Source organism: Miscanthus floridulus, unplaced genomic scaffold (assembly GCF_019320115.1).
Source record: "Miscanthus floridulus cultivar M001 unplaced genomic scaffold, ASM1932011v1 os_2617_1_2, whole genome shotgun sequence".
In the NCBI taxonomy this organism is placed as follows: Eukaryota; Viridiplantae; Streptophyta; class Magnoliopsida; order Poales; family Poaceae; genus Miscanthus; species Miscanthus floridulus.
The window spans coordinates 1-51,349 of record NW_027098408.1 but is presented as its reverse complement, the minus strand read 5'-3'; the positions used below and the strand labels follow the sequence as shown (position 1 = coordinate 51,349).

Genomic DNA, 51,349 nt, shown 5'->3' with positions numbered 1-51,349 from the left:
GGGCAGGCTAGGCCTGAACATCCTGGCATCTGGTGTTCCAGATTGTGCGGCGTGGTATGGACCCGTGAAATGTAGATCTGAGCTATACCAAAGGTGACCTAAAGCTATCGTGGCTGGTAGACCTGGGTTTGTGTTAGGAATAAATTCCTAGCTGGTTGAAATCGATTCGAATCACCGTCTCTCCCGGATAGTGAGAAACTTGGCTAGTCCCAACATCGTAGTAACTGTGTTATGAAACATGATGGTTCGGATGAATATGGAATTACAATACCTACTATGGTTACTATTGTATGCTTTTAAATGGATATACCACATGTTTGGCACAAGATAGTTGCTAATCTAGAAATGGATAGTTATAATTAACTTGATAAAGGCATCGTAATGGTCCAACTACGTCAATTGCTTTTATGCAAAATGTTGTCAAGCTACGTCCACTTATACAGCCTTGCATAATCCTTAGAGTCATTTTATTTCTGGTTCATGACGGATAAGTCTAGCTGAGTACCTTCTCGTACTCAGGGTTTTATTTCCCATTGTTGCAGATGGCACTGTGTATCATGGTTATTACAAGAGTTGCTTCTATCCCGCCGTGGATGAGGAGTAAGCCTTGGACAGGCTTCTTTATTAATCTCTGTCTTTGCTTTTGTGGACCGTGATCCTATCTGGCACTGTATCAAACTATGTTGAAAACTTTATTTCGAACTTAATTGCTTCCGCTTTATCTATCAAACTCGGTTTGTAATAACTTTTATTCGTACTCTGATGGAGAAATGTATCTGTGAACTTTATGTAATATGTGGCATGTATGTTGAATCATGTACAATTTTGGTTGTTGTAAATCGTTTATCGAGACCCATCGTTGTACTCGATGGACTACCGGGTTTATATGGGTTCAAGTATGACAGTGCGACCGCTTGCGGGCTGCCATTGTACTTGTACTCTTATAAATTGGTCGGTTCTGCGACAGAAACTTTCGGCACCTATGTTAACATACGGCCAACAGCGAAGACAGGGGAAGATGGGCGAACACTGCACATGTCGGAACTCCCGACAGCTGTCGGGACTTCCGACTGGGGCCAGGACTTCTGACGCGCTATTAGAGGTCAAGACAAATTGGGACTTCTGGCTCTTACCGGAACTTCCAACTTCCGGAATTCCCGGGAAGTGTCAGAAGTTTCAACAGTCTCGAAAAATTAATCTATGTGTTCGTGAAGTGCTAGAGTGTCTCTCTTTTGATTTTAATTTTATACTTGAGCACTCTATCTTTCTTAGACCACCTAAACTTGCATCCCTCTTTATAATACGACAAACCTAAACTCAAAAGCATAAGATAGATAAATGAAGATCGTTTGAGTTCGTCCGCCTTTTAAACTTCAAGAATTAAAGAACTCTATTTCATCTAAAACATCAATTTAATTCTTTCATGGGACTAAAACTGCAATACATCTCATTAAAAGCTCATTAGTCCCTAATTTGGATGTCATCAATATATCAAAACCCACAATGGGAGCACCAAAACTCACAATGGGGGCAAATACACTTTCACACCTTGAACCTTTTTAGCCTTAATTTTGGTATCATAACACTGCTTCCAAAGCAGAAAGAGGTCACGCATATTAAGCGATTTCGTCCTATATGCCTTCTTAATGTGAGTTTTAAAATATTCACAAAGGTAGCTGTTAATAGGATTACAACAATTATGGAGTAATTAATAAGCCCATCATAAACTGCTTTTATGCTTGAAGGAACATAATGGAAGGGGTAATAATACTGCATGAGACAACACATGAACTCATAGGAAAAAAGAATTGTGTCGTATTAAAGCTAGACTTTGAGAAAGCTTATGACAAAGTAAATTGGTCATTTCTCCAGCAAACATTAAGGATGAAAGGTTTCTCTAAAAAGTGGTGTCAATGGATAAACCAGATCGTAAGTAAAGGAAGTGTGGGTATAAAAGAAAATGATGATGTGGGTAGATACTTTCAAACTAAGAAAGGATTGTAGCAGAGAGATCCCCTATCTCCCCTGCTTTTTTTAATCTTGTAGCTGATATGTTGGACGTACTAATATCTAGAACGAAAGAAGATGGACAGATAACTGGTTTAGTACCACACCTAGTTGATGGAGGCCTCTCTATTTTGCAATATAGGGATGACGCTATTACTTTTTATGGAGCATGATTTTGAACAAGCAAAAAACAAGAAACTACTACTCTACGCTTTTGAAAAAAATAGCGGGATTGAAAATTAATTTCCATAAGAGTGAGTTATTCTTATGGGGAAGCAAAAGAATGAGAGGATCAATACACACAACTTTTTGGTTGTGAAATGGGACAGTATCCATTTTGTTATCTTAGTATCCCAATGCACCATAATAAGATTAGTATGTAATGCCGACCGGAAGATAATAGAAGATAAATTTGAAAAAAGACTTAGCTGTTGGAACGGCAAGCTTTTGTCTATGGCGGTCGCTTAATATTAATAAATTTTGTATTATCTAGCTTGGCTCTTTTAATGTTGTCCTTTTTTGAAATACCTAAAGGCATTCTTCACAAGCTGGAGTTCTATAGAACCATTTTTTTTGGCAAGGGGATGATCATAGAAAGAAGTACAGGCTAGCAAAATGAACTATTATCTGCAGACCTATGGAACAAGGGGACTGGGTATTCTTGATTTAGAAATCCAGAATAAATGTTTGCTCAGGTAGTGGCTATACAAGTTAATAAATGAAGATTGAGAGTGGCAACAATTGCTTACAAATAAATATCTTAGTACTAAATCAATAATCAAGTGGATAGAAAGCCAGGTGACTCTCAATTTTGGAGAGGGTTGATGAATGTCAAAAATCAATTCCTATCATTTGGGAATTTCCGATTGCAAAATGGCATGCAAATTATGTTCTTAGGACATTTGGTTAGGTTGAGCCACTTTAAAAGAGCAATATCTTAACTTGTTTAATATTTTTAGGAGGAAGAATGATACAGTCTTTGATATCTTATTAAACACTGCACCTCTAAACATCTCCTTTTGGAGATCTCTAGTAGACCAAAATCTATATGATTGGAATAGTTTAGTCTTATGAATTCTAGATTAACATTTAAGCGATCAACCTGATGTTTTTTAGATGGTCACTAAATACAAGTGGATAATTCTCAGTTAGACTTAGGTATTATGCCTCATAACAGACTCCTATGGAAACTTAAAATTCCTTTAAAGGTAAAGGTTTTCCTTTGGTTTCTGTATAGAGTAACACTCACCAAAGACAACTTAGTTAAAAGAAACTAGAAAAACCGGCGCGGCTTTGCCGCGCCCAGCTTGGAGTGTGCCAGTGGATGAATCACGTTTTGTTGGGTTAGTATACCTTTTTTTATGTATCCCAGCAATGTTACTTTATAAGGGCAAATTTATAGGTCATAGTAGGCATTGTGAGATCCTTTCAAAAGCTCATCTAGGATGATACTTCAATCTCCAAAGAGAGGTTATAGGGAGTTCCTCAAAAGACGTTTATATACACAACAGAGATCCTTTCAGCTGAACTTTTCGGTTAGTTTCCCTTGGCCATGCCAAGAGAGACCGTTTAAGCATATCAAGAAACTTAGGGTTGAATTTTTTTTAACAAAGATTTCATTTGTTTCAGGTTGCATAGGAATATGGCTCTGAAACGGAGAAATTTGGGGCTTCAGGTGCATCGAACATGAACAGGCAGTCGTCGCACTATTGAACATTGCTTGTTTTAAGAAAGTGGAACTCATTGTCACCACTATTCCTTGTCTGGTATTAGGTTGTCTTTCCTTTTTGCTACTGGGATGTTTGACTGAGGCTGCCTTCCCTTAGGCTGTGTTCGGTTGACATGGATTCGTGCCCTGGAATCATTCCAGCCAGGATTGCTTGTGTAATTTATATAGAAAGTGCTCACCAGAATTGATTCCTACCCAGAATCAGTCCTAAACGAACGAGCCCTTGCTGGAGTGCGAAGAACACAGGTCGTTCCTTTGCAAGTACGCTGGTACAAGGAAATGGATCCTACATCGCCTTGTCATTTTCGGAATCAAATCACCCGACATCGGCCGTGTCGACGTCTCCCTGCAGTCGATGCATCCGGGCCGTTCGCTGCCATCGAAGAAGGACCAGCTCAAGCAGGGACGGACGGGGCAGTCAAGCGGCCCATCTAAGCCCACAGCACGGACGAGGCCCCAACTCCCCAAGCGTGTGCGCAACCCCCACCCACCGACGACTGGGCCGGCCGTCGCTGGCGCCCTACTCCGCCACCTTCGCCGGCGACGAGCACCACCAGGTATGCCTTCCCCTTGGTCTTCCCTTCCTGCTGTGCGAAGCCGTGCGCCCAAACCTTAACGTAATCCGTAGGGACGCCCTCTCCTTGGTCTTCCCTTCCCTTCCTGCTGTGCGGAACCGTGCTCCCAAACCCTAACATACTACTATTTGTATTCGGATCTGAATCTAGTTACAAGTGTATGTGCACGTATTATGCCTGCTAACTTCGATTGCTTGGCAAAAATTATCGCAGGTGTTGTTGAGTTTCTGTTGCGAGTGTTGTAGCCATGTCCATGTTCAGTAGGATCTTCGGGAAGCCCAAGGAGCAGGCCAACTCCAATGCTTTGGCCACTCTGGACAAGTTAAATGAGGTGACCTTTCTGTCTTCTTTATTTATTTCCTGGCGTATGATTACCTTGTGTTACTTCCATTAAGGTGTTCTTCTTTATTGATGTTTTCTTATTTTGGCTGCCTAAATATAATCGCGACCTCAGAGTACCCTTCATTTTTGCACTGGACTGTTATTATAAGGTTTAACCAAAATATAACATCACTTGTTGCCTTATCATGCATGTGCATGACAAAATTCCAACCTTCTACTTTAGTCTCTTGGAACTCTCACATGTTGTTGAATTCATCTCAACTTATGGGATGCTTAAGTTCTTCCCATGGCATAAGCTCCATCTATTTATGATCAATACCTTTATAGTCTGATCATTCTTTGATTTTTCCATATTTGCTCCTCAAGTTCTAACAATTTACCTAGGGTCAGTATCGTTAACTCTTTGTATATCTTTAGCCAACTATTGAACTATGCTTTTGTTATAGCTTCCAACTTGGCACATGTAATGTCTATGCCATAGTAAATTAGAAAGTTATAAAAGCTCACTTTATTTATATTCAGACACTTGATATGCTGGAGAAGAAAGAAAAGGTGCTGGAGAAAAAAGCAGCCGCGGAGCTTGAGAGAGCCAAGGAGTTCTCAAAAGCAAAGAATAAAAGAGGTATGGTAAACCACAATAGTGCAGTTTGAAATGTGTGCTTGTGCTCTGGCGGTACGATTGGAGATGACATGATTTTTGTAAAGTAATCTGAATTTCCTCGTTGCACATGCTGCACTCCAAGCTTATCCATCATATTCGTGTATTTGTGCATACAAATTTCTTTGGTGCATGGTGCATTCGATCAACAAAGATGTGGGTATTTCTTTTGACGCATTTATTACGCTTATCATTTTTAGCGTTGTGTCACCATATTGACATAGTATTTTATCAAAATGAATTTAGGCTTATCCATCATATTTGTGTATATAAATTTCTTTGGTGCATGGTGCATTGGTTCAACAATTATGCGGGTATTTCCTTTGACACAGTTATTGTGCTTATAATAATTGTTAGTATTGCGTCACAATGTTTACATAGTATTTTATCAAAATGAATTTAGGCTTATCCATCATATTTGTGTATATAAATTTCTTTGGTGCATGGTGCATTGGATCAACAATTATGCGGGTATTTCCTTTGGCACAATTATTGTGTTAATTGTTAGTATCGTGTCACAATGTTGACATAGTATTTTATCAAAATGAATTTAGGTTTGTATGCACCTGCAATGTAATAGATTCACATAGAATGCAAATTCCATGGTCTATTATTTGTGGAGCAATTTTCAACATCTTTTACCTGAAGACCTCATGACCATGCATTATTAGCTAAATACAGCTTATGTTCACTTTATTTTTCCTCTTTTTGGCTTCCATGTAAATTAATGTTGATCATACTTAAATGCTACCAACTTCCTTTCTTATGCAATGGAGACTGGATTTATTAGAAACTTGTGCTAATACAAATAAACTTCCTCAAACAGCGGCTATCCAATCCTTGAAGAGGAAAAAACTTTATGAGCAACAAATTGAGCAGCTTGGAAATTTTCAGTTGAGAATCCATGATCAGGTATATTTTCACTCAAACATTGAGCTTTTTGTTTACTGTACGTTATGTGTGTTAACTGTATAACCCATTTTTATACAGATGATCATGTTAGAAGCAGCTAAAGCTACAACAGAGACTGTTGATGCATTGAGAACTGGAGCTGCAGCTATGAAAGCAATGCAAAAAGCGACGTTAGTATTAATATTGAGTCCATTTTGATGGATAAGTCTCTGTGCTGCTTTGTGGGGCTGTTGGCTGTACTGCTGCCACAAGGAGGGGACTGCTGTTGCTGCCAAGTGCCAAGGACAGCACAGCACCCTTGACTAGCATCTTAGCATCTAGGACTAGCATCTAGGACAGCATCTTAGAGGACAGCATATTAGGACAGCATATTAGCATCTTAGACTAGCATCTTGGTATATGCTTGGCTGCCTAGCAGCTATAAATATGTAACCCCAACCCCTTAGGTTGGTATGGCATTTGTGTGAGCTTGTGTGAGAAATAGACAAAAAATTGCCCCAACTCCTAGTGTCATCCTCTCTCGATGAGAGTAAGAATTCTCCTACTACCAAGAGTGAGAATTCAGCGACTAACAACTGGTATCGGAGCCGTATTATCCTGTAGCCTGAGCATCTCTTGCTCATCTTCTCTCCCAGCCCCACAACAGCCCCATCTGTTGGCAGCAGCAGCTCCTCCGGCCGCTCCTGTTCACTCCTCTCCCAGCTCGTCTGAAGCAACCTTCTCCCCACGCAGCAGCCCCCCGGTAGCGCGTCATGTCCGCAGGGCAGTCTCAGCGCTCGGTCGCCTCGAGCACGCGGCGTCGGCAGGAGGCCGAACTTGCCGCGGCAGAGGAACGCGAGCGAGCGGCGGCAGAGACCGCTGCGGCGGCGGCAAGGGCGTCGAGGCTAGCAGCGGCGGAGCTGGCAGCAGCCAGAGCGGAGGCGGAAGCAGCGGCGGCGGCGAATGCAGCGCGTGCGGCGGCGGCGGAGGTCGAGGCTCTGCGCGGCAGCATCGGCAGCTCCATTTCCGCTGACGACACCGCCGACGCGGACCTCGAGCTGCTAGAGAGGGAGGCAGCGCGAGCGCGGGCGGCGCAGTGGACAGCCGCGCACATCCACGAGCGTGGCGGCAGCCCAGACAGGCGTGGACGCGCTGGCGGCGCTCCTGGAGGAGGCGCGCACGGCGGTGGCGCTCCTGGGGCAGCCGCGCACGCCCACGAGCGCGGCGGCAGCCCAGACAGGCGCGGACGCGCCGGTGGCGCTCCTGGAGGAGGCGCGCACGGCAACGGTGGCGGACGGGTCGATGGAGAGCGCGGCCTTCACAGGCAGCGTGGCTCTCTCTCCCCGGATCGGTACCGTGGTTACCATGGGCTCCAGGCTATTGTCAGGGACGTCGGTCCCGGCGGTGGGTGGCCTACCCTCACCAAGACCAACTACGTCGAGTGGGCTGCGGTGATGAGGGTAAAGCTCCAGGTGCGGCACATGTGGGAGGCAGTCCGGTATGGCGACGTCGACTACGACCTAGATCGACGGGCGCTGGATGCTCTCATCGCTGCAGTCCCGCCCGAGATGCAGTTCTCGCTTACCAGCAAGCGGACTGCCAAGGAGGCTTGGGACGCCATCGCTGCGGCACGCATCGGCAGCGACCGCGCCCGCAAGTCCACACTGCAGGCACTTCGCAAGGAGTGGGAGAACCTGGCCTTCAAGCCAGGTGAGGACGTTGATGACTTTGCTCTCCGTCTCAATACTCTGTTGCAGAAGATGGTGCAGTTCGGCGACGACACCTACGGCGAGGAGAGAGCTGTCGAAAAGCTCTTCCGCTGCGTCCCCGAGAAGTACAAGCAGATGGCTCGCTCGATCGAGTCTCTGCTGGATCTCTCCACGATGTCGATCGAGGAGGCGATAGGTCGCCTCAAGGTCGTCGACAGCGATGAGCCACAGTCCCTCTCAGGGCCCATCACCACTGGCGGGAAGCTCCTTCTCACTCGGGAGCAGTGGCTTGCCAGCCAAGGTGACCGGAGGAAGGGGGAGCCTTCTTCCGCGACAGGCGGCCGCAAGCGTGGCAAGCCGCGCAAGGCGCGCAGAGACGCCCAGGCCGGGGCGCGAGGACGTGCCGAGGGTGATGCCCGCGGAGGCGCCCAGGGCGGCGCCGCCGGCAGGCACAAGCCGGCACGAGACGACACCTGCCGCAACTGCGGCCAGCTTGGCCATTGGGCCAAGGACTGTCGACAGCCACGACGCGGCCAGGCCCACGTCGCACAGGCGGAGGAGGAGGAGCCGGCTCTGTTCATGGCACATGCCAGCATCGAGCTACCTCCAGCGGCACCGGCCGCAGCGGCTCTCCTCCACCTTGACGAGCCAAAAGCACACGCCCTCCTCGGCGACAGCTCCGGCAACGACAAGACTGACGGGTGGTGCCTCGACACCGGCGCCACCCATCACATGACCGGTCGACGGGAGTTCTTCACCGAGCTTGACTCTAGCGTCCGAGGTTCCGTCAAGTTTGGGGATGCCTCCGGCGTGGAGATCAAGGGCGTCGGCTCCATCATCTTCACCGCCGTGTCTGGTGAGCACAGGCTGCTCACCGGAGTCTACTACATCCCCGCGTTGAGGAACTCCATCATCAGCTTGGGACAGCTGGATGAGAACGGTTCGCGCGTGGTGGTTGAGGACGGAGTCATGAGGATTTGGGATCGTCGCCGTCGCCTTCTTGCCAAGGTATCCAGAAGTGCAAATCGACTCTACGTCCTTAACGTGCAGGTGGCACAACCCCTCTGTCTCGCTGCTCGTCGGGACGACGAGGCGTGGCAGTGGCACGAGCGTTTCGGGCACCTTCACTTTGAGGCCCTGAAGCGGCTCAGTGCCACGGAGATGGTGCGAGGCCTGCCGTGCCTCGACCATGTGGAGCAGCTCTGCGACGTCTGCGTGTTGACGAAGCAGAGGCGACTCCCCTTTCCCCAGCGGGCGAGCTTTCGAGCCAAGGAGAGGCTCGAGCTCGTGCACGGGGACTTGTGTGGCCCGGTGACACCGGCCACACCGGGAGGACGACGCTACTTCCTGCTGCTCGTCGACGACCTCTCCCGCTACATGTGGGTGATGGTCCTCGGCAGCAAGGGAGAGGCTGCGGACGCCATCAGACGCGCGCAGGCTGCTACGGAGGCGGAGTGCGGCCGCAAGCTGCGCGTGCTGCGCACCGACAACGGCGGCGAATTCACGGCGGCTGAATTCGCGTCGTACTGCGCTGACGAGGGCATTCAGCGCCACTACTCCGCGCCGTACAGCCCGCAGCAGAACGGCGTCGTCGAGCGGCGCAACCAGACGGTTGTGGGGATGGCTCGGGCCCTCCTCAAGCAGAGGGGGATGCCGGCTATCTTCTGGGGAGAGGCGGTGGTGACGGCCGTCTACATCCTCAACCGCTCGCCTACCAAGGCGCTCGACGGCAGGACGCCGTACGAGGCTTGGCATGGGCGCAAGCCGGCGGTCTCCCACTTGCGGGTCTTCGGCTGCCTCGCATTCGCCAAGGAGCTTGGCCACATCAGCAAGCTCGACGACAGGAGCACTCCGGGAGTGTTCATCGGCTACGCGGAGGGCTCGAAGGCCTACCGCATCCTCGACCCGAAGACACAGCGTGTGCGCACGGCGCGCGACGTTGTGTTCGACGAAGGGCGAGGATGGGCGTGGGACAAGGCAGTGGACGACGGCTCAGCTCCGACGTACGACGACTTCACTGTCGAGTACGTCCACTTCGAGGGAGCTGGGGGAGTAGGCAGTTCTTCTTCGGCGAGCGCGTCTACCCCAGTCTCCGAGCCTCCACCGACCCCGGCACCTGCTACTCCGACATCACCACGCTCTCCAGCCAGGACCTCGGCTGCGATGAGCTCTTCGCCGGCTCCACCACAGCCGGCAACGCCACGCACTCCAGCACCGACAGGCACCACTCCGGGCACGTCTACTCCACCACCAGCTCGTGTCGAGCACGGCCCGGTTGAGCTCGCTACTCCGCTCTCTCACGACGAGGAGCGCGTCGACGCGTACCACGACGGTGAGCCGTTGCGGTACCGTACGGTGGAGAACCTTCTCGGCGACCAGCCGGTGCCGGGACTGGTGCCTCACGACCTGGAGGACCTGGAGGCGCAGTTGCACCTTGCGTGTGACGACGGCGAGCCTCGGTCGTTCGCAGAGGCCGAGAGACACGCGGCATGGCGCGCCGCGATGCAGTTGGAGATGGATGCGGTTGAGAAGAACCGCACCTGGGAGCTTGCTGACCTTCCTCGTGGTCATCGCGCGATCACCCTTAAGTGGGTGTACAAGCTGAAGAGGGATGAAGCCGGTGCCATCGTCAAGCACAAGGCTCGCTTGGTGGCACGAGGTTTCGTGCAGCAGGAGGGGGTCGACTTCGACGACGCCTTTGCTCCCGTGGCACGGATGGAGTCCGTGCGACTCCTCCTTGCGCTAGCTGCCCAGGAGGGCTGGCGTGTTCACCACATGGACGTCAAGTCGGCGTTCCTTAACGGCGACTTGAAGGAGGAGGTCTACGTGCACCAGCCGCCGGGGTTTGCGATCCCCGGCAAGGAGGGCAAGGTGCTCCGCCTGCGCAAGGCCCTCTATGGCTTGCGGCAGGCACCGAGGGCGTGGAATGCCAAGCTGGATTTCACGCTAAAGGGGATGGGCTTCGAGCAAAGCCCGCACGAGGCGGCCATCTACCGACGAGGCAATGGAGGTAATGCCCTGCTGGTGGGTGTCTACGTCGACGACTTGGTGATCACCGGCACCAAGGATGCGGAGGTGGCGGCATTCAAGGAAGAGATGAAGGCCACCTTCCAGATGAGTGACTTGGGGCCTCTCTCCTTCTACCTGGGAATCGAGGTACACCAGGATGACTCTGGGATCACGCTTCGACAGACCGCCTACGCCAAGCGCGTCGTTGAGCTAGCTGGGCTCACCGACTGCAACCCAGCTCTCACTCCGATGGAGGAGAGGCTGAAGCTGAGCCGCGACAGCACGACGGAGGAGGTGGACGCTACGCAGTACCGGCGTCTTGTGGGGAGCCTTCGCTACCTCGCCCACACACGGCCGGACTTGGCATTCTCCGTCGGCTACGTTAGTCGGTTCATGCAGCGACCGACGACGGAGCACCAGCAGGCTGTGAAGAGGATCATCCGCTACGTTGCGGGGACTCTCGACCACGGCCTCTACTACCCGAGGTGCCCTGGGGCGGCACACTTCGTCGGGTACAGCGACAGCGACCATGCCGGCGACATCGACACCAGCAAGAGCACGAGCGGGATCCTCTTTTTCCTCGGCAAGTGCCTCGTTAGCTGGCAGTCGGTCAAGCAACAGGTGGTGGCCCTGTCCAGCTGCGAGGCCGAGTACATAGCGGCCTCCACCGCTTCGACTCAGGCGCTCTGGCTCGCTCGACTGCTTGGTGATCTCCTCGGCAGAGACACTAGAGCGGTGGAGCTCAGAGTGGACAGCAAGTCCGCTCTAGCCCTGGCGAAGAACCCCGTGTTCCACGAACGCAGCAAGCACATCCGGGTGAGGTACCACTTCATCCGAGGCTGTTTGGAGGAAGGGAGCATCAAGGCGAGCTACATCAACACCAAGGATCAGCTTGCGGACCTACTCACCAAGCCCCTTGGGAGGATCAAGTTCCTTGAGCTCTGCTCCAGGACCGGGATGGTTCAACTCCCCCACAAGACGACGCACAAGACTTAGGGGGAGAATGATGGATAAGTCTCTGTGCTGCTTTGTGGGGCTGTTGGCTGTACTGCTGCCACAAGGAGGGGACTGCTGTTGCTGCCAAGTGCCAAGGACAGCACAGCACCCTTGACTAGCATCTTAGCATCTAGGACTAGCATCTAGGACAGCATCTTAGAGGACAGCATATTAGGACAGCATATTAGCATCTTAGACTAGCATCTTGGCATATGCTTGGCTGCCTAGCAGCTATAAATATGTAACCCCAACCCCTTAGGTTGGTATGGCATTTGTGTGAGCTTGTGTGAGAAATAGACAAAAAATTGCCCCAACTCCTAGTGTCATCCTCTCTCGATGAGAGTAAGAATTCTCCTACTACCAAGAGTGAGAATTCAGCGACTAACACATTTTAGGATTTGCGCACCTAGTCGTTCAAGGTCTTAAAATGATTATTTACCATGTCCTTGCAGAAACATTGATGATGTAGACAAGACCATGGATGAAATTAACGAACAGACTGAAAATATGAAACAAATTCAGGATGCTTTGTCAGCTCCTCTTGGAGCTTCTGCTGATTTCGACGAGGTAATTCACTGCAGGCATTTAAGATTTGCAATCTAGCAGTGCATAGTTTTCTCTGACACACTTACCACTTATTGCACTGAAAAAACTTACAGGATGAACTGGAAGCGGAACTTGAAGAACTGGAGGGAGCAGAGTTGGAATCTCAGCTTCTGGAGCCTGTTGCAGCTCCTCCGGTGCATCCAGTGCATGTCCCAGCCAACAAGCAACCAGCTCACCCTGCTCCACAGAAAGCTACAGCTGAAGATGATGAGCTTGCTGCACTGCAAGCGGAAATGGCATTGTGATCAGGTTAATCTTGATCCATTTTTTCATCTTAGTGTCTATTTGATGTTCCTTTGATGGGACTAATTCACTGGCACCCGTTAGCTAAACCTGACAATACTGTGTCCACCCTGTTGTGTAGTTGTCAGCAGTACCTATTTGTTAATGATCCGATGTAGAGGTGTACATATATTAGCTAGCTTTTAAATTATTCTACACTGTTTTATTCCTTCATTTCTTTTGTATCTTCAACTGTTTAGGCTCTGTTTTAGCTCCCAGGATATCATAATGCGTTAGGATGGTAGAAATATTCTGTCACTGGAACACTGAATGATGAAATCGTATACTCCCTCTGTTTGAAATTACAAGCTTATTTTGTTTACAAGCCTTTGACTACCAATTACTAACACAATTTTTTTTTAGTTTTGACACAGTTCATGTCATTAGATTCACGTATTAAAAAATCTTGCTTATGATTATATTTTTTTATCTCATAAATAAAATATCAATATAGTAATTGCTCTTCGAACTCTTTTCCTAAAGAACAAAATACACCTTGCAAAAAAAGAGAGACAGGCAGTAATTTAGATCTGCTGGTAGATTCTCGCCCAAGAAAGAAGTTCAGCAGATCAAATGTGCCAATTTGAGGCTGCTTACAGCGATTCAAGCATCCCTCATTCTTTTTAGATGGTTTGCTGGGAGCATGTAATCATCATGACAGTTTTCTGTCTACTAGATACACTTATTCAGATTTAGAAAGGGGCATATGCTTAAAGGTGAAGGTGTATTCAATTGTCCATCCAGTTGTTGTCCAATATTAGCTCCTGAGAATTGAAATGCGAATTTTCTGGCCCATTGTTGATGTTTGAAGTTACTAATAGGCCAGGAACCTAGTTTCATATGAGTTGAACTGTGGCTGAAGAACTTATTGCAACCACATTATAGTTTACCTTGATTTTCTTTTGGCTACTTACTACGATCAAAGAGAACTGTAATTTTTTAGATCAAATATTCACAGAATTCGCTTGGATTTACACTTAATTAGTTCAAGTTTATGGTGTTGGGAGTACATGGCTCTGGATTAATCTCCAAAGGATATGGTTTCTCAGGAAATATTATTATTCAAGTCCTGTATATATTTTTTAATTTCCATGTGTTTTAAAGTTATTGTTGCCCTTGGTAATTGTTAACCCAACTGAAACTTGCAGGTTGTCATGAAGAGGCGAAATGTGTTGAATGGTGTTACGCTACGAAGATCAAAGCTGAGTCAGCTATATTACATTTGCCATGTGTGTATAATCTTGGGGGGATATTTGACCAACCGAAGCAGAAAAAAGAGGCTGCTCCAGCCAGTGTTTGTTTCAGTGATTTTGGAGTCTGTTGTCAATCGATGACAGTTGTTTTGTTACTGTCGCTCGGTTAGCTCTATGCTAACCATTCAGATCACCAACGTGCATTGTTTGTGTCACAGTTTTTTTTTTCATTGGCCCATATTGTCTGGAGCCATGCATGTAAAAGTGTTGTTGGAACGTATAAAGCCTCAGGGTTCATCACATTTGATGTGGCGGTTCGCAGCTCTTTGAATCTCAGGCAGCATATGTTTCCTTGTTGCACCCGAATTACCAGTACTGTTTTTGCAGCTAAGTAGTGTATTTCGCTAGAAAATGACGTTGTCAACCTGTAGGCGGTAAAGACATTTGAATTTTTTATTAAATGGATAGGTATTATAGCTGATTATCAGACAATTTTGGGAGGTTCCATCTGAAAACACTGATTTAAAGGTCTCGCAGCTCCTGTAAAACTTGGTTCAAAATTTGTGAAAGTAGTGAAGTGTTCCGCATCTGTATACATATAAACTTTTGCCCTGTTTGTGGTTATAAGAGCCCCTTCGGCTCTCGACGGATGCTCGTCATGCGACGGTCCTGATCCGTGCGCATGATGGTCTCCATTTTCTGATCTTCATTTAAACTTCCGAAGGCTTGCTCGACTACGATTTTTACTTATCCTGTCGCCATCAATGTTTGAGTGAAGATAAGAAAAATAGATGTTCTGGTTACGGAAACACAAACCTTTGTACCAAAATATCTGCAAATCTCCTTGTTGAGAAGTCATTTTTTTAAAAAAAAAAAAGTTTATAAAAATATCTTACGATATTTATTATGCATTATACATATCAGTATTTTTATATGTGTTCGGTCAAATTTGAAACTCTTGGTTTCTTAAAAAGAAGGATGTATTAAGGATGATGGATGGAGTATGTTTCTAGCCAGAATTGCCAACAATACTTATGCTTATGGTGACCACACATTGTATATTTGGTGCTATAACTTTATAGCTCCGTTCATTTGTTTTATGAGCGGTACTATTTCAACGAAGAATATTATTTTTTCTCTCATAATAAATCAGCGAACAGTACTTTTAGCTATGGTTTTTCAGCGAAGCGAACAGGGCCATAATCTGCAATGCTCTAATCAGTTGCTTGACGTCTAACGTCTAGTAGTAATACTAAGTGTTTGATTCCACCTCTTAAACTTTAGTCGTTGTCGCATCGGATGTTTAGACACATATATGGAGTATTAAATATAGACTAATTACGAAACTAAATGCATAGATTGAGACTACTTTGCGAGACGAATTTATTAAATCTATTAGTCCATTTATTTGACAATGTGGTGCTACAGTAAACATGTGTTAATGACGGATTAATTAGACTTAATAAATTCGTCTCGCGGATTACTGACGAATTCTGTAATTTATTTTTTTATTAGTATCCGAACATCTCATACGACACCCCATATAATATTTGATATGACATCTCTTAAATTTTAGTCCCTACATTCAAACACCCCTGCTACATGCTTGTTGGTCCTCATTAAAATTCTGTCTCCCCTTGTCAAGCATTTGTATGGGCAAGGAGTGGACGCAAGGTCCAACCAAGCCTCCAAGGTCCAAGGCGGTGCAGCCGCCAGCCGGAGTGTAATGGCTGAGAGAGACAAATGGAAGAGGGGACCTTAGGCCTTGTTTAGATCCACGTGTAAAGTTTTGGAATGTCATATCGGATGTTATATAAGGTGTTGCATGAAATATTTGAATATTAATAAAAAAATAAATTACAGAATCCGTCAATAAACCGCTAGACAAATTTATTATGTCTAATTAATCTATCATTAGCATACATGTGTACTGTAGCATTTTATTGTCCAATTATAGACTAATTAGGCTTAAAAAAATTCGTCTTGTAAATTAGTCGCAAACTATATAATTAGTTATTTTTTTCGTCTATATTTAATACTCTATACATGTGTCAAACATATGGTAGGATAGGGATAAAGTTTTAGAGCGGGAACTCAACGAGGGCTTATCCTATGCCATCCTGCACGTGCTTTCTGTGCTTCTGTCTCTGCGAGGTACAGTGAAAATGTTTCATCTTTTTTTTTTATGCAGACACAGTGACCAATTATATATCATGGTCAATGATTTTGCAAGTAGTCTTGCTCGCAGACCGAAGAGGCAGGCTGATGAATCTAGAGTGTCCATACATACATATATACCCCCGGCTCGAATCCGAGCAACTACTGTAGACGGGTCAGGGTCACGCCTCTCAGTCTCCATATTTTTGCTGTCACTTTACTTTTTCCATGCTACTAATCTCCACACACGCATGCATCGATTCGCGCCTAATAAACATTTACAGATAACAAAATCAGAATTGGTTAAAGATTGGCCTGAAGATGGAGGGCAAGCAGCAGTAACTTAGCTTCGTCAGATGGGGAGAGTCCTCCTAATTTCCTCTCTGGCTGCCAAACAAAACAAGCCATTATATTTGCTGCAGCTGACGTCCTGTTCACTCGGCTTATAAATCGTACTTTTTAATAAATAGTGTTTTCTTTCGCAACAAATCAACCAAAAATATTTATCAGCTAAACAAACTAAAATGTTGCTCTCATTAGCTGCTCCAGTGGCTCAGGCAGGCATGCCCCAGGACGTCCAAGCGTGATCTGTGAGTGTGTGGCTCTCCGTGGGCGGCAAGGGCAGCCTTCGGCACATGAGTAGGCTCGTGAACCGTGGACACGCACCACACACGTGGGCCCCATGGGCCCATACTCGCCAGGTGGGGGAGACATGGAGGTAGTATCAACGTACTAGGGCACCACTCCTTATTTAGATTGAGGTTAGAAATCAGTATTTGGTATTGTAACACTTTCGTTTATATTTGATAATTATTATCTAATCATGGTCTAACTAGGCTCAAAAGATTCGTCTCGTAATTTACAATCAAACTGTGTAATTAGTTATTTTTTTATCTACATTTAATATTCCATGTATGTGTCTAAAGATTTGATGTGATGGAGAAAGAGTGAAAAAACTTGCAATCTAAACAAGAAGAAATGAAATGAAACCTAGAGTAGAGCACTGGTGATGAAGTAGCTTTGGCTCCTGCTGCTATAGCCTGTCGGCAGCTTGTTGCTTCACGGGCAAGCGAGATGATAGATGGTGGTGGTACGTACACTACTGCCGTTCCGTGCCTTGTGGCATGCAGGACGATTTGGTTCCTTTATTTACAGTTAATTTTGTGATGCAGTGATAACCTATCTAGTAGGCACTCAGCTCTCTGATCTGCCTTTCCTTTGTTTGCATTCTTCTTCCGAATCGTGGGCATTCTATATTGCTTTATTATGTACTATCTAGCTACATATATACGTCGTATATATGAATACATAGGAAAAACCTATGTATCTAAAAAAATAAAATGTTTTATAATTTGGAATTGAGGGGGTGCGATTGAAGCGGTTCTTTAACGCAAGGATTTCCAGACCGGGCTTTGAAGTTGTACGATACGATGAGAGAGCTCTGACCCAAGTTCAGGTGGTGACACCATACCGACACTTATACGGTCCCAGGTAGAGCCGTATGTATACGTGCATGGGTCGTTCATCAGATCAGCCCGTGTTCCTCAAGTACGGGAACACGAACATTGTTTGCAGGTTAAAAATTCCGTGCGGTCGACCGCAGCACTTGCACGGTTGCACGAACAAAACACTGGTTTTTTTTGTGGTAAGGATCGGACTGACCGCGGCCCATTACCCCACCACCGCCACCGACGCCCAAGCTATGTATGCTCGTGACTTACCTTATAAACCATACTTTTTAAGCTAATAAATAGTATTTTTTTCACCATAAATCAGGCAAACGTACTTTTAGCCAAGCCAAACGAACGAGACACTTGCTGCCGGTGCGGCGGTGCAAGCCAGGCACGGGCCATTATTCTGTTCTACTGATGTTCTGCATGCAGACAACACATGCACACACACGCCACAGGAAACAAATGAAAGCTCTGAAACAGGAGTACTAGTAGTAAGCAGGGCCTGCTAGACGACCACCGTTACGCGTTTTACACCTGTTCGTTGATGCTGAAATTTGATTTATGCTGATGTTTATATTAAAATATTATGACAAAAAAAAATACCGTTCTATGATTAAAGAGTGGCTCTGACTAAGCTCAAACGAACGGGTCCTTCTCTCGAAGAAGGTGTGTGCTTTTAAACTGGTAGGGCAGGAGACCAGCGGAGTGAGTGACCTGATCATGCCCCGATGCACGCATGTTCTTTGGTAGGTGATCTGTTTCTTTCAGCTGGAATGTTTGCGTGGAGAGACTAGAGATGTATTATTGGACGTGATAAGATCGGAATGAATACGTGAGGTTGACCGTGTAAATTCGACTCGAAAGTGGCTTGCAGCTTGCTTGATTAGGAAAGGAAACGAAACATCTATGTGTGTCAACTGTCAAAGACATTAGACATCAGTACTGTTAGACATGCATATACATCATGTATGGCAACTCTCTAATGGCTCACAGCTTGCTTGATTAGCCACTTTCAACTGCTCATCAGACAACACTCTAATGGCAGCAGCTGTGAGGTTTGAACTGCTCGAACACGACTGATGTCTGAGTCACGTATCAAATCCAGTAGAGTTCTTAAACTAAAAAAAAAAGTCCAGTACAGTACGAGCATACAACACGTATACGTACAGCCCTTGTGTTTATTGTCTGCCTGGTTTTTTAGCGTATATAAGTGGACAAATGAACCTGACAGCTCTGCTCGTCCATCACCGATTCACTGACAGCACTCAGCCTGTTCGTTTGGCCGTGGCTTGTCGTAAACGATCGTAAATTTTTAGTTGGAATAGTATTTTTTTTCTCATACAAACCAGTCAGCAGTACTTCTTCATGAACCAGCAACGATACGAACCAGCCAACCGAACAGCCTGCATGTGATAATGGCTCTGAATCGTGCTTGTGCCCGTAAACTCGCCCTCTCGTCTCCTGTTCGCGTCACTAGGTCAGTCTCAGTAGAAGTTTTATAATAATTTTATTTGTATTTAATAGTCTGTTAGGTATGTATTTTTGATGACATGGTAATATTTTAATGAATGGAGAGAACAAATAAGTTTCATTGGGATAAAACTCTCTTGACACAATTACCAATTCTCTATGAGTCTTAGAATTAAATGCTTATGAAACTCTAGAATGAAACTTTACACTAAGAGTGGATGTTTCAACCAAATTTTATTTTATTCTATATGACATGCACCTTAGCTGACGTGGTGTGACTCCCCCATCTCCAGCATGTGTACCCTGGGCACTCTGAGGTTCTGTCCATATCGTCGTACAATGATGCTATACATATCCCGGAATTACCAAGAATTCCAGGACTTTTCCTAAGACAGTCTTGCATGATTGCATCTAGCTACTAACTTGAAGTTATTTGGTCTCACTCTCCTGCCTTGTCAAACGGACACCATCCCAGCTGACATATATGGCTACCTTTGGAATGGCTTCAAATGGATTTACTTTTCTGCTAAACACGCAGAAGAATCGAGGCCGATGGTTCCGATTGATCTTTTTTTTGGCTTCTAGTATTTTTTAATAAAATAAATAAAAATAACTTCTTGCTATAGTGTGCGGTGGAGCTAGAGCAGGAATTAATCCGATCTCGATCAAAAATATTGAATCGTCGCGTTTCTCCAAAATCAAGCATCTGAGTGGCCTAATTACTTAGTCAATGCCCGTTCGGCTTACCCCATATCCAACTTGTTCGGCTTCTTTTTTCAGCAAAAACAGTAATTTTCTCTCACAACATTTTAGCTACAACAGTATTTTTCAGCTAATTTGAACTAAAATTCAGCAACCGAACGGAGCGAATATAATTGGCCATGGAATTTGTACGTTCCCATACGAGGTTGTATGCCTAGTGAGTGGTGATAGTGACCCCCATTTTTGTGCCACATAAGCTACTAGTACGTTGTACGTTCTACTACTAGTGCGTCGGTGGTAGTGAGTGGCAGAGCGAGTGAGATAGGACAAGGCATGATTCGGTTATTGTAGCTGGAAGTGACCATTTTATAATTACATACTGTAGGGCATCTCAGTGGCCTTTACCAACTGCCTTTTCATTCTCTCGTTTGGAAATTATAGAAGAAAAGAGGAAGCAAAAAAGAAAGGAAGAAGAGAAAAAAGGGTCTTTCAAGTGTTTTGCGCTTGCGCATGAGCAAAAGCGACGACGGCTTTCTCGTCGGGTTGGATGCCCTCTGTTTGTCGCAGCTTGTGGGTGAAGCAAATGTTAAATGTATGCCGGGACAATGCTGTATGCTCCCTGCTTACGTGCTACTAAAAAACTCCATAGGTTTAACTAAAACCAAACCGATATGAAACCAAAAAAAAAAAAACCCACACCTATATAAGTATAACCAAGTTTACAATGAGGAGTATTAATATTTATGACACTAAATAAATATACCGGCCGTGAGCACAAATTTGATAACATAAATACGTTGATATGTATAATCTATAATTTCAGTTAAATTTATAACAGTCTAACTTTGTGGGTTTTTTTAAGACCGAGGGAGTACGCCCTGTGCTGGTGCTAACTCATCGGTTTGACTGTTTGAGGGCACGTGAATGCATAGCGAGTCACTGTGGAGTTTTATCCCGGGCAGTGTTTAGTTTCTAAAATTTTGCAAAATTTTTTAAGATTTTCCGTCACATCGAATCTTTGGACGCATGCATGAAGCATTAAATATAAATAAAAAATAAAACTAATTACACAGTTTAGACGAAATTCACGAGATGAATCTTTTAAGTCTAATTAGACTATGATTGAACACTAATTATTAAATAACAACGAAAATACTACAGTACTATTTCGCCAAAATTTTCGCCAACTAAACCAGGCCCAGTGAAATCCCTTTTACGGCTGTCCCAGTGGCCATAGGCATAGGCTGGGCCCCTGCACGGTGTCACTGACCACTGATCCGGCCCTGCTGATCTGACGAAACATCGAGGTTTGTCCCAGCCAGCCAGCCGCCCAGAGTAGAGAGGCCGAGGTCCGGACAGGAGGATCCAAGTAATTTTACCGTAACCAAGGCTGTAACATCCGGTCAATCCTGACCGTAAGCGGACCGATCATAGCCATTGACCATGCGTCCTTCCTGTTCTTTTTCCCTGCAGTCCTGCTCTGCTCAGTGCTCCCACGGCAACCCCAGTCCCCAGCCAACTAGCCTCACAGTCACAGCCCTACTGTAAGCAGTATAATTACCGTGCGCACTTCTTTTTTACCAGTACCTTGCTCGTACTGGCGCCGTACCGAAAGCGAAAACAGCCAACCGATGTCTGGAGCCGTCGTACACGGCGGAGGGCACGTTTTCCCGGGGTGTTCGTACGGGCGTTTTGCCGGTAGCAATTACTAGACTAATCTAGCGGGTAAAAATCTCGGCCTGCCTGCCGGTGTTCACCGTTGCCTTTCGCCGGCTGGGCGTGCAGAGGTCGTGGTGGTAAAAATAATCACTTTGTTAACGGCGTTGCCTTTCGCAAAAGCGGCCGGTGTTAAGCAAAAGCCCCCTCCGCTTTGCGCGTGCGTGCGCCCAGCGCGCTCCGTAACGGGGCGCCCGGTCCGGCGGTGGTCTCCGTCACGCTGCCTCATGACGCCCCGCGGGCACGCGTTGATGAGCGTCTGCCAGGCGTGGCCCGCCGGCCTCGTGGCTCGCGGCTCTCTTTGGACGGGGGCGCACGTGCCGCGCAGGGTGACGGGTCGGGTGGGCGAGCTGGGCGGAAGCCGCCGGGCCCGAGGTGGTGGTGGTGCTGCCGGATGGGCGGGCAAAGCTGGCGGGTGGACCAACCTGGGACCCGACACGAGCCCGGATAAAGAAAATTACTACGTACTCCTACCAACCCACTCACCCTGTACAGGTTTACAACCCACGACCAGCCAACAACATCAACATGAGCAGTGCTGGTCAGCGCCTACCTTAAACAGTCACCGCTTATTAAAAAAAAAACTATGTCTCAGGAGAAAATGAACTTTTTGAATGCCTGATCTCTGGCGTAAGGTGTACGTTTATATTTTAGAAACCTTTTGCAATCTATAAACACGTAGTTCGATCTATTGATTATATCTAGGGTAAATGTTTGATAAAGACACTCCTAATGCTAAGGTCAGAATAGTTTCTATGCCAATTAATACGGTGACACATAGGACATTTCACTGATGCAGAAACTGGGTCTCAGAAAAAAAAAACTACATTGTGCACGGAAAACCGAGAATGGACATTATAAATACCAAGACAAATAAGAGAGTGGGGGAAGGAAAATGATTGGAGGAGTATACTTTGTAGTCACCGATTAGACATTGTACATTGTGAGCTATAGGCCCGGTTGGGATACGCTCCTCGCCACCGCGTGGTGCGGTACGAGAACCGTGGCCGAGGAGCTGCGATACGTAATATCAGACTCGGTTTTTGTGGTAGGCGAGACACGGGCAGTTGAGAAAATCATGCGCACCGCAGGGTGTTTGGCGACTTCTCGTCGAATCTCACGGCCAAAGTTAGATAATCGGATTATAAGCGTATCAAAAATGCCCATAGTTATATATATTCCTAACAAACCTTAATTGTCCCCTCCTTTTGCCCTTACACCAAATTTCTAACAAAACTAATTCATGCGAGTTATTACTATATTGTTATGGAGCATTGGTTTCTTTAAAGGGATTTAACTCACTTTATTATTATTGTTATAATTATATACAGCAAATCAATATTCTACGAGGATGCTTTTTATAGACGAATTTCCGTTAGCAGCATTGATCACATTGAGACCTCAACGGCCGAACGAAAGAAAACCTGGAGGCCCACATATCAGTGGGCATCGGTCCCCGGCTTGACGTTGCACGCCGGGTGCCCCTAATAATAATTCCCGAATCATAGAGGGGCATTTTCGTCCAGAAGCACAAGCTGGGGAAACGGCAAAAGTGGCCGCGAGAGCGCAGGGCGCTCCGCTCAGTGAAGAGCGCCCACTTGTGTTGTCTGCAGCAAGCGCTAGTGGTAGTGGACGCACGCGCCGCTCCCAACCGAGACGACGAGCCGCCCAAGGCGACGAGCCAGCCATTACTCCCGTTCCCAATCCCACCACGCAGGCACCCGCATTGTTTCAAAATTCTCGAATCGGCCCCTGGTGTGCGGTGGCAGCCGCGCGGCTGCCGGCGAGGGGGGCTCTTTTGGGGAGTAAAGCGAGGCGAGGCGAGGTCTGCTTTGTAAGCTCGCCGGAGGAGGCGAGCGGAAGGGGGAAAGGAGGCGCGGTAGCGTTGAAGGTGCCAAGACTGAGGAGGAGGCGCCGCCCATGGACACCGCGCGAGGGGTCGCGTGCCTGCTCGTGGCGGTGATCTGCTTGTCGTGCGCCGCTGCCGCCGCCGCGAGGTCGCCGACCGCGAGGCTGCACCGCCACCTCAAGCGGCTCAACAAGCCGGCAGTGAAGAGTATCGAGGTGCGTCAACCGACTTGTTCCATTAGGCTTTCCGTCCCACGGAGGTGTGCGTGTGTGCCATGCCGGCTGTTTTGCTGTTGCTCTTGGTAGATTTGAATTGCTTGCTGGGGAAAAATGTTTTTTCTTCAGGGGATTTTTCCATGGATAAATTAACACCTTGTTAACGGCGTTCATGAGCATTTGAGCAAGCACGAGCGTGGAGATAGATGTCTCTACCTTTTGGCTACTTGTTGAGGCCGTGCTCTGATTTTATAAAAGACGACGCCTTTTGAGGCTTCTTTTCTGGTTGTTCTTGAGGGAAATTTGCTATCTTTCTGGCTAATCTTCTCTTTTGTGTGCACGCTTTATGCTTGTTCTTGTATGAAGTTCTTTCTTGCTTGACTTGGGAAACTAATTTCTCAGAGAATTGTCAAACTAAATCCTTTGGCGGGGAAACTCTGTTCCAGTCGCACATCTAATTCTAATCCAGGTGTCTGCGAATTGCAAATCTGCAGAGTCCAGACGGGGACATGATAGACTGCGTGCACATCTCACACCAGCCAGCGTTTGATCACCCTTACCTCAAGAACCACACAATCCAGGTAAACTCCCTTGCTGAAAACTCGCAGTAACTGAATTGGTCTTGTTGGAATGTCATAGTTAACGCATTCTACGGTTTGCAGATGAGGCCGAACTACCACCCTGAAGGCCTGTACGACGAATCCAAGACCTCCAGCAGCAGTGGGGAGAGGCCTATGGTTCAGCTCTGGCATCAGAATGGGATGTGTCCTGAAGGTACGGTCCCCATCAGGAGAACGAAGAAGGACGACCTGCTCAGGGCAAGCTCAATGCGGCGGTACGGCAGGAAGCGGCACACCACCACGAACCCAATGTCCGTCAGCCTCACCATGCTCAACGAGGGTGGCCATCAGGTACCTGCTCGTATCACCCCCTATTGTTGAGGACCTGGGGTGGAAGAAAGAAGCTACACAAGTGTGCCGTTGTACCGTGATGCTCATAACTGTCTGTTTGACAATTGCAGCATGCCATAGCGTATGTTCAGGGCGACAAGTACTATGGCGCCAAGGCGACTATCAATGTGTGGGAGCCCAAGATCGAGCAGCCTAACGAGTTCAGCTTGTCCCAGCTCTGGATCTTGGGGGGCTCATTCGGGGAGGATCTGAACAGCATCGAGGCTGGATGGCAGGTAGAGAGAGAAAAATACCCACAGCACATGAGCTTCACATTCATAATCAGCATCGAGTAAATGCACCACCGTTTTCGCGGTTGGTTGCCCTGCCGGGCCGCGATGCAGTGTGTCATCACGAGCTCTGAATCACTTCTGTGCTTCTCTGTTTCATCAGGTTAGTCCGGACCTATATGGGGATAACAACACAAGGCTGTTCACATACTGGACTGTAAGTTTTGAACATTCTGCCTATCCTATCTTACCGTTATTGCAACATTTGAAGAGAGATTACGCTCTCATTTACAGTTCCTGAACTGTTTCGCTATGTGGCATGTGTAGAGTGATGCATACCAGGCAACAGGGTGCTACAACATGCTGTGCTCAGGGTTCATTCAGGTTAACAACCAGATTGCCATGGGAGCCAGCATCTTCCCAACCTCAAGCTACTCTGGCTCCCAATATGATATCAGTATACTGATCTGGAAGGTGAGCTAAGTAATTAAACTAGTAACTCACCACATGCCATGTCTAGTACGTACAGAATTATCAGACATGCAGAGAATCTTTAGCCCACTTGCTGTTATGCTCTTACTCGTGCTCCTCCTTGACTGGTGAACCTGTACCTGGGGCTTTGAAAATTGGTTTCCTCCTTACCGTGGTTATCATACTCCTTTTCTCAACAACCTCTTTCTTGTCGCTAATGATTACTCTACTTTTGATTTTTCAAAAGAAACAACCATTGCTACTTTTCACCTCAACCAGCTAGTGTTCTTCCATTTCCATTGAGCATGAGTAATGAGTGCACGATTTGCATGCTAGAAGAACATGAATGCATCCACTTAGGTGGCATTTGGATTGTGGGTTATAACAGATGGGAATGAGAAATGGGCTGGGTAGGATATGTTTTTCCCTTGTTTGGTAAAAGGGATATGGAAATGAGTTGGGTTTGGAATAGGGATAAAGGGGCTCATATCCCATACCTGACTCCTGTCAGTCCAATGTATTGCACCTGTGGCCACTTGCCGCCGCAAGGAACAGCTAACACAACATCCCTAGCAAGTCACGCCACAGGAGTTGTAGTACTAACTACCAGCAAGCGTACATAGGAGTCAGCAAGGATCGCCGTGGAAGCTAAGAGATGGGCAGCAGAATACTTCTGGAGATGTGAATTTTCCATTTCTTTCTTCTCTTTTGCATTTTTCCATACTTAACCCAAACCCAAACCATATGCATCCAGACATGGGAATGGCAACAGAATCTTTTATCCCTAATCCAAACCCACCAACCTACTTATAATATCTTTATCCCATACCCACCCAGCATCCAAACGGCACCTTTGTGTATGTTCAGCTGCTATTATTCCCTGATACTCAAATGTGGCTATGTAAATGTAGAAAAGGATTTTGCATAGAAATACAGTGATACACCTTTCCAATGTGTGGCTACTATATCTATAGTAATATCTTCCATATGTATGTCATCTGTGCAGGACCCAAAGGAGGGCAACTGGTGGATGCAATTTGGCAAGGATTACGTGCTCGGCTACTGGCCATCCTTCCTCTTCTCATACCTGGCGGACAGCGCTTCGATGATCGAGTGGGGCGGGGAGGTGGTGAACTCGCAGCCAGACGGCGTGCACACCTCGACGCAGATGGGCAGCGGGCACTTCCCGGAGGAAGGGTTCAGCAAGGCGAGTTACTTCAAGAACATCCAGGTGGTGGACAGCACCAACAACCTCAAGGCCCCCAAGGGGCTGGGCACCTTCACGGAGCAGTCCAACTGCTACGACATGCAGAACGGCAACAACGGCGACTGGGGCACCTACTTCTACTACGGCGGCCCTGGGAGGAGCTCCAACTGCCAGTAATTTTCAAGGTGTGACAGTCATCCGAGTGGGAATACACGGCCCGCATCAGTTTTCTGGTAGCTATAGGTAGTATGTGATGTGAATTGGGTCGTCATTGGTGTGTCACCTGTAGTAGGTTCTCCCTCGAGTTTCTTCTTCTTTTTTTCCCCTTGTTGATTAGTGCCAGGATGGCTTCTGAAGAGAAGCATGGCATGTGGTGGTGATGCCCTACCCTACTGGTGGCCTACCTCCTTTTCCTATATGGTAGATTCACTTGTCCTTGTGGTTATGGGCTGTGCTTGTTTTCCTGTCACTTTTTTTTTCACCTTTGATGGATGTCAGTGCAGCGCACCGAAAGGTGGAATGGGCAGAATTCAGATTTAGGCCAGCAGCTTTGTGTGCCACTGATGGATGAGTGGCTAACTGCCTAACTGGTGCTGGTTGAGTACAAGAACAAGAACGAGAAAAGGGGGGAAAAAAGGATTGTCCATGCCATTGCATTGTTGATTGTTCTGAATAGAGCACATCTGGGAGATTATGAAATGTTCTGTACTCCAGATCTTAGTGGAGGTATAGTGCACCAATGACATGTAGATCAATCAGATGTTTTCACTGGCTCTTCCTGATAATCTCTTGTGCATGATTTGGAGAAAGAAAAAGTAACAAGTAGTATAAGTAACCCATACTGGTTGACAGGCCAGGGACGTTCAAGTTGAGAGGCGACGGTTTGTTTTGGCGCGGGGGCAGAACAGCGGCAGCTCAAATGTCAATTCTGTGCGTGGGTATATGGGTTTGTGGAGACGCTGGAAAATTTCGTGCCGTTGTGAAAACATGACAGGGTCCAACCATGTGCCACAATTCCCCAGGCCAACCAAACCTTGCCTCGCAGGACTGTAAACGGAAAAAGGAAGACCCTGTTTACCGGCAACCAAAACATAAGTAGGACTAGGTCTCACATCGTTCATCGTTCACATTCAGTGTGTTTTTTCTTTTTTGTTTTCTTTCTGAACCGGCATCATCGACTGTTCAATGCATGGATCGTGTTTACACGGCAATAAGCCAATATAGCTCCTGAATGTGAATGCGCTGTGGTCCACAGCTTTGCAGAATTGTAATAGAACTAGGTAGCTAGTACTGTACCTGTTCGTAGCATATTCAGTAGTTCGGGCTGATCGTGTACTGTAGTACCTAACGTGGTGGCCGCGCCATCGTCCGCAAGCGAGCAGACGTGTGGTGAGCAACTGAGCAGAGCAGTCAAGGAGGAAGCAGTCGAAGTGGATCTGGATGCGAGAGTGGAGCGAGCGTCGACTGCAGCTTGCCAGATATCATTCGAGACGACGCGGTCGCAGAGTGGAGCCGGGCCGGCGAGCTAGCACATGCCCGGCAGGTAAGCGGCAGCGAACGGTGTGCCTGGCTCGGTCGCTCTGGCTGCCCCCCATCCTTGGCTTGGCATCGAGCCAATAATGATAGGATGGATGGGCTGGCCGCCATACGGAAGACCAAGACCCAAGAAAGAATCCAAGATGGCCGCGCATACTGTATGCAGATTCAGAGAGAGGCAGCAGGCTGGAGTGGAGTCTGCATTTGCAGTGGGCACTAGAGCACTCAAGCAGAGCCGGGGAGGTTCAGCGGCACGGGGGATGCACCAGCCAACGCCCAACGATGCTGTCCGGTGTCCGTCCCTTCAGAATTCAGATGGATCGGATGGACGGAGATGGATGCAGTCATGCAATGCAGGCCTGTGCTCGCGTCCCCAAGCCCAAGTCCCATGACAGAAAGACTATAAAACAACTATTTTACCATTATATGATTTAATATTGCCATACACTCATAAAATTAAACTTTTCTTTGTTGATGGCTAAAATCGAGGATAATTAAATTCTTATAAGACAACTTAAAAGACGCCCCATTGTATGATGCTTAATCTTCTCATGGTTACGTGACATTGCATAAGACTGTCTACGATACAACATTAAGGCACTTACCCTTACATCAGCTTTTTTTTTAAGTAAGCGACGAGCTTTATTGATTAAAGATGGTTACATCATTTGATAAAAATTCAAAAATAAAGCTAGGGGGCTATACAATTCTCCTTTGTTTGCATAGCTCGATGTGTATTAGGCGATAAATGTGCGGGAGGACACCCTAAATGAGAGGTAGAACAAGGCAATGACACAACTCCTATCCCATACAAGCAATCAAGACATGTAGTCTCGCCAAAGTTTCTCTAGGACATATACAATATTAGTGGTTCACTGGTCCAATCAGTGGTCTATGTAATGCTCCCTCAGTCCCAAACTAAGACTCCATCTTTGGTTTAAGGAAATAGTATCAACATTTGTATTTCTAAATAGGTTTACTATAAGAATATATGACGTGATTAATCTAATGATGCTTACAGTATTTGTTATCACAACTATTAATATTTTTTTATATATTTTTGTCAAAGCTGAGATTGTTTGACTCTTCGAAATACGAGATGGAGATTTATTTTGGGATGGAAAGAGTATTATAATAAAATATGCCCAAGTACATTACATATGAGATATGACATAATAGTTGAGGTAAGACAATAACACTGCAATAGTCTTTTTTGTGTCTGCTGTGTTTTTTCAATGTTGACACGATCAGACAGTACTGCCTGCAAATTGTACGTGTGTAAATGTATCTAAAAATAGAGCAAATTTGTCTACGAAAAGGAGAATAAAAGTTGGAGCAAGTGCTCAACATAGATCAGACACAGCCTTCCAAGAACACATACATAGCTAGCAGCCTGTGCAGCACAATGACAGGTCACAAGTTCAGAACGACACCAAAGACCAAACTGCAATTCAAACGGACAGATCAGAAGTTCACAAGGACACCGAGGGCCAAACTGCAATTCAAATGGTCGGATATGAAGTTGGCAGCCAATTCGGATTTAATTCGGATTTCGGAAAGCAGATAGCTCGGTCATTTCACTTCCACAGCACACTCATCGATAAGCAGCAACAAACAACAGCTATTGCGAACAGTAACAGCACACAACTTCAAACCACAAAACATATCACTGATGAGAGCAAAATTGTTTGTGAAACAAACTCCCCAATACAGCTTTGATTGGTACACTCAACCTTCATCGACACATGGGAAAGATTACAGCAACCAGGAAAAGAAAAAGTCATCTATTGTGTTCAGACAGAACATCCTCTTGTTAAGATGATTCGGCTGGAATCACCGAGTTGTAGTGCTCGCCGAGACCATAGGCATGCCTGTGAAACGACAGCCTGATGCTTGCATCACCAGCACCACTACCTCCAGATCCAGATTTGTATTCTTTGCCCATCTCCACGTCCGGGAAGGAGCCAGAGTAGACCACGATATGTCTCTTCAGGCAGTGGGTCAGCGCACCAAGTTCGAGCTGCCCACCCCAAGCTGCAGTGGATTCCATCTCCTCGCAGTACTTCTCAAAGCTCTCCATGGGATCTGGTCCAATATCGGCCTTGCCTTCCGCTAAGTAAAACGGGAGGAAATCAGCAGCGTGCTCCCTCATGTACTTGGCTGCCATTTGCCTTAGGTCCTGGTAACTGTACTGTGCAGCGCCATTGGAATGGAGCAATAGCTGGTTTTCGACAGCATGGTACAGGCAGTGACCGTCCGGCTTTATCTCTTGAATGGTCAGCCCCAAGGGCTCAAGCTTCCTTTCAAGCTTCTCGTTTTCTAGCACGCGGTCGCTCACGAGATTGCTTTGTTCTTCTTGGATCCGCTGCTCTCGAGCAGCTTCCTCCTTCACCTTCTTCTCTCGCCGTCGTGCCCCCTTGCTGGGCTTTGCGGAATCCGAATTGCTGGAAACTGAAACACCAGCTATGGCCTTCACTAAGTTGTCAAGGTTTCCCTTATCTGAGCTGCCAGAGGGTTTGTACCCAAAGGAAGCAAGCTCTGCAGCATGATTCGCCTCTAACTCTCTTGAGAGGCGTGTAATCTCTTCCTCTACCTGCTTTTTCTTTGCCTTCTGCTCAGCTTTGCTTCCTTTTGCAGCAGCTTTCTTGAGGCTTGTTTCCTTATCCTGGAGTTTTGATTTCTCTTTCCTGTTTCAGATACATTGAACTTGTAAGGAAACTAGTGAGTTGCGATATATAACTGGAAAAGAAGAAGCTCGCCATCTATAAAACCCTCAAGTAAACAGGCAAAGAACATCAAGGATGATAATACTTCATTCCAAATTATAGTTCACTTTAATTTTGTCCTAAGTTAGCGAAGTTTGACTTAGGACAAAGCTAAAGTGAACTATAAGAAGATTTGATGCTGCATTGTCATATGTGTTAGGAGGAGCCCTAACAACAACAACACAGCCGAACTATAAGGAAGTAAGAATTAAAAACAGCAAGTTCCAGCATCAACACAAGTCAGCTACTCACCTGATTTTGCACAATAAGACAAATGGAGAAATATGAAACAGCCACAGCTTTGCAGGTCACAATGTTTGACATGAACATACACTTGGTGCACAACACAATATATTGTGCTTACCAGTCAGCTGGCATAAAAGTGCCTCTAGAAATTGACCAGAACCTTCAGGTGTGACCTTTGTTCCCCACAACGACTCGGCTACTATATTGTATAACATTTGAATTGATCATTATACGAAGTTTTCAAACCTAAACTATTGTGTCATACTTAATCTTCCGATATGTACATTATCAAACAGAGGTCCATCAGACCATCCCACAATCGAAACCACTGCACCTAAAGTGATCAATGCAGAATTTTTTTTAAAAAAAATCTGGATGACATTGATGTGATCTTCATAAACTTCATTGAATAGGAAATGAATAACAAAAGTGCATTACAATCGTAACACCTTTTCTTTTCGGCTGATTGGTTCAAGAGTGGGTTCATGGCATCAATCCTCTATCTCATTATGATAGCAATTGGACTGCAAAGTTTGGCATAGATGTGCTTCTCTACTCCCAGTTTGTAGTCATGGAGTGACAATGCACTTTGGTACATGACATATAGCAAGTGAACCTAGAGATACACATTGTATCTAGTCTATCCATCAAATTCGAAACCAAGAGGTAAACAATTGGCATTAAGAATCTCCAACAATCATATCACCGTGATATCTTTCTGATGCAGTGGCAATGCACTTCAGTACATGACCCTAGAGATAGAATAGCACACGTATCTAAGAGAAGCCTATCCATATGAAACCAAGAGGCAAACAATTGGCATTAAGCATGTACAACTTGTGTCATGTGCGTGTCTGTGTAATCACTTGACAATAAAGTGCATGCAAGTATATATTTTGCTTGCAATCCATACATCACTACATAAATAAATAGCTTTAATAACGAGGAACTTTATTGTAACCATAATTTTTTAGTGTCATGAGGGCACTCCCAATGCAAACACTGACATAGTTTCTATGCGTATTAATTATCTTGCCAGGTAAGCATACCTTTCGATATTTAGGATCAATGCTACAGAGGGACGGGGATATTGATGAAGATGTTAGCCATAGAATCAAAGCAGGGTGGATGAAGTGGCGGCAAGCGTCTGGTGTCCTATGTGACAAAAGGGTACCACAGAAGCTAAAAGGCAAGTTTTATAGGTCGGCGATTAGACCTGCTATGTTGTATGGTGCAGAATGTTGGCCTACGAAAAGACGACATGTTCAACAGCTAAGTGTCGCGGAAATGCGTATGTTGCGTTGGATTTGCGGTCATACAAGAAGGGATTGAGTTCGGAACGATGATATACGTGAGAGATTAGGGGTAGCGCCAATTGAAGAAAAGCTTGTCCAACACCGGTTGAGATGGTTTGGACATGTGCAACGGAGACCTCTAGATGCACCGGTGCGTAGTGGAATCCTAAGCCAGGATAGTAACGTGAAGAGAGGCAGAGGAAGACCGAAGTTGACTTGGGTAGAGGCAATAAAAGGAGACTTGAAAGGATGGAATATACTCAAAGACTTAGCCTTAGATAGGAGTGCTTGGAAGACAGCTATTCACGTGCCTGAACCTTGATTGCTTCTGATGGGTTTCAACTCTAGCCTACCCCAACTTGTTTGGGACTTAAAGGCTTTGTTGTTGTTGTTGTAAGCAGTTTGCTAATGTGGCAGTAGATTTATTGAAGAGATAGAAGGAAAAAAGGAGAAACCGTTTCTACATCAAGAAACGTAGTCTTCACGTGCATCTAAGCCGGAGAAAAAATCGCTATCGCGTTGTGGACGGCGACATCATTTATAGTGGCATCATTCAGGTCCTGTGCGCCCGCGCCCCATAACCTCCCCGCTGCCGCCGCCGCAAAATCCTCGCACCTCGCACGCTCCAGCGACCCCTGCGGCCCGCTCCGCTCGCGCACCCGCAGCCCCGTCCCCTTCCCATGCACGCTCTTTCTTCACCCACGCGCTCCGGCAACGGAGTCCCATCCCGCGACACCGCTTTCCCGCAAGTGTGCTCTTTTATCCTGCATGCCCCAGCAAAAGGCGGCAATCTAACTTCCTCTCCCATCTACAGGCATCATCTATAGGACTCAATCCATCCATCCCAAAGTGTTGGTCAGGCAGATTCATCCCAAGCCTGGTCGCCGGCTCTAATCTGAGTCTGAGATATGATATGTCACCACCCAGCAGTCTGAGTCTGAGGTATGTTTGCAGTTGCAGTGTAACTTAACCTTAACATGTATGATATGGTATCTGAGTGCCACAGTACGGACACATAGTCACATGTCCTTTCTAGTTCATGGCAGGGTTGACAACCGATATAATCCCTTCTGATAAAGAAAGTTGAGGCTAGCATATATGCCACAAGGTTACTTTGCCACAGCTGATTCCATTTATGGTGCATGCAAGTGCTTATTTAATTTGTTCTCTATGGAATTGGGATGGTTGGGTCTAAATTGCACTCTCTTTAAGAAACTACCGATAGAAACTATGTATTGGAACTACCCAGAGAGGTTCTAGTCATCTAGGTCGCGACAAAAAAAGTCAACCTTCCTAGATAAATCAATTTGCAACTGTTTGGAGTATAATGAAGAAAAGGCGCCCAGCTATAATAACCACACTAAATTACAAAGACGAGAAGATAAGCAAATGCCAACACTCCTTAGCTCGGTAATTTTGTCTTTATCTTCAAAAGAGAGAAAATCCACGACCGTACTAGTGTCAAATACAATTAACCAGACACCCTACAATTTATTAGGACCCCAAGTAATCTACCGTGGGGGTGGAAAATCGATTTCGATGCGTACGTTAAACGGAAATCTAGTAGGAAAGCCACGAGCTTAATCACCCAATCCATAGCAAGCAAGGGGAAGGGAGAACCAACCTGTGCCTCGAGAGCACCTCCTCGAGCGTCTCTTCCTTCCGCTGAGGCGCCTGCGCGGACGCCGTCTCGTCGGCGGCGGATTCGACGGCTAGGGTTTCCTCCATCGCCAAGGAAGGAACCGGGCTCGGGGATGGACCGACCGACTGGCCGACAGATAAAAAAGGCTACAGCTTGGTTTTACCTTACCCGTGCGTGCGATTGCTATTTTCTTATAATCATGAAGCAGGTCGGTTTTCCCTTTTTGCTAACCTCGATCAGACGGCGGAGAGGAAAACTGGTGACGTGTCCAGGCCGGACTCGCTTGGATCCGGTTGCGCGCGGGGCCAGGGAGGGACCGAGGGAGGTAGCCGAAAGAGGATGGAGGCGGAGCAGCGCCCGGGACTGAGCGTGGGGGTGCCGGCGGCGACTGGCTGGCCGGAGGAGGCGGCGGTAGGCGGTGGCGGACTGGGGAGGCCGAACGGGCGGTGCCGCGGTGGGCGGGTGAATAGAGCGCTATTGGGATTTGGGAGGGAATCGGCCCGTCAGGCCCAAACACCTGTAGCGGCGGTTTCACGACCGGCCCACAAGTCGTTCTGCTCACAAACCACCATCTTAAAAAAACGACAACTGCAAATCTGAAATGCAGCCACAAAATTCACAGGAATAAACGGAGTTTAACAAATACTTACTCCATTAAAATTTACAGGCCTTGTTTCATTCGTTTAAGACAAGCACTTGACCCGCAATTATTCTATTAATGTAATCTGTATGAGAAATGATAATCGTAAGTATGGTCAAAGGCTTGTCCTATAAAGCTTTGTAATTTCAAGGTACAGAGTACCAACACATCAACTCTGTAACGATGGCATATGCTCCTGACTGTGAGGAGACTTCAGAAAACTCTGGGAACTCAGTCCCTGTTTGTTTCATCCACAGGTCTGTTTCAGTTTAGGCGGGATGAAAGAAACAGGGCCCTTAGGCAGGATGAAGGTATGGTATGCTGTTTCAGCCTGAACTCAACCATACGGCAGGCTAGTCCACATTTGAAAATTTTGGTCAGTTTTCATTGAATGATTACCATAAGTCTTACAAGCTAAAAGTTTACGACAATTAAACATCATAATTCATTGGTTCTCAGCCAACATCCAACTTTCAATGTTCCTCAACGGTTGAACATTCCTTCCTCTATGATTTTGAGAAACCATCTATTGTATCCAAGTTTCATTGTTTCTCACAAAGGTGCCCACTACCCACAAAGATGGAGCTGCACCTCGCTAGATCAGGAATCTAACATGCTCTTTGCTGTTGACATCAATTGATCTTGATCAGAGCACTCATAGCACCAAATTTGATGCTGAGGTTTGTCTGCCACCAAACTATAGATTTTGGCCAGCAGCTAAAGTCAAGTCCAAAACTTCATTCGCCTCGACCTCTATTCTGAATCACTCTCCATGCTCAAAGCCTTCAAGCCTCTAGCTCTCTGCAGGTTGTTTCACTCGTATCAGCAACAGCCAACAGGCAGTAAGAGAATGCCAATTTGAAGTTGAATAGAGAGGTACAGGTACAAATGTACTTCTTTAAGCAAAACAAAATTGTCTACATGCAGGCTACCTTTTTAGAACTCTTCTTCTCTCTGACTTCATATCTCTCATGCGACAAATCTGATAACCAAGCTCCTGGGCTCACCATCTATAGTTGTCAAAAAATGAAACAGAAGACAGGACCGAAAGAATGAGTATGATCATAACAATGAAATGAAAACTTAGTGGAAGTGAGCATTACAAGTAAGCACTTCTGCATCAACTTGGGCCTCTTCTTTGGCCGCTGTGGCAGCTTGCAGCCCTTCATTGCCATGAAGTCCTCCTCCTTCTCCTTGTTTGACAATGCAATGAAGAATCTTGGCAACGCAGTGGTTCCCTTCTCCTCTGTTATGCTACCAAAGTCGAACCCATTTCCATCCAAGGGAAATGGTGAACCCCTCGTTGTGTAATACCTGTCCTTCTCTGGCGATAGCGCCATCGAGTGCTTGTAATCATTCACCAGTGAATCTGATTTCCTGCTGACAGAAGGTATTTTGTATAATGTATCAGGGGCTCAGGGAACTTGTTCATATTATAGTGGGCAATGCAAACAAAGCCTGTGCACCGCTGAAATTACCTGCGGTTAAGAGTGCTAGGGCGCCGTGGTGAACGAAATGTCGCAATGTCAGCTCCAAGGAGGGGTCGAGTAGCACGGGGTATGGCACGTCTCAGACCTTCAGATGGCGACCGCGATGGTGAGCCGTCATCACGCGTCTTGACGCATCGCAGCCTCTTCCGGCTGCCCCATTGCAGGAAGAGGTTTGGCTCGCTGGGAGGCCTTGAGGGCCTCGAGTCCTTCGCCTCCTGATCCATCCTGTATCCTGGAAGGGAACACGGCTAGTTAGGCACCAGGTAGTGAATGAAGTCAACAGAGCAACTCTGGATCAAAGTTTCAGTGGATTTAGTGAACTTGGACACTCAAATCAGATCAAAATCCTGCCCCGAAATTCATTAGGAAACTATGTTGCCCAGAAGGGAGGGAGGGAGGGAGGGAGGGAGGGAGCGAGAGAGCGAGAGCGAGAGCGAGAGCGAGAGCGAGCGCGAGCGAGCGAGCGCCCTTCCTCTCCATCAAACGCATAGTGCCCTCTTACGGTCTTTACCCCCAACTAGGATGGAGTGATGAGATTAAAACAAAAACAGAAACTGAACCCCTAAACTTTGCACAAGGACTCTTACAAAGGGTAGAATCCTACTCCGCGGTCCATCTAGAAGGGGTAACGGAGCATGCAGTAGAACTTGCAAGCAGAAAATCACTCTGTTTTGGACCAAAAATCTAATCTTTCTCTTCAAAAGGTGACCTGCTACAAAGAAATCAAGCACGCAAGAACAAAAAAATTAATCCACCGAGTCCCAAAAACTGGCAAGAGGCACCAAGATTGTGCGCATAAGAGTGGACCAAATGATGCCCTGGTGTTCAACGACCTAAACATCTGGTCAAAAACACCCATGAAACCCAACGACAGAGAGTCGACGAGGCCGTAGAAGGAGAAATCTAACGCTCAGCTTCAAGCACAATCCATCCGCCAAAACCAGATCGAGAAAGAGTTCCTACATGCGAGAGAAATCAGGGCCAAACCTTCCAGTTCCAGCTACACCAACGCGACTAGTAACCAGGATCCAGATTCACAGGTCCAACGCACTCAATCCAACCCCGAGACGAGACGGCCTCCAAAATCCAAACAGGGGGAACACACACACACACAAGAGCTCCCAAATCCCAGAAGAATGGGGACGAGAAAGAAGAGGTGCTTACAGTTACAGATTTGCTACTCCACCGCCGGTCCAACACTCCAGCAAACCTCTCGGAAGCCGGTAGGCGGATGTAGAGGAGCCTCTGGAGTAGAAGTGGACGAGTTGTTGCGGGATTAGGCGGCTGGGTGTTGCTTCCTGGGCTGCTGCGCCAACGCGTTCTTCTGGGCTAGAGAGACGAAGAGGCAGACAGGCGGGTGCGCGGTGCACACACCCCTCCTGTTATGGATGGGTCCGCTCTGCCCTGGGAATGTCTGTGGCCGTCGGATCGGGCGCGGACGCCTCTTGATTCGGAAGGGTGTTTTTTTTTTCCTTGCCCGCCGTCTCCTGTTTGGCGCTCTAGGTGGGGATTGGGGAGCGTGGAATGGCTATATCGCATTGTCGTGTAGAAAACGTAACATTGCTCCTTTTGTAGATAGGCCTCGTTATTTAAATATATGAAATATGCTTCATGGTCTTCAATCAAGACGTTATTTTTTTTAATCATAGACACTTTGCCTTTCCCATGCAGATTGATTACCACAAAATTACTGCATGTTTCCTTCTTCTCTTTTTTTTTAATCAAAGGGAGAGGGAAACTTGACTCTTCGGGGCCTTGGCATCCGGCCGACAGCCTCGCAGCCCATTGGACATTTTGCGGGCCAAAAGTAGTCATCGTGGTATGCGGGTCACTCGAATCAAGCCTACTTCAGCCCATATAAAATGAGTAGAATCATACTACCTCCTCTGGGCCAGCACTGACGCAGCCCACATTGTCTTGTTCTTGTCTGATCACGTGTGTACATCCAGGACGATCCGGTTCATCACTAGCGCTCAAATGACGCCAAGTCGCCAATTTTGTTATCCTGTGTGTGTTCATTTGTGTTTTTTAAACACATCACACAGACTCAGTTTGCGTTCGATGTTAATGATAATCTAGACAGGTTGTGAAAACTTAAACGTTGCCTATCTAAATAACAGCTCCATATCCTTTCTACAGCCCACGGAGGAACCAGTTGAAGGAAGAATAAATTGTGGCCTTATCAGTTCCTGATTTATTTTAAAGGTAATAGAGACAATGGCTCTTTGCTGTAGTGCACAAAAAACTCAAACCAGAACTGACCAAAACTTCACCGACCAGGCCCTAACACAACTATAAGTGTTGTGAAAACTTAGGAGTTGGAATCTATGTGACACGGTTTTGTTTTACTCCAGCTTTTTACTATATTATTGTACCGTCTCCTAATTGCATGGAGGAGCCGAGCTTTATTGTCTCCTAATTGCTTGAACAGCGTTGCTGATTTAGGCCTCGTTTGACACAGTTTTTTTTTTCAATAGCTTTACACGAGTTGTTTGAAATTGTTTTATGCCAAACAGATTCACACGTGAAGCTTCTCAAAACCTGCTTTTGGACGGTGCTGAAAAGAATCTCCATACTATGTTCGATGCCCAAAAACCATGGATGGATATTTTTGATGAATCTGGGTTTCCAGCAGGGTTTATTCAGAAAACCGTTAAGGTGGACCCAATTATCAGATTTAGTCACGTTTATCCGCGACGAAACTGACTTGGAAAGACTCCAGAACACTCTAGAAGGTAAACCACCGCGACAGAGCCTGGGTGGCTGCCATGTGGGGCCGTCCAACACCACCGGTAGACCGCCCAGCCTGTGGGTCCCACAGGTCAGCCCCTCCTCGCTACGTCAGTTCTTCACCGCCTTAAAGATTAAATATACGCCGTTGTTCAAGGTCGGTTTGATTCGATGGTCCAAATTTGACGTTGTCCCATATATATACGCCCCTATACCTCCTCTAGAAGGGCATCCTAAAATCATAATTCATATCCTCAACTCAGGATCAGATGATCGCATTTAAGAAATATTAGTTCTCTAGTAGGCTCTACTCTTATTGTACCTAGAAAATAGTGAGTTAGAGAGTGAGGGAAGAGTATGGAGAAAGTACCGGCTTGTCGGTGCTACCTCTACCGCTTGTACTTTGACGGATCCAGGCTCTTCCAAGTCTGCATCTGAGATACTTATGGTAACTGATTTCTATTTAAAGTAAGTATTGTACTCTTTTGTTCACAGGTTCATAGTTCTTTTGAGTACTCTAGTTCTTGCTAGCTGGATTAGAGTAGTAATCGTTAGCATAAGCGTGATGCTTAGGCATCGGCTACCTGCGTTTACTTCCTGCTCTCTGGTTGCTTGGTAGCATAGAGTGGTGACAATTCTGCGTCGATGCTTGAGTGCATGCGGGTCCAAAACTGTCAGAACTTTACAAGATTTCCTTGTTTGCCTTCACACATCCATCAGTTGAGAAATAATTGTTTATTTGTTCAGCACCGAAGCAAGAACACTACTCGATGCTTGCATATTTTTTCCTTCAGCATCGGTTCACACAATTGCATGACTCGATGCTTCAATATTCTCTTTCATCTTTCAGCGTTGGTAAAAACCTACGTTGTGGCTAGTGCAAGGAATTGGTGTGGGTTGAAACTAAAAATAGTTGCTTCTCACAGCTTCAACTTGCTTTGTGTGCCCTTATGTGAAATTTTGTGCGAGTACATTTTAAGAACATCTATATGTAATAAAGCATTTTTGTTCAACGGTTCACCGAAAATAGCTTCGGATTGTATCGATAGAGCGAGCTGCACAGTCCATGAGAGCATATATATATATATATATATATATATATATATATATATATATATATATATATATATATATATATATATATATATATATATATATATTAAAAAAAACTGTTTTATTGGTGAAACAGGCGTGTGGCAAACAGAGCCTTAGCTTTGGCCAGACTTTATATCCATGTTGCACAGTCCTACCGGCTACCGGCTGCACCATGATGCGATGATGATATTGTGATGTCCCACGCTCTCCTCCGTCGGGACGTGGGAGCGTCGTCGTGTGGAGGAGGACGAGCCCGCGGTGACGTGTGTGGATGCCCAGTCTCCCCACGTATCAAAATCCGCACTCCCCATTGGCCGGACTCATATATCCCCTTATCCACTTCGCCACCCGCGGTCTCGGCCACCACCTCTTGTCCTCTTAGCTGCGTGCTCGCGCGGCGCCCTCTCCATCCAGCACGCTCTTCTCCTCTTGCGAGATTCGCTTGCTCAATCCTTTCTTCCAACAGAAGCAGCGCCCATGGCCATGGCCACGCAAGCCTCCGCCGCCACGCGCCACCTGCTGGCCGCCGCCTGGGCGAAGCCACGGCAGCTGAGCTCGCAGCTCGCGATGCCGTCGTCCTCCCGCGGGCCGGCCCCGCTCCGCGCGTCCGCCGAAAAGGCGGTGACCGAGGAGGCGCCCAAGGGGTTCGTGCCCCCGCAGCTGGACCCCAACACGCCGTCGCCGATCTTCGGCGGCAGCACGGGCGGGCTGCTCCGCAAGGCGCAGGTGGAGGAGTTTTACGTCATCACGTGGACGTCCCCGAAGGAGCAGGTGTTCGAGATGCCCACGGGCGGCGCCGCCATCATGCGGGAGGGGCCCAACCTCCTGAAGCTGGCGCGCAAGGAGCAGTGCCTGGCGCTCGGCACCAGGCTGCGCTCCAAGTACAAGATCAACTACCAGTTCTACCGCGTCTTCCCCAACGGCGAGGTGCAGTACCTCCACCCCAAGGACGGCGTCTACCCGGAGAAGGTTAACGCCGGCAGGCAGGGCGTCGGGCAGAACTTCCGCAGCATCGGCAAGAACGTCAACCCCATCGACGTCAAGTTCACCGGCAAGAACACCTTCGACATCTAATCCATCGCATGCATCACGTACGGCCGGCGACCCAAATTAAAGGACTGGGTTCTTCTTCTGCTTATATTATAAGTTAGCTGGTGGTGGTGCCATGCATGGTTTGATAGATGATCCATGTGTAATTTTATTATCAAGTTTTCTTGGTGACCGTGGAGGCGCAGCGTGGGATTATGTACATGTTCATTTGCTCGTCATAACGTTGCTTCTTTGCATAACACCGATCCATGATCATCGTTAGTAATTTAGTCCTATATATACGTATATATTCATTCACTCCGTCCAAAACAACTAGTATACATATTTAAAGTCATAAGTACATGTTAATATTAATTAATAGTATATAAATTTAATCGGTCTTAAACAAGTTTGACTCAGTTTGATCCTAAAATTGCATCATGATATGAATATGTTCCAAAAAATCAGACAGTAGTCAACTATTGATTCAACACCTACAAGTTACAACGACACTACTCCGCTTATCCTAGCTACGCCTGAATTTTTCGAACAAGCATGCCACTTGCTTGTAAGATAAAATCAGGTGTTGTTTAGTGTTTAGTGCTTAGTGCACGGAATTATAGTGTACAAAAAATTGTGTATCTTAGAGGATTTTAATGTAGATGCTTTAGTTACACCAACTCTATATCTAGTATATTTTATCTAAAAAAATCATAATATTGTGTATGGTGTACAATTCTTTTTATTAAAAGGCCTTTCGGATCCTTTCGTTTGGAAGAATTGAAATCTACTTAATAAACTAGGCTATTTAGCTTAGAATTTAACATTCCACAACTTTTTAAAGTTCACATATAAGCCTATCTTAAATTTATAGGATGACATATACTGATTGTATCCATTCGCCCAGGCCCCCACGTCGTCCTCTACGGGGCGGCTCGGGCGGCTCCACTCCGCCTACCGCGAAGCGCTCCCGTTGCGCCGCCACGGCCTGGCCGCCACCAGAGCTGGACTTCGGCAAAACGAAGGAAGGCAAGGACGGCGGCAGCTAGGCCCTCTGCTCTTCTTCCCCACCCCTCTCTCTCTCTCTCTCTCTCTTCTGGTGGCTGGAGATGCTCCCGTGCCTGCACAGGGCGGCGGCTACCGGCAGTTCCCGGCCCGAGGTGCGTGGATCCAGTGTTCTCTCGGGCGGATCCATTGTCTACGTGCCTAGATCTAGGTTCTGGTCGGCCCGCGCCCGATGATGGCCGGGGCTTCTACGGCGGCGGCCGGGGCTACTGCGACGGTGGTGGCTACGGCCGGACCCGGGTCCTGGGTTGGCTCGCGCCCGGTGTGGACCTCCTGGTGGCGGTTTGGTAGTGGTGCGAGTGTGGCCGGCGGCACGTGCTGCATGGCCGGCGATGCTGGTGGATGGGCTGTGGTGGCGCGCGGGATACTGTGCGTGGTGTGCGGCGGCGTGGGTTGTCTTGCGTCTCGGCATGCTGCACTCTGCTCTCGGACTTCTGCGCGCTGCGGTGCTCAGTTCTGTGGAGGGCCGAGGGGCGGCGTGCAGACAGCGGCAGATCGGTGCGATGTCTGTTGGAGTCCTTGCGCGACGTGGATTGATGCGGGGTGAGCTCGGCATGGGTTGGGACATTGGTAGGCTAGGCGATTGGGGCTTCTTTTGATCCCGGACCTCTTCTCCCCGCTAGCTGCCTTCCCCTTGCTCGAGCTGTTCCCTATGGTGAGTTGGTCGTAGCTGCCGGTTGCTGGCCGATTTTGCTGGTTCAGGCAAGGGGCGGACTCTCCGTTGGGCTTCTCCCGGCGCTTCTCCTGGCCAACGTTCCTTGGGGTGAAGGCCAGGCGGGGCTGATGCTAACCCCTCGACGCATCCTACCTCATAGGGTTGGGTCTCCGGCGACGGTGATGTGGAGGTTGTATGAGGTCAAGGTGAAAACTTGGATGACGATGTCTGTGGACGTCGTTTGCCTTTTTGAAGGCGTCCTTTTCTACCTCTCCTCCTACTGTGCTGGATTTTATAGGTGAAAACCTTCCTTCACCGGCTAGCTTGTCGATGCTCTTGGTGTTATTTCCTTCTTGGAGGCTCTGCTAGGCTATCTAGTTCTCCGCTGTTGATCTCTTGTAGTCTGCCACAGCGCTCCTCCAAGGGTGGTGGTGCTCGGTGCTCTAAGCTGTCTTTTCCGGTTGAGGTGTCTTAGTTAGGCCTTTTTCTTCAGTCAAGTTGTTGTTAGTTTGGTAGTTGTTATTAGTTGGCTCGATTCAACCAAGTTGCAAGTAGTGGAGTGAGTTGTGATAGCTGTAAAGTTGTGCAGGATGAGTAGGGCACTCTCCTTAGTTGTATGATTTTTTTGGCTCAGTTTCCATTCAAAAAATTGGGCTGGCACTTGCCTTTTTTTTCTTTCTTCATCTAATAGAAATCACGGCAAAGCTTTTGCCGTCCTTTCTAAAAAATTTTATAGGGTAGGAGATGGAAATTAATTCTATAGATCACCATGCTATGTTTCTACTTTGCAATTTATAATATGCTCTTCAACTCGCTCATCTACGATATAAATACAACACATAAGTATCTCTCTCGTATATCCAACAATAAATATATAAATATAATTCATATACAACCATATTAGCTTAATTATTATGTGTCTAAATTATGATTATTAAAATGAAGCCAATTCTAAGGATCCAAACGTGGCCTAAGATTTAAGTGTATAGATCTGCATACAATTATGAAAAACAATAGATCCATAATCATTCGAGGAGGACGGTATCCTAGAATGCACACACAATATGTGTTTAAGCATGGTCACCAAAAAGAATATATGGTGTAAAAGTATTTTATCTCTTCGATGTCTTATTTCATTTTGTTGTTTCGAACACATAAGCTAGAGAATATTATTAAAGCAGAAATAAATACTCATTTAGTCTTATCTAGATGAAACCTCTTTTTCTCGTATTTTATCTCTTCAAAGTCTTATTTCAATTTGTTGTTTCCATAACATAAGCTAGAGAATATTGTGGCAAAAATAGGAGCTCATTTTATCTCTCGCTTTATTTTTTTATCTCATTAAAACTACTAAGACGACAACACATTGAATGAGAATTAAACCCTAGGACTAAACTTAGTGTTAAGGGCACCAGCCGTGTATGAAAAAGGAGGTCCTAATAAGTAAATTAATGCATGACTTTATAAAAATAGAGGTCCTTGGAAACTCAAAAGATCGAAATTTTATACATTAGAAGGGTCCACACATCAAAGGAGGCCTCAGACAGAAAAGGCTTAAGTATCGACCATAAGCTGTTGTTGCCTCCATCGCTAGCCACGAGGACCAGATAAAGTGGATTTTTTCTATTTTAAATCGGGCTCACTTTAAGGACCACTTCCCTCGTATTGTGGTAGAGAAATTAATGTCTACATCTATTGCAATATAAATGAATTTTGCAAATGGAACATAATCTGTTGGTTAGGTTATGTAAAAAAAAGGTTTCTTATAGTAAAACATGTCTACCTAAGCTTGAGCTTTCACGTTAGTATGGGTGGTCAGATTTTCATTATTATCTCAATAGTATATATCGCCTTAATCTCTTTTATAAAATTTATAGAAGTAGAATGTGTCCATGTATATTCACAGAGATGAGTATGTGTGCACTTATATATGAGTGTCGTAATGTTTTCTTTTATGGAATACAAGAATACATATATTCTTTTTCTTTATCACAAATTAAGCTACGAGTCACCTCCGATACTTGGGCCTACCCGTTGAGATTTTATAACGGTGTTTCAAGAAAGCCACATGTGTAAAATAGTATTTTATGTTTTCAATGTTTTGTTTCATTTAGTTGTTTCAACAACATAAGTTAGAGAATATTGTGGCAGAAACAACTCTTTTAGTTTTGTCTAGATGAAACATATTTCTTACACATTTCCTATTGTACGGTCGCCTGAAATCTGTCTCTCTCTCAGGCGACGCTTCTATCCGTTGGATGAACTTCAAGATGTGTGCACCTGGTTTGGTTCCTATTAGGTCCGTGGTTGCTATTGGGTCCGGGCACTAGAGACTGCACCCGATAATACATCGCTAGACCCGGTCCTAATTGTGCCCGCTGCCGACAAACTCTTCGGATTCTTTTTTGTTTTCCTCAAACCGCGCACCCATCAGGCATAAGAGGAATCCAAGGCGACTTCACCTGGGTCGTGGCGACTTTCCGACGATTTGCCGCATCCTCACCGCGGCGCAACGATTTTATCGGCGAAATCCCCATCTTGGGTGACGCTCTATGTTCCGTGGGTGCCGCATCTCCTTCCTCCTTGTTCGTCGTTGCTGCATCACTTATTGGTTGTGTGTACTCGATCCCATTTCCTGATTGGGTGTTGATTTCGTCGTCGATTGGCTGAAATCATATTTTGAGGACGGCACGGGGATGGAGGTTTTTGCCAGTAAGGTTGGGATCCTTGCAGGTTTTGTGTTGTTCTTTTGCGAAATAGCGATTTTGGTGTAGTGATTGTGTTTGTTTTTCCTTCTCTCCATTTTAGTTAGGGTTTGTTCTGTAGATCTAGTTCTTGTTTCTTGTTTTATGTCAGTATGCTGCTGCTCTGTCACTGACTATCAGAGATAAGCAAATAAAGGGTTTCGATGTCCTCGTGCACCTCATTGTAGTCGCGGTGATCAGGATCCAGCTCTTCCATGATCAGATAGGTGTCGGTTGCAGCATGTTTCTTCAGTTTGGCAAGCTTAATTGTTTGCTGAGGCGCTTAGCACGATGACTTGTCTTGTCTTCTGCTGTCTGAAACTCTATCATCAAAAGGAGTCCATGAAGCATTGGCCCCTCTGTCAGCAACTCCTGCATCCATTTCGCGTGCAGCTTCCCGAATCACCGGTGATCCCACGTGGGGGAGGTACGCTGCTGTTGGTCTTCGGCTAACAAATTGACTGCAAGATGTGTGCATATTTGGATTTCTGGGTGGCATTTGTTGTTTCACAATTTTCAGCGATCATTGTATCGATTTGTTTCCTCAAAAGGGGATTAGGAGAGGTCAGGCCACCATTATCGGTACCTGCATGCTGTTGTCCTGGAATCTGAGAAACTCACTGGAGCCCACATCTTCAATTAATATGGCTTGCCCTGGAATGAAGTCGAAGCCTAGTATTAGGCACTGCAATTTGGGCAAGTCTCCAAGTATCTTCAGATAGATGTCGGAGCTTGCAAACACTGAACCCCACATTTATTGTGTGTTGTTTAGCTTGAGACACTTAGTCAGCAGTTGCGTCCAGTCCTTTATTTAATTCTTTTAACCTTAATTTTTTAAATCTTTTAAAACATTATTTGGTTTGACCAACCACATTGATTTTTAAAAAAAATATTTGGTCCAAGAAGTGAAGTAGGATAGCCTGCGGATTCTGTAAATCTGATGCATGATTGGTGACAAGAAGTGAAGTATTTTTTGTTGCTCTGTCCTGCATATGCTGCTACTGTGACCTTATAGTGGTGCCTGTTTCTTGTGAATGTGAGAGGTTTACCCTATTGTTTCCTTTGGTTGTTATAAATTGTCTAGTGTAATTTGCGCATTATGGTGTAGCAGACTGATGTCTTGTAGGCCGTAGCTTTCATTCCACTTTTGGAATGATAGTTTCAGGGCTTGATAAGTGGCCAAGTAGATGGACTTCATTTTCTCTAGGTTTTCGACTTGCTCATGGATAACCTATGCTTGAGTTCCCTGTTAATACATGTTGTAAGCTTATTGTATATGATTATTTCACATCATCACTGTTGTTTCTGAACTCTCTGTAACTTGCCAAATTGTAGGATTGTGGTCCAGGTCATCTCCCCATTCGTTGGCTTCAGCAGCAATGTTCTTGCTGGCAACAAGTGACCTTTCTACAGGTTTATATAATTTCCACAGCGATGGATGAAGCAGTACCTGGTTTCCTGAAGCTGAAACTTTTCTGCAACATTTTGTCATTTTTCTCCTCACATTCAAAGTTCAGAGTTTATGATACAAGCATGATTGGTCCTTGAATACTATACAAGCATGACTGGTCCTTGATACAAGCTGAAACTTTTCTGTTACTGTGTTCTGCATATTAGTGTGATCCATAGTCAGTTAACTTATCTTTGCCTAGGTTATTTATCCTGTGCTTGTCCTTCTCTTATTTGATTTTGTTTTCTATTGTACATGGTTGGCTCCCTACATTGTATACTTAGAAAGGATTGTTTGGTCCAGGAAGCAATCAGGACATTGACATTGTAGGAATTACAGTATAACCCTATGAAAATCATGGAGTTTAAGTGTTCGGTTTGCTGCCATTGGTGCATTGATGTTCAGTTTAACAGAGACAAGTTCCAAGTCCTGTGTTGCAAGCTTTTACTTTTCTGAAAACTAAATGCAAGTGACTAAGAGCATTCTTTTGGTGTTTGTTCTTTTTTTCTGAAAATTAAATGCCCTGCTTCTCATGATGTGAAAGTATCTCAAATAGATGAACTCTGCTGATCCAAAAGCTCAAATAGATAAAGGCATTTGAATGTTGCAATCATCTGGTTAGGTGTTATATATGTAGGTTAACTGTTTTTTTCTGAAAATTGAATGGCAAATATTGCAAGTTCTATGCGCTTTGTGCATATTTGCTTGTTTGAAAATGGCTACTTGTGTTCATTAACCAAAATTACCATAGTGTATGTTTGAATGTGCTCTTGGAACATGGCCATGTATCATAAGTCAGTCAGTGAAATTAACACTTTAGTTATTCAATACCCAGCCTGAAAGAAAAAAAAGAAGAGAACGTATATGTTGTTAAGGAGAGATGAAAAGCTGCAGTAGGTCACCTTGTGCTTTTATATTATTTGCACTGAATTGTATATTATCTGCACTGAACTATTTATATAGGTGTCATAGTACTGGTGATGTTATTACTGTATGCCTAGTTTTGTAAAGATTGTAATGGCCAATAGAAATATGGACGTTTTAGTGGGCCAACTGATGTGTGTGTGATATATCCTTTTTGTTTCATTGCTATTGATTTTGGGTAACTATTTTGTACTTCTACTGGAAAGCAACATATATTTATTTAAAATTTTAGTTCTGATGGTGACTTTACACCAAATTGTTCTTTAGGACAATAGCTATAGACAGGATACAATAAGGTCAACCAAAAGGTTCTTTCCAATGAGATACACAAGCAGAAACTACTTGGTTCTTGTAATGATGTTACATATCCTACTGACTAAAGTCAGAAACTACTGTGCCTCTCCAATTTTACAATCACAGGAAATACTAAAATTTTGACCTTTTCTGTTTGTTGACTTCTAGAATCATGAGTGAAACAGGGCACACTGTACAAGTCACTAACCTCTCGAACAAAGTATCTGAAAGTGATCTTCATGAGTTCTTTTGGTTCTCTGGTCCTATTGAGCACATAGAACTTATCACAATAGTGCCCAACTGCTCATTTGTGCTACCTGCATAAAACATATACTGTAATAATGGTGCTCTCCCCACTATGTGTTTCTGCTTCATAGGTTGATGATGGCCTCTAATAATGATTAGCCATATGATTTGTTAGGCAATGCTTATGCCGACTGGTCCTTGATTAGCCATGTGATTTGTTAGCCATTCATGTGTTCTTATTGTTGCATTTATTTTGCTATCTGATTGGTGGTTGCTATAGTGCCAATTGTTAACTTTGGTAAATACCAACCATGGGGATGCCGATTATAGCTTTCCTGTTTGTGCAGGACGTTGCTGCCAGAATAATGGCCTTCTCACAACAAGGCCCAAGGGCAGTGTGCATCATTTGAGCAACTGGAGCTGTTTCTACAGCAACCCTTCACCAAGATTCAGACTCTGGTGGTGTGGTTACATATGAGGTATATTGCTGTTGGTTATCATTGGCCTAAAAACTGCTGCATGTATGTGTTTTGTTCTTCTCTTGTTGCATATTTGAATATAAATGTTTGCCCACTGTGCCAATTAAACACAAGGTTTGCTGCTAGCATTTGCCTGGATAGTTGGATTGCTTGCATGTTACAGCTGAAGTATTGCTATCAAAGGGGAAAAATAAATCATAAAAGAAGGCATTTGTTTTCACACTTTCTCTTAATTAGTTAAGTATGCTGAGAACGTCTGCTTTCAGTCCAAGGTTGGGGTTATATCCTTGCAGGCCATACTATACAAGATACTTTCTTTTTTTCATGGAATTGTTCATGTATACTATGATTATTTTGTTCTTATTTAGTTTTGTACCCTTGTGCTTTATTGTTGATTTGGCAGGGTCGATTTGAGATTTATTGCCTTTTCGGGTCATACTTGGTGCTAGATGATGGTGGCACACGGACCCGAAGCGGAGGGCTTTGCATTGCTTTGTTTGGTCCTGACCATAGGGTTATTGGTGGGAGTGTAGTTGGAGTCCTGACAGCAGCTGGAACAATTCAGGTGATGGCTGATTTCTGTGTGATAGAGAATTTTCTCACATACATAATACTCAAATTTGAGTTCACAAAACCTCACAGCTTGGAAAATATGCTCTAGCTACTTTCAAGTTGTGTTGGTGCAGTATTATAGAAATAAGATGCATCCACAGTATACTACTAAATTTTGAAGTGCTCTGTTCCTATTAATATTAGCTGTTGATGAAAACCAAACAAATAAAAAATTTAGGTACATAATTGCAATCACAAATAATGTAAATTGCAATTATTGGGCACCGTAGTTATAGTTCTGAGCATATGCAATATGCTGGTGTTGATACGCAACAATTTCACCATTGCATTTGGTTTTTATTCTTGTGTTATATAAACTGAACACACGGTGCCTTTTTTTGGATGCATGTTTCAGTTCTCTGCTTAGCTATCAGAAGTGACAGGCGTAATGAACCCTATCGAGGATGGTTTCTCGTGGGCGCTCCAGAGGATTCAGAAAGAGGAATCAGGCAGCTCTCAGGGAATGCAACGTGAAACTTGCGGTAGCGTTCGGCGTCCTCAACGAGTGTTTCAATGCGGTGAAGGATTGGCGGACCAAGACTGACATGCTCCACCAAGCTGTGGATAGCCTTGGGTAAGTCTTTTTGAGTCAGAGTGAGACATGCACATTTTTGTGCTGACCTTGAGATGTCATTCGGTTATATATTAGGTCTTGATTGTGTCGCTTATATAGAAGGTGTTTCGTGCTAGAACAAACAGGTATGAATTTAAACGGCTAAGCTACGAAGGGTTGTACACCATGGTTCTGGAGAAGGATGGAGAGATTGTTTCGTCAGCCATGCTGAGGTTTGTACACCAGCTGAATTTCATATAGTTGTAGTCTGTAGTATCCTCTTCTTGGTTCCTCTTCTTGGATGTTGTAGAATAGTAGGAGCTCACATCTTGTAACTGTGTATTGCATATACTGTACAAGAAAGTTGTGTTTAGTATCCATTTCTTGATTGCACATTTATAAGTAGTAAATTGCACACTTAAATTTCTGCAATTATGGTGTTTACCATGTGCAATATCTAGTATTTATATATAGCTTTCCTACTATTTTGTTTTCCTTTTTACATTTGATGAAGCAGGAAAAACATATGTTCAGAAAGCTTGCAATAGGAAAACTCTTTACTTTAATAGTCCAAGTGTACTATCATTTAGATTATCACATGATACTGAAACTACTCTCACAATGCATATAACAACACCCATGTATGGTAATAGTACTTAGAAGACACAAACCTGCTATGCTATCACTTAACAGCCAAGCACCATGCCACTTAAAAGGTACAAACTAAAATCTGAAATGCAATATGCCAGGAAAACTTGTACACTTACACAAAGGAACTGATGAACAACAACAGACAACAATCAGTTGTGATTTGTGCCAACACATTTTATTTCTGTTTATTGTGATCTATGATTTGTGCCAGCACGGACAACATTTTTTGTCCTTGTCTTTCCATAGAAAAAATTGTTATTTGTGATTTGTGCCAACACATTTCATTTCTGTTTTTTGTGATTTGTGATTTGTGCCAGCGCGGACAACATTTTTTTGTCCTTGCCCTTCCATAGAAAAAAATTGTTATTTGTGATTTATGCCAACACATTTCATTTCTGTTTATTGTGATTTGTGATTTATGCCAGCACGGACAATATTTTTTTGTCCTTGTCCTTCCATAGAAAAAATTGTTATTTGTGATTTATGCCAACACATTTTTGGGACTGACAGGCTAGGTGGTTGTTGGTTGTTGTTGTTGTCTTTGTCTTACAATAGAAAAAAACTGTATTCTGTTTATTTTGAATATTGTAATGAGTTACACAAAGGAATTTCATCTACAGTTGTGTATTTGTTTGTTTTTGAACGAACCAAACACAAATAAAATTTCAGTAGTATTCCTAGCTAACAGATTACTTGCAATTCGTTTTCAGTGATTCTGGAAAGAATTTCTCGCGTGTCTGTTTAGCCTACAAGAAATTGGCATGGTGAATCTAGATGGAATATGTAGTTG

General features: G+C 45.5%; 6 protein-coding genes and 1 long non-coding RNA gene across 12 annotated transcripts; 5 read left to right on the top strand and 2 right to left on the bottom strand.

Annotated features, from left to right (window-relative positions):
- The first annotated feature begins 4,558 nt into the window (after positions 1-4,558).
- LOC136535222 (vacuolar protein sorting-associated protein 32 homolog 2-like) lies at positions 4,559-6,421 on the top strand. The gene is made up of 4 exons (XM_066527529.1): positions 4,559-4,642; positions 5,176-5,275; positions 6,138-6,223; positions 6,302-6,421. The coding sequence occupies exons 1-4, from the start codon at positions 4,559-4,561 to the stop codon at positions 6,419-6,421; spliced, it is 390 nt and encodes a 129-aa protein (XP_066383626.1).
- Positions 6,422-12,374: 5,953 nt separating this feature from the next.
- On the top strand, positions 12,375-14,297 carry LOC136535205 (vacuolar protein sorting-associated protein 32 homolog 2-like). Its single transcript, XM_066527509.1, has 3 exons — positions 12,375-12,483; positions 12,576-12,771; positions 13,953-14,297. Exons 1-2 carry the CDS (start codon positions 12,394-12,396, stop codon positions 12,765-12,767), a joined length of 282 nt encoding a protein of 93 aa, XP_066383606.1. The 5' UTR covers positions 12,375-12,393; the 3' UTR covers positions 12,768-12,771; positions 13,953-14,297.
- An 8,791-nt stretch (positions 14,298-23,088) lies between these two features.
- LOC136535216 (protein neprosin-like) lies at positions 23,089-26,855 on the top strand. The gene is made up of 7 exons (XM_066527524.1): positions 23,089-23,560; positions 24,055-24,141; positions 24,223-24,471; positions 24,582-24,746; positions 24,904-24,957; positions 25,068-25,214; positions 26,218-26,855. The coding sequence occupies exons 1-7, from the start codon at positions 23,417-23,419 to the stop codon at positions 26,593-26,595; spliced, it is 1,224 nt and encodes a 407-aa protein (XP_066383621.1). The 5' UTR covers positions 23,089-23,416; the 3' UTR covers positions 26,596-26,855.
- Positions 26,856-29,606: 2,751 nt separating this feature from the next.
- Positions 29,607-34,576, bottom strand: LOC136535209 (OVARIAN TUMOR DOMAIN-containing deubiquitinating enzyme 5-like). Of its 2 annotated transcripts, XM_066527514.1 has the most exons (3): positions 34,134-34,576; positions 33,885-34,027; positions 29,607-30,641 (listed from the first exon to the last, which is right to left on the bottom strand). In XM_066527514.1, exons 2-3 carry the CDS (start codon positions 33,986-33,988, stop codon positions 29,768-29,770), a joined length of 978 nt encoding a protein of 325 aa, XP_066383611.1. In that variant the 5' UTR covers positions 33,989-34,027; positions 34,134-34,576; the 3' UTR covers positions 29,607-29,767. The 2 variants fall into 2 exon arrangements, with proteins under 2 accessions (XP_066383611.1, XP_066383610.1); XM_066527513.1 differs by having other exon boundaries at positions 33,885-34,562.
- Positions 34,577-34,853: 277 nt separating this feature from the next.
- On the bottom strand, positions 34,854-37,396 carry LOC136535211 (uncharacterized). Of its 2 annotated transcripts, none has more exons than XM_066527515.1 (5): positions 37,197-37,396; positions 36,021-36,264; positions 35,646-35,922; positions 35,475-35,552; positions 34,854-35,343 (listed from the first exon to the last, which is right to left on the bottom strand). In XM_066527515.1, the coding sequence occupies exons 2-5, from the start codon at positions 36,254-36,256 to the stop codon at positions 35,296-35,298; spliced, it is 639 nt and encodes a 212-aa protein (XP_066383612.1). In that variant the 5' UTR covers positions 36,257-36,264; positions 37,197-37,396; the 3' UTR covers positions 34,854-35,295. The 2 variants fall into 2 exon arrangements, with proteins under 2 accessions (XP_066383612.1, XP_066383613.1); XM_066527516.1 differs by having other exon boundaries at positions 34,873-35,343; positions 35,646-35,919; positions 37,197-37,395.
- Positions 37,397-40,197: 2,801 nt separating this feature from the next.
- Positions 40,198-41,146, top strand: LOC136535219 (photosystem I reaction center subunit II, chloroplastic-like). The gene has a single exon (XM_066527526.1). The coding sequence runs from the start codon at positions 40,335-40,337 to the stop codon at positions 40,929-40,931; it is 597 nt and encodes a 198-aa protein (XP_066383623.1). The 5' UTR covers positions 40,198-40,334; the 3' UTR covers positions 40,932-41,146.
- A 7,095-nt stretch (positions 41,147-48,241) lies between these two features.
- Positions 48,242-50,316, top strand: LOC136535221 (uncharacterized). Of its 4 annotated transcripts, none has more exons than XR_010778963.1 (4): positions 48,242-48,743; positions 49,147-49,308; positions 49,711-49,929; positions 50,055-50,316. It is a non-coding gene; the product is annotated as an uncharacterized lncRNA (long non-coding RNA). The 4 variants fall into 4 exon arrangements; XR_010778962.1 differs by having other exon boundaries at positions 50,046-50,316; XR_010778961.1 differs by having other exon boundaries at positions 50,029-50,316.
- Positions 50,317-51,349: the final 1,033 nt, after the last annotated feature.

What these genes read in the sequence shown, in the direction of transcription:
- LOC136535222 (XM_066527529.1), top strand. Translation starts at nt 4,559, where the DNA reads ATGTCCATGTTCAGTAGGATCTTCGGGAAGCCCAAGGAGCAGGCCAAC. An exon ending in AAAAGCAAAGAATAAAAGAG is followed by an intron (nt 5,276 to 6,137) that starts GTATGGTAAACC and finishes TTCCTCAAACAG; the next exon opens with CGGCTATCCAATCCTTGAAG. An exon ending in AGTTGAGAATCCATGATCAG is followed by an intron (nt 6,224 to 6,301) that starts GTATATTTTCAC and finishes ATTTTTATACAG; the next exon opens with ATGATCATGTTAGAAGCAGC.
- LOC136535205 (XM_066527509.1), top strand. Translation starts at nt 12,394, where the DNA reads ATGGATGAAATTAACGAACAGACTGAAAATATGAAACAAATTCAGGAT. An exon ending in CTTCTGCTGATTTCGACGAG is followed by an intron (nt 12,484 to 12,575) that starts GTAATTCACTGC and finishes AAAAACTTACAG; the next exon opens with GATGAACTGGAAGCGGAACT.
- LOC136535219 (XM_066527526.1), top strand. Translation starts at nt 40,335, where the DNA reads ATGGCCATGGCCACGCAAGCCTCCGCCGCCACGCGCCACCTGCTGGCC.
- LOC136535211 (XM_066527515.1), bottom strand. Translation starts at nt 36,256, where the DNA reads ATGGATCAGGAGGCGAAGGACTCGAGGCCCTCAAGGCCTCCCAGCGAG. An exon ending in TGATGCAGAAGTGCTTACTT is followed by an intron (nt 35,553 to 35,645) that starts GTAATGCTCACT and finishes TGACAACTATAG; the next exon opens with ATGGTGAGCCCAGGAGCTTG. An exon ending in AGAAGAAGAGTTCTAAAAAG is followed by an intron (nt 35,344 to 35,474) that starts GTAGCCTGCATG and finishes AACAACCTGCAG; the next exon opens with AGAGCTAGAGGCTTGAAGGC.
- LOC136535216 (XM_066527524.1), top strand. Translation starts at nt 23,417, where the DNA reads ATGGACACCGCGCGAGGGGTCGCGTGCCTGCTCGTGGCGGTGATCTGC. An exon ending in TCAAGAACCACACAATCCAG is followed by an intron (nt 24,142 to 24,222) that starts GTAAACTCCCTT and finishes TACGGTTTGCAG; the next exon opens with ATGAGGCCGAACTACCACCC. An exon ending in TCAACGAGGGTGGCCATCAG is followed by an intron (nt 24,472 to 24,581) that starts GTACCTGCTCGT and finishes TGACAATTGCAG; the next exon opens with CATGCCATAGCGTATGTTCA.
- LOC136535209 (XM_066527514.1), bottom strand. Translation starts at nt 33,988, where the DNA reads ATGGAGGAAACCCTAGCCGTCGAATCCGCCGCCGACGAGACGGCGTCC. An exon ending in GAGGTGCTCTCGAGGCACAG is followed by an intron (nt 30,642 to 33,884) that starts GTTGGTTCTCCC and finishes TATCTGAAACAG; the next exon opens with GAAAGAGAAATCAAAACTCC.